Consider the following 60948-nt stretch of genomic DNA (forward strand, 5'->3'; position numbering starts at 1 on the left):
ATACATTTTTTCATTAATATCTTTATTAATTTTGAACCAAATGGATATAATTTTTTTAAGGTCGATATCAAAATGAATGAATAAATAATGCTGTTTTATAAGTCCCTGTTTCGGGCGCAGCCTGAAAAGGCGAGTTTAGTTTCTTATTTCCGGTTTCCGTCTGTCCGCTTTCCTTTACATCTCCAACATTCTCTTTTCATGATTTTCATCCAAAATTACCTCTCCCAACAACACTGAGAGAACAACTGAGCATGCTCAGAATGAATAATTAGCTTAGATTGTAATGTTGGGTTTTCAGTGATGTCATGACCTTTATCTGAATCAGTGACAGAAATTGACCACAGTCTGGTTGACTCCCGTGTGCGAAGCACAAAAAGGGAGTCTTTGCAGTTAGTGTGTGTGTGTGTTCGCCCGCCTGTTCCACTGATATCTCAAGAACCATACATCAGTTTTTGATGAAACTTTGTGCATAGATGCTTTGGGCCAATGCGCAGATTTGATCCATGCATATTAATTACCTAATTTGCATGATAATTAGCACATTTTAGCTGTTCCATGACTGTTCCACTTATATCTAAAGAACCACTCATTGGATTTTGATGAAACTTGGTACATAGATGTCATAGGACACTGCACAAACCTAATAGTTTTTAGGGTAATATCAGTAGATATTAATTACCTAATTAGCATAATTAATTAATTTTCAGCTTTTGATATTTCAAGTAGTAATTGTCACATTTCAATGAAACTTGGTACATAGATGTCATAGGACACTGCACAGACCTGATAGTTTTTAGGGTAATATCAGTATATATTAATTAGCTAATTTGCATAATTAATTAATTTTCAGCTTTTGATATTTCAAGTAGTAATCATCACATTTCAATGAAATTTGGTACATAGATGTCATTGGACACTGCACAGACCTGATAGTTTTTAGGGTTATATCAGTATATATTAATTAGCTAATTTGCATAATTAATTTTCAGCTTTTGATATTTCGAGTAGTAATCATCACATTTCAATGAAATTTGGTGCATAGATGTCATAGGACACTGCACAGACCTGATAGTTTTTAGGGTTATATCAGTATATAATAATTAGCTAATTTGCATAATTAATTAATTTTCAGCTTTTGATATATCAAGTAGTACTGTAAAATCTGTATTAGAAGCCGCAGCTTCTATTAGAATAATACAATACAACAGAGGGGATGCAGCTTCTATTAGAGCAACTACACTTATGAGAAATGATGAATTTTTGATTCTCAATTATTCAAAAAGAATGGGTGCGACTTCTATTAGAGATGCGGCTTCTAATACAGATTTTACGGTAATCATCATATTTCAATGAGACTTGCTACATAGATCTTCTAGGATTATGCAGAGACCTGATTAGTTTTAATTGGATATTAATTACCTAATTTGCATAATGTTCCACTGATATATAAAGAACCACAAATTGGATTTTAATGAAACTTTTAAAGAGAACTATGCAGAAACCAAATTAGTTTTTGGTAAATATTTATGCTTCTTAATCATCTAATTAACATAATTAATACTGATATCTCAAGTATTGATCATCACATTTGAATAAAACTTGGTGCATAAATGCTTTAGGACAATAGACAGGCCTGATTAATTTTGGGTTAAAATTTGTTCATATTAATTCTCTAATTAGCATAATAATTAATATTTTTTTGGTTCTTATCACATTTCAATGAAACTTGGTACATTGTGCAGACATTATTAGTTTTACACTTAAATCTGTTCATATTAGTTACCTTATTTGCATAATTAGTTTTCAGCTATTCCATCAATATCTCAAGTATAAGTAATTTTGAATTAATTTTTAATGTGTCTCCAAAACTCTCAGCACACGGGAGTTCTTTCTAAGCTTTCTTTGATTAAATTTTTTTCTGAGCGGGGGCTATGACATGACATGACATGTCATGTCTTGTTCTAATAGAGAGAAGTAGCCTGCGTGTAGCTTTATCTCGCCTGGGTTACAGTGTTTACCTCATTATGCAGCGTGCACACCCCATTCTTTTTCTGTACCCGTTCAGTGATGTCACTGCATATCATGAATAAATAATAGCAACAGATTAGCTGCAAATAAGACCAGTCTGTGGTGGTTTTGCGTTCAACCCACCTTTCGCAAAACCATTTTTTCCAAATTTTTTAACTAAAAAAAAAATCACGACAACTGGGCCAGTCTATTACTGTTTATAAATCTTGGCCAGGCTCATTGACATATGTGGTCTAAATATAGCTTCAGTTGATATTGAGAGGGGCACCCATGTAACTCACACTGGACAGGGTTTTTGTTTCACTGCTAGTATGGGGTAGACAAGACAATGGTACTGGAAATGAAATACACATACACCAAAATATCAACTTAAAGGCATGTGTTCGGCGAGAGGCCAGGTCACAACTTAGTGACTACTTCAGGCCTTGGGCAAACTCACCTATCCCTGTCACACACCGATTGTGTCGGTGTAGTCCGGTTTGGAGGCAGCGGGTGACCGATCCCTGGACTTTCCAGGTGGTGACACACTGTTACTGGATACCGCTGAAATCTCCATCTCCCCCGTCAGTGTCTCCCCTATTGGGGGCACTACCAGGGGACTTTCACAAGGTGGGAGAAAATCAGGCAGGAAGTAGACAGTTTGCTGGAAAAGGGCGCCATACACAAGGTAGATCAGCCGGCATTAAGTCCAGGCTTCTACTCAAATGTGTTCGTAGTACCAAATCTGTTCTGGACATACTAGAGATGAACGCTGCACAGTGTTTACTCGCTTTGATGTATGTGTGTTGCCAACACCAGATTACTGTTAATTCAGATCGTGTCAGCATAATTTCCTGTTCACGGGAAATGATCACGAACACACCCGATTATAGCTCGGTTCATAGCCTCCAACGATCTGTTTACAATCGTCATGAGAAAACAAAATGGCGACGAACAGGCAACAGAGAACGTTTGGTTTCGATTAGGATTTTCTTGATCCCGACATTTTTGAACTAGACAATAATGAATACATCAGAAAAAACTAACCATTCAACGATTATATATATTTTAAATGTAAGCATGCAAAATATTACGCTTTTGACTCAACAACACACTTCCGGGTTTTACTTCAGCTATCCCACGGTGCATCACAATGTCTCAGAGATTTTCGCGAGAGCCCACCATGAACTTGAAAGCTAATGTTAAAGAAGTCCATGTTTAACATAGAATTACAAACTTTTCTGAACATTTCAATCTTTGTGGCATCTGTAAATTTCACTCGAATTGAACATCGAATAAAAAAAATCGTCATCCACTCACACCGGGTTTACTGGCAATATTAAATTAAAATTGTTAACAAATGCAGAAGATCGATGCAAACATGCTCGTAAACTTGCCTAGAATATATGGATCTGCGTTAAACCTTCGATTTACAACTTACATTGTAACTACGTTTCACCAGAATGGATGGAACAGGTGCTGCTGCTTCACCAAATGTTGGTACACATCAATCCGTATCTAAACGACTGGTTTTTTTATATTACATAACTCTAACAAGGGGTTATTAGCTGAGCAAGTAAGGCTAGCACAAGATTTACTTCACCAGTTGGGCTCTTTAGTAAATCAGACAAAGTCCCATCCCTACCCAACGCAACAGTTGGTGTTCTTGAGCATTGAATTCGACACAGAGGTAGGCTTGGTATATCTATTTCAAGCGCGTTGCCTGGCGCTAAGCAGCCTAGCCAAATGCCTCGTCAGCGTTCCATCAGTGTCCCTCCGAGAACTAATGCGGATCATCGGAATGATGACCTTGGTTCAAAGGGTAGTTCTCCAGGCCGCATTACACAGCCGCCCAGTACAACGCTTGTTACTACAACACCGAGCTCACCTACAGGAATTAGACAGGTGGGTATTGATCTCGAACCAAGTGAAGGAAGCCCTCGGAAGGGGGTCTTCTTGCTGCCCAGTGCAAATTCTCTTTTGTTGCCCGGAATACAATGTGGAGCTAACTGCGAACCATTTTCCAGGGATGAGGAACAGTCTTGCAGACGCCCTTTCAATGGCGGATCCGTCTCCAGAACACTGAGTGGCAGATACCTCAGTGTGTAGCCTCCAGGCTGTTTTGGCTGTGGGATGGTCCAAAGATAGACTGCTTTGCCACACCCTGGAATGCCAAGCTCCCAACGTACATAACACTTCTGCCGACTCCGGGAGCCTGTGCCAGGGACGCCTTGTCGATCCTGTGGACCCATATAGATACATATGTACACCTTTCCTCCCTTCCCGCTAGTTCACCGGGCACCGGAGAAAACTTCAACAGGTGCACACCTGCATATTATCATTGGTCGCACCCAATTGGCCAACCAAGGCCTAATTTCCACTTCTGTTGGAAATGCTAGTCGAAACACCAGTAGTGCTTCTGGACTTACCGGATCTGCTGTCCCAACCGGACGGCCCACTACCAACGAGCCCAGCGGTGAATCACTTACACGCATTGAGGCTCTAAGTAGACTCCCACAGACAAAAGTCTTATCCGAGCAGGCTGTCAACGTCCTGGCCAGGGCGAACAGGGATACCACCAACGCTGCCTACAGTTCAAGGTGGCGAGCATACACTGATTGGTGAAGCGGAAGGGAGATTGATCCATGCCATCCCTCTATTGGCCAGGTAACAGACTCCTTCGTCCACCTGTTTGACAAAGTGGGTTTGTCCTACGCAGCTATCATTGGCTACAGGTCGGCCTTGTCCCCCACCACTGAGAACGCTTTGGGAACAAGACTAGCCGATTGTCCTATTATTAGGAGACTATTCACTGCTTTCCATAATCAGAGGCCGAGATCCCGAACAAGGGAACCGCCCAACTGGGATTTGTCGGTTGTGTTGTCCGCTCTAAGCAGACCGCCCTTTGAGCCTCTTCGATCAGCACCACTCAAATTCTCTTCCTACAGGCCCCTCACCACAAGTAGGCGTCGGTCAGAACTGGGGACATTGTCCTTCTCGGACGAGTGTGCCGCCCTTATGGACAATCAAGTTGTGCTAAAGACATGAATCAGGTTTAGTCAAGAACCAAATCCCAGGACACGATCCTCAGCCGATGGTCATCCCCCAGCTGTCAAATATTGTCGGCCCGGAGGATCAGAAGGAATTGCTTCTCTGCCCGGTTTGAGCACTGAGTTGCTACGAAAACCGTACTAGGGATTCGAGACGGGGTGCCAAGCACATGTTTTTGTGTTATGGTCTAGGCAGGCCTCCACGACTTACTGTAAATACTTTAACCTTCTCGACACAGAGCTTGCAGAGACACCAAGTACGAGCGCATGAGGACCGTGCGATTGCTAACTCACTAGCGCTAACGTCAGACGCCCCCTGGAACATATACTGAAGGCAGGCTTCATCTACTACCTAAGAGACAGCCAATTCATTGAGGAGGGCCTCTTTAGGTTGGGTCCCGTCGTAGTGGGTCAGACTCTGGTTGCTGACCAAGCCCGAACGACCACAAGGGTCTCTGTGCTTTTCGGCCTATGTCCTCATGCAGAACTGTTTTGGTCTTTACCACAAAAGCATACTACCCCCTGAATTGGGTTTGGGTCTAGCTTTCTCGGGCACACCAAACCCGGTCACCGTAGCAGCATTTTTGGCTTTTTGCTCCGGGAACAGCACAGGCAAGGTAAGACACCACCTTCTTTTGGGGTCTTAGTCAGGTGGTGAGTGGTAGTTGTAGAGTGTATCATCCCGGACTGGGAAAAAAGACTTTCATCATTTTCTGTTTGCTCGGAAAACCGGCGTCTGCCTGCAGTTCTAAATAGTCATTTTGACTGACTGGAGTCTATGGTGGGTGATTGAACGTAGTGAATTTAGGCAGAGGGTTCTCAGAACCCACCTATTCACATAGTTCATACCCACCATAAACTCTGAGCCCCCCAACCACCCCACTCTTTCCGTAGCGTTGGTCTAGTCCTCGGTGCAAAAAGAAATGAACCAGAGTGAATATTGCATGGTTCGTGATGTAAGGGGAAAAAATCTTGGGGTCATAGGGCTTCCCCTGACCTAGATTTTATCTCTCCGTCATTGGCAGAATCGCTAATTAATGCCTACAGTTCAAAATAGTCATTTTGACTGACCTGAGTCTATGAACTATGTTAATAGGCAGGTTTGGAGAACCCTCTGCCCAAGTTCCCGTCATTACCTAAAATTGTATGGTCGGTTCTTGTCACTTAGTTGTCTGCCCCTGTCATTGGATGGCCAGCTCCTTTCATTTTGTGATCAGTACCTACCACTGAATCAGTGGTACCTGTAGTTGAATGAACAGAATGGTCAGACCCATCATTGAATGGTCAGTAACTATCTGGATGGTCGGTAACTATCTTTGGATGGTCAGTAACTGTCTTTGGATGGTCACCCTATCATTGGATGGTCAGACCCTACCATTAGATGGTCAGACCCTGTCATTGGATGGTCAGACCCTATCATTGTACAGTCAGACCCTGTCATTGGATTGTCAGACCCTATCATTGTATAGTCAGACCATATCATTGGATAGTCAGACCCTATCATTGGATGGTCAGATCCTATCATTGGATGGTCAGATCCTATCATCGGATGGTCAGACCCTATCATTGGATGACCAGTAACTATCATTGGATGGTCAGACCCTATCATTGGATAGTCAGACCCTATCATTGGATAGTCAGACCCTATCATTGAATGGTCAGATCCTATCTTTGAGTGATCAGTATCTATCACTCAATGGTCAGTCAATAACAGTCTCTTTCATTTATTGATCAGTTCCTATCAAAATACCTGTACAGAGTAAATTTTTGTATGTTTATTTAAAAGAACCTACAAACATTTGATTGAGGAAAACAAATTCAAATTTGTACATCAACATCATCCTGAAAAAAGTTTGAGCTCAAAGTTAAGGGGTCAAACATTTAAACTCATTGGGATGGCTAGAAGAGTTTGATTTGTGTCTTCTCTTGCATTCAATTTTTTTTTTCTCTCTGGTTTTTCATCAAATATTAAAGCCAACCCTATGATTAAAACCCCAAGTGAAAGAAAAAAAATAATGTGCCCTGTTTTTCTATCAGCCCCTAATGTTTAGTAAACTCAGTGTTTGAAGCGAAAAGACTAATAACAAATTACCTGCAGGTCCATGGGCACTTGGGGGTGACATTTTTTTTTTTTTTTTAATTATCCAAACAGTCTATAGACTGTTAAAATTTTTTACAATTGTGAATAGTGGAACATACTCAAAAAAACGATTTTAAAATATATATAACAGGTGCAAACATTCTCTTTTTTGAATGCTTAGCAAGATTTAGCAAGGCTGTACATAAATAATAAAAAGAAACATGGTGAAAAAAAGCAATGACCGGATCTCAATATTATGCACTATATTTAACTTTTAACAAAACGATAATACATTTAAATTTGGAACTGTTACAGCCATTTTAATTATGAGCATTAGCAAACTTCTTACTGAGTGAATTGTTATGCAAATTAGCAATTATCTCAGCTTCTTTTTAGTGCACATCCCAGAAATTTTTAAAAAAATAGCTCCTAAACGCTTTGACCTTTTGTTTTGAAATTTTCACAAATAATTGACAATGTGTTTATCTTCAAAATGCCGTCGGGAAATTGTTTTTGGTTGAACAGTGTTACAACAATCGTACAGACAACTAGCCTGGGTGTTAATTTATGCATAAACTTGAAGTAGTGAAATTTGAGCTGCCGCCCTGCAAAATTGAGAACTGGTAGACAGTTTTCAAGATGGCACTTTCTTCATTGTAAACAGATGTACCCATATACCAATTTCGACAGGAAACAGAAGCATTGTTTAGAAGCTAATTTTTTTTAAATCACTTTTGACCAAAAAAGCACATTTTTGTGCATATTTCAAACTACAGTGTCCATAGAAAAAAAATACTAACAAAATTTTAAAATTCATACAATAAGCTTTCTGAAAATATATAGTTTTGTGGACAAGGGAGGTCATCTTGGTTTCTTAATTAACTAATTAAAATACCTGTCAGCTAAACTGCATCTCTACCTTAATGAGATCTATCACACTATTTTCAAGGCATTTTAAAAAACGTGACAAAAATAGACAATTTCAGCTGTTCCACGACCAACATTCTATGAACAGTATATGTGTTCAATTCTGGAATTGTGATTTTGATCTGATTGGCTGTTGACCTGCAGACCATAAAGGAGTATGTTTATATTCTGTATCTTATGTTAACTCAAATCACTGAGCAAGAGATTATTTCATTAATTATTCATGAAGTGGTTAGATTGAGACAAACAATCAAGTAAATAAAAACTGTATTATTGACAGATATATTTATAACTGGTGTGGCATTGGAATTATTGAGCAAGGCTGTGTGAAGTAAAAAAACTATCAATCACTGAAAAGTCACAGCCAAGTGAAATTTATTGTCTGTTCATGTTGCATAAATTTGATTCATCTGCTATCATCACATGAGTTCAATTTTTGTAAGATCACGTTATTCTGTCAAAATGCTATACTTTCCATGAAAATAACTTACTGTGGGGTAATAATAATAAATGATGATAAATATTGAACCAAAGAATTAACCCCTTGACCTTCAACCCTTGAAAACTGTAGTAAAATTTGTGACCTCTCGTATAATAAACCCACATAATTTTTCCAATGGAAAATACTGTTTGTGTGTTCCAAAATGAAATTATAAAAAAATAAATTAATATTGCAAAATCAGGGTGTATCACTAGAAAAAAATTATTGGTTTAGGTGATATTGAATTCTTGTAGATAAATACTTGACATCTTTTCTCACCACCAGATCTGGGCATATACGAACAACCTGGAGCTGAAACATGATGAAATATGTCTAGATTTAGCCAATCACAGAGGTCCTGTTATGATGTTGCCATGTCACGGACAAGGTGGAAATCAACAATGGCATTATGATGATTTTGTAAGTATACCCCCCCCCCTTCTCATAACTCTTGCTCAGATTTTATAAGTATACCTCCTTCTCATAACTCTTGCTCAGATTTTGTAAGTATACCTCCTTCTCATAATGCTTGCTCAGATTTTGTGAGTATACTCTCGTAACTCTTGCTCAGATTTTGTAAGTACACTTCCTTTTCATAACTCTTGCTCAGATTTTGTAAGTATACCCCCTTCTCATAACTCTTGCTCAGATTTTGTAAGTATACCCCCTTCTCATAACTCTTGCTCAGATTTTGTAAGTATACCTCATTCTCATAACTCTTGCTCAGATTTTGTGAGTATACCTCCTTCTCATAACTCTTGCTCAGATTTTGTAAGTATACCTCCTTCTAATAACTCTTGCTCAGATTTTGTAAGTATACCTCATTCTTATAACTCTTGCTCAGATTTTGTAAGTATACCTCATTCTCATAACTCTTGCTCAGATTTTGTAAGTATACCCCCTTCTAATAACTCTTGCTCAGATTTTGTAAGTATACCTCCTTCTTATAACTCTTGCTCAGATTTTGTAAGTATACCTCCTTCTCATAACTCTTGCTCATTAATTCAATTTCAGCTTTTGATATTTCAAGTAGTAATCATCACATTTCAATGAAACTTGGTACATAGATGTCATAGGACACTGCACAGACCTGATAGTTTTTAGGGTAATCTGAGTACATATTAATTACCTAATTTACATAATTAATTAATTTTCGGCTTTTGATATTTCGAGTAGTAATCATCACATTTCAATGACACTTGGTACATAGATGTCATAGGACACTGCACAGACCTGATAGTTGTTAGGGTAATATCAGTACATAGTAATCACCAAATTTGCATAATTAATTAATTTTCAGCTTTTGATATTTCAAGTAGTAATCATCACATTTCAATGACACTTGGTACATAGTTACTTAAGGACTGTGCAGACCCCTGATTAGTTTTTGGGTAAATATTTGTGCATATTAATTACCTTATTGCATAATTATTTAATTTTCAGCTTTTTGCCTGATATCTCAAGTACTAATCATCATATTTCAGAGAGACTAGCTAATAGATCTTCTAGGACTATGCAGATACCTGATTAGTTTTAATTGGATATTAATTACCTAATTTGCATAATGTTCCACTGATATATAAAGAACCATGAATTGGATTTTAATGAAACTTTTAAAGAGAACTATGCAGAGACCCAATTACTTTTTGGTAAATATTTATGCTTATTAATCACCTAATTAACATAATTAATTAACACTAATATCTCAATTACTGATCATCACATTTGAATAAAATTTGGTACATAAATGCTCTAGGACAATAGACAGGTCTGATTAATTTTGGGTTAAAATTTGTTCATATTAATTCTCTAATTAGCATAATAATTCATAATTTTTTTGTTCTGTTCTGTTCTGTTCATATTAGTTACCTGATTTACATAATTAGTTTTCAGCTTTTCCATCAATATCTCATGTACAAATACTTTTGAATTAATTTTTAATGTGTCTTCAATACTCTCAACACACTGGAGTTCTTTCCAAGCTTTCTTTGATTTTTACAAATTCATATATCTGATAAATGTTTATCCCCACAGACCAAGGAGCTGAAGCATTCTAATAGTATGTGCTTGGAAAAACCAGATGCAAAACAGAGGGATATGCCAGTGGTGAAACCATGCAATGGTAGCAAGGGACAACAATGGACTATGGTTAATATGGCCCTAATGGACCCCATCAAATAATAAGAAATGCAGTTACCATGACAGCAGAAAATGACACTATTTTACAATAAGAGATTTTAAATTATTTTTAATTAACTAATTTTCATGAGTGGGTCACAAAATGTGATCATCAATCTATCAAGTCAGGACAATGAGAGATGTAATTGCTCAGATACAAAGATTATTATGTTGTTATATTACGTCATAATCTTTATACTGAGATTGATATATCATGTGTAGACGCTTGCAATTGAATCAATCTTCATTTTTGTGAATTGTTAAAATAAAACTTTAGAAAGCAAAATAATGAAAACATGTAATGTGTTTTAAAATGATATGTCCCCCCCTTACTTTTATACATTATCTATGTCAAAGAGATGCAATACTAATAACACTGATGCTGAATAATTTGACTTTAAATGTTTCTTAAGTGATCTAGTGATATAATTTGAGGCCGTCTGCATTATCTGCAGTGAGGTGTGTATTTACAATTCTTTTTGAGTAGTTGTAAGCTGACTGTATGACTATGTACAGCATAATCTACATGTCACTCGCTTTATATTTAGATGTTTCCACTACATACAAATAATAAGAATTCATTAATATCAGATTGGAATTTCAATTTTTAATTACAAATGCTCTCTGTTGCAGCAATATCATATGGCTGTATATCAAGTTTATTTTTTCATATACAGTATTGTCATTGTTCAGTGGATTTTAATAAATTCACCCAGTGTTAATCATTGCTTGTATTTAGCCTTATTATATGCCTGAAACATATCTAAAGTGTAAAAAGCAACATGTATTTTTTTTAGTATTGTATTTTCTTATTATCTTTCATCTTTTTGGAAAGTTCTGACTGAAACAATCATTTAAATCAATTGCATTTCAATAAAACTAGTTACCTGACTGCTAAAATAATTGTTTTTAAAAGTCTATATAAAAATAATTACAAAGTGAATATATCGATAGTGCCTTTATTTTAATCAAAAACAAAGGATTTTCTTCCTCTGACATGTGAAAGCACTGGTTGGTGATTCCTTCCCAGTCATTGTACTGGGATAGGTAGATTTTCCTAGACATTAGATACTTTTCATGAAGCATTGAACAGATCTGTACAAGATTGTTTATTAGTAATACTGTATTTCACTATTGAAAGTTCATTAACAATTGTGGTCATTTTTCGGGACAAATTTGTCATGGTAAAATGTGTTCATATTTCACAATAAGCGTAAATAAAGAAAATATGATATACTAATGAAATTATACACTTAATAATGATGGAAATCAGTCACTTTTGTAAATTGCTGTTTTTATTTTTGCTTTTTGTAAAGTTTAAATAAAATAGCATTTATCCTGTATTTTTCTCATTGCAAAACAAATTAATATTTATAAAAACATCATTTCCTGACAGTTTGTACAAAGCAATATATCATTGAGATGATGTAATGTGCTTGTTCACTATGGTTGGACGAGACACATTTTGTTTAGTTTTGCGCTGTATTTTTGATTCTGGTGATAATAATGAGAAACTTATTTAGGCCATGAACAACTTGTCAGCAAAATTATAGGTCACAGTTATTAATTATTATTAACTTCCACAAATTGATGCTAATAATGTTGGAATTGACAAGGTTTGATATTTACCCTCCAGATTAGAAAAAAAAGGTAATTCTTTTTTCAAAGTTGTGGATTTCGATGATTAACCCTAATCTTGTCAGCCTATGTAGTTTTACATTGACTTGACCACATATAGATTGAACAATATCTCCACACTCAATCAACATGCTTGCTTCATTGTAGGCAAACACTTGGTTCAAATACTCTGGTACATGTATGTATATTAATAATTTCGGTGTCTGGGTGCTATGAATTATTTTTTTCATGTCTAACATGATACAGCTATTGTAGTAAACAGGCATGTGATCAATGTCTGCCAATCATTCTACAGTTTCATTTATAATTAGTTGGCATCACATGACCAATTTGAACCAATTAGATAATAGCTATTTTTACATGTACATTACTACTGTATTTTCCTTCGTCAATATATCAGATCATGAATATTATGCAAATTTCAGACAGAAAAATTCTTTACTTATTTTTATTTCAAGAATGACAATAATGTTACAATCTGAGACTCTGAACAAATCTTGATTGATTTAACTTTCTGTAATTTTATTGTATGATATAAATTGAAATAAAAATTATCTATAAAACTCTTGAAACATATTTTGTATTTTTAAGAACCATATCTGTCTCCACTAGTGAATTCCCCTGTGTTGTATTTTTAAGCAAATGTTGAAAGAACCATATCTGTCTCCACTAGTGAATTCCCCTGTGTTGTATTTTTAAGCAAATGTTGAAAGAACCATATCTGTCTCCACTAGTGAATTCCCCTGTGTTGTATTTTTAAGCAAATGTTGAAAGAACCATATCTGTCTCCACTAGTGAATTCCCCTGTGTTGTATTTTGAAGCAAATGTTGAAAGAACCATATCTGTCTCCACTAGTGAATTCCCCTGTGTTGTATTTTTAAGCAAATGTTGAAAGAACCATATCTGTCTCCACTAGTGAATTCCCCTGTGTTGTATTTTTAAGCAAATGTTGAAAGAACCATATCTGTCTCCACTAGTGAATTCCCCTGTGTTGTATTTTGAAGCAAATGTTGAAAGAACCATATCTGTCTCCACTAGTGAATTCCCCTGTGTTGTATTTTTAAGCAAATGTTGAAAGAACCATATCTGTCTCCACTAGTGAATTCCCCTGTGTTGTATTTTTAAGCAAATGTTGAAAGAACCATATCTGTCTCCACTAGTGAATTCCCCTGTGTTGTATTTTTAAGCAAATGTTGAAAGAACCATATCTGTCTCCACTAGTGAATTCCCCTGTGTTGTATTTTTAAGCAAATGTTGAAAGAACCATATCTGTCTCCACTAGTGAATTCCCCTGTGTTGTATTTTTAAGCAAATGTTGAAAGAACCATATCTGTCTCCACTAGTGAATTCCCCTGTGTTGTATTTTTAAGCAAATGTTGAAAGAACCATATCTGTCTCCACTAGTGAATTCCCCTGTGTTGTATTTTTAAGCAAATGTTGAAAGAACCATATCTGTCTCCACTAGTGAATTCCCCTGTGTTGTATTTTTAAGCAAATGTTGAAAGAACCATATCTGTCTCCACTAGTGAATTCCCCTGTGTTGTATTTTTAAGCAAATGTTGAAAGAACCATATCTGTCTCCACTAGTGAATTCCCCTGTGTTGTATTTTTAAGCAAATGTTGAAAGAACCATATCTGTCTCCACTAGTGAATTCCCCTGTGTTGTATTTTTAAGCAAATGTTGAAAGAACCATATCTGTCTCCACTAGTGAATTCCCCTGTGTTGTATTTTTAAGCAAATGTTGAAAGAACCATATCTGTCTCCACTAGTGAATTCCCCTGTGTTGTATTTTTAAGCAAATGTTGAAAGAACCATATCTGTCTCCACTAGTGAATTCCCCTGTGTTGTATTTTTAAGCAAATGTTGAAAGAACCATATCTGTCTCCACTAGTGAATTCCCCTGTGTTGTATTTTGAAGCAAATGTTGAAAGAACCATATCTGTCTCCACTAGTGAATTCCCCTGTGTTGTATTTTTAAGCAAATGTTGAAAGAACCATATCTGTCTCCACTAGTGAATTCCCCTGTGTTGTATTTTTAAGCAAATGTTGAAAGAACCATATCTGTCTCCACTAGTGAATTCCCCTGTGTTGTATTTTTAAGCAAATGTTGAAAGAACCATATCTGTCTCCACTAGTGAATTCCCCTGTGTTGTATTTTTAAGCAAATGTTGAAAGAACCATATCTGTCTCCACTAGTGAATTCCCCTGTGTTGTATTTGTAAGCAAATGTTGAAAGAACCATATCTGTCTCCACTAGTGAATTCCCCTGTGTTGTATTTTTAAGCAAATGTTGAAAGAACCATATCTGTCTCCACTAGTGAATTCCCCTGTGTTGTATTTTTAAGCAAATGTTGAAAGAACCATATCTGTCTCCACTAGTGAATTCCCCTGTGTTGTATTTGTAAGCAAATGTTGAAAGAACCATATCTGTCTCCACTAGTGAATTCCCCTGTGTTGTATTTTTAAGCAAATGTTGAAAGAACCATATCTGTCTCCACTAGTGAATTCCCCTGTGTTGTATTTTTAAGCAAATGTTGAAAGAACCATATCTGTCTCCACTAGTGAATTCCCCTGTGTTGTATTTTTAAGCAAATGTTGAAAGAACCATATCTGTCTCCACTAGTGAATTCCCCTGTGTTGTATTTTTAAGCAAATGTTGAAAGAACCATATCTGTCTCCACTAGTGAATTCCCCTGTGTTGTATTTTTAAGCAAATGTTGAAAGAACCATATCTGTCTCCACTAGTGAATTCCCCTGTGTTGTATTTTTAAGCAAATGTTGAAAGAACCATATCTGTCTCCACTAGTGAATTCCCCTGTGTTGTATTTTTAAGCAAATGTTGAAAGAACCATATCTGTCTCCACTAGTGAATTCCCCTGTGTTGTATTTTTAAGCAAATGTTGAAAGAACCATATCTGTCTCCACTAGTGAATTCCCCTGTGTTGTATTTTTAAGCAAATGTTGAAAGAACCATATCTGTCTCCACTAGTGAATTCCCCTGTGTTGTATTTTTAAGCAAATGTTGAAAGAACCATATCTGTCTCCACTAGTGAATTCCCCTGTGTTGTATTTTTAAGCAAATGTTGAAAGAACCATATCTGTCTCCACTAGTGAATTCCCCTGTGTTGTATTTTTAAGCAAATGTTGAAAGAACCATATCTGTCTCCACTAGTGAATTCCCCTGTGTTGTATTTTTAAGCAAATGTTGAAAGAACCATATCTGTCTCCACTAGTGAATTCCCCTGTGTTGTATTTTTAAGCAAATGTTGAAAGAACCATATCTGTCTCCACTAGTGAATTCCCCTGTGTTGTATTTTTAAGCAAATGTTGAAAGAACCATATCTGTCTCCACTAGTGAATTCCCCTGTGTTGTATTTTTAAGCAAATGTTGAAAGAACCATATCTGTCTCCACTAGTGAATTCCCCTGTGTTGTATTTGTAAGCAAATGTTGAAAGAACCATATCTGTCTCCACTAGTGAATTCCCCTGTGTTGTATTTTTAAGCAAATGTTGAAAGAACCATATCTGTCTCCACTAGTGAATTCCCCTGTGTTGTATTTTTAAGCAAATGTTGAAAGAACCATATCTGTCTCCACTAGTGAATTCCCCTGTGTTGTATTTTTAAGCAAATGTTGAAAGAACCATATCTGTCTCCACTAGTGAATTCCCCTGTGTTGTATTTTTAAGCAAATGTTGAAAGAACCATATCTGTCTCCACTAGTGAAGTCCCCTGTGTTGTATTTTTAAGCAAATGTTGAAAGAACCATATCTGTCTCCACTAGTGAATTCCCCTGTGTTGTATTTTTAAGCAAATGTTGAAAGAACCATATCTGTCTCCACTAGTGAATTCCCCTGTGTTGTATTTTTAAGCAAATGTTGAAAGAACCATATCTGTCTCCACTAGTGAATTCCCCTGTGTTGTATTTTTAAGCAAATGTTGAAAGAACCATATCTGTCTCCACTAGTGAATTCCCCTGTGTTGTATTTTTAAGCAAATGTTGAAAGAACCATATCTGTCTCCACTAGTGAATTCCCCTGTGTTGTATTTTTAAGCAAATGTTGAAAGAACCATATCTGTCTCCACTAGTGAATTCCCCTGTGTTGTATTTTTAAGCAAATGTTGAAAGAACCATATCTGTCTCCACTAGTGAATTCCCCTGTGTTGTATTTTTAAGCAAATGTTGAAAGAACCATATCTGTCTCCACTAGTGAATTCCCCTGTGTTGTATTTTTAAGCAAATGTTGAAAGAACCATATCTGTCTCCACTAGTGAATTCCCCTGTGTTGTATTTTTAAGCAAATGTTGAAAGAACCATATCTGTCTCCACTAGTGAATTCCCCTGTGTTGTATTTTTAAGCAAATGTTGAAAGAACCATATCTGTCTCCACTAGTGAATTCCCCTGTGTTGTATTTTTAAGCAAATGTTGAAAGAACCATATCTGTCTCCACTAGTGAATTCCCCTGTGTTGTATTTGTAAGCAAATGTTGAAAGAACCATATCTGTCTCCACTAGTGAATTCCCCTGTGTTGTATTTTTAAGCAAATGTTGAAAGAACCATATCTGTCTCCACTAGTGAATTCCCCTGTGTTGTATTTTTAAGCAAATGTTGAAAGAACCATATCTGTCTCCACTAGTGAATTCCCCTGTGTTGTATTTTTAAGCAAATGTTGAAAGAACCATATCTGTCTCCACTAGTGAATTCCCCTGTGTTGTATTTTTAAGCAAATGTTGAAAGAACCATATCTGTCTCCGCTAGTGAATTCCCCTGTGTTGTATTTTTAAGCAAATGTTGAAAGAACCATATCTGTCTCCACTAGTGAATTCCCCTGTGTTGTATTTTTAAGCAAATGTTGAAAGAACCATATCTGTCTCCACTAGTGAATTCCCCTGTGTTGTATTTTTAAGCAAATGTTGAAAGAACCATATCTGTCTCCACTAGTGAATTCCCCTGTGTTGTATTTTTAAGCAAATGTTGAAAGAACCATATCTGTCTCCACTAGTGAATTCCCCTGTGTTGTATTTTTAAGCAAATGTTGAAAGAACCATATCTGTCTCCACTAGTGAATTCCCCTGTGTTGTATTTGTAAGCAAATGTTGAAAGAACCATATCTGTCTCCACTAGTGAATTCCCCTGTGTTGTATTTTTAAGCAAATGTTGAAAGAACCATATCTGTCTCCACTAGTGAATTCCCCTGTGTTGTATTTTTAAGCAAATGTTGAAAGAACCATATCTGTCTCCACTAGTGAATTCCCCTGTGTTGTATTTTTAAGCAAATGTTGAAAGAACCATATCTGTCTCCACTAGTGAATTCCCCTGTGTTGTATTTTTAAGCAAATGTTGAAAGAACCATATCTGTCTCCACTAGTGAATTCCCCTGTGTTGTATTTTTAAGCAAATGTTGAAAGAACCATATCTGTCTTCACTAGTGAATTCCCCTGTGTTGTATTTTTAAGCAAATGTTGAAAGAACCATATCTGTCTCCACTAGTGAATTCCCCTGTGTTGTATTTTTAAGCAAATGTTGAAAGAACCATATCTGTCTCCACTAGTGAATTCCCCTGTGTTGTATTTTTAAGCAAATGTTGAAAGAACCATATCTGTCTCCACTAGTGAATTCCCCTGTGTTGTATTTTTAAGCAAATGTTGAAAGAACCATATCTGTCTCCACTAGTGAATTCCCCTGTGTTGTATTTGTAAGCAAATGTTGAAAGAACCATATCTGTCTCCACTAGTGAATTCCCCTGTGTTGTATTTTTAAGCAAATGTTGAAAGAACCATATCTGTCTCCACTAGTGAATTCCCCTGTGTTGTATTTTTAAGCAAATGTTGAAAGAACCATATCTGTCTCCACTAGTGAATTCCCCTGTGTTGTATTTGTAAGCAAATGTTGAAAGAACCATATCTGTCTCCACTAGTGAATTCCCCTGTGTTGTATTTGTAAGCAAATGTTGAAAGAACCATATCTGTCTCCACTAGTGAATTCCCCTGTGTTGTATTTGTAAGCAAATGTTGAAAGAACCATATCTGTCTCCACTAGTGAATTCCCCTGTGTTGTATTTTTAAGCAAATGTTGAAAGAACCATATCTGTCTCCACTAGTGAATTCCCCTGTGTTGTATTTTTAAGCAAATGTTGAAAGAACCATATCTGTCTCCACTAGTGAATTCCCCTGTGTTGTATTTTTAAGCAAATGTTGTAAGAACCATATCTGTCTCCACTAGTGAATTCCCCTGTGTTGTATTTTTAAGCAAATGTTGAAAGAACCATATCTGTCTCCACTAGTGAATTCCCCTGTGTTGTATTTGTAAGCAAATGTTGAAAGAACCATATCTGTCTCCACTAGTGAATTCCCCTGTGTTGTATTTTTAAGCAAATGTTGAAAGAACCATATCTGTCTCCACTAGTGAATTCCCCTGTGTTGTATTTTTAAGCAAATGTTGAAAGAACCATATCTGTCTCCACTAGTGAATTCCCCTGTGTTGTATTTTTAAGCAAATGTTGAAAGAACCATATCTGTCTCCACTAGTGAATTCCCCTGTGTTGTATTTTTAAGCAAATGTTGAAAGAACCATATCTGTCTCCACTAGTGAATTCCCCTGTGTTGTATTTTTAAGCAAATGTTGAAAGAACCATATCTGTCTCCACTAGTGAATTCCCCTGTGTTGTATTTTTAAGCAAATGTTGAAAGAACCATATCTGTCTCCACTAGTGAATTCCCCTGTGTTGTATTTTTAAGCAAATGTTGAAAGAACCATATCTGTCTCCACTAGTGAATTCCCCTGTGTTGTATTTTTAAGCAAATGTTGAAAGAACCATATCTGTCTCCACTAGTGAATTCCCCTGTGTTGTATTTTTAAGCAAATGTTGAAAGAACCATATCTGTCTCCACTAGTGAATTCCCCTGTGTTGTATTTTTAAGCAAATGTTGAAAGAACCATATCTGTCTCCACTAGTGAATTCCCCTGTGTTGTATTTTTAAGCAAATGTTGAAAGAACCATATCTGTCTCCACTAGTGAATTCCCCTGTGTTGTATTTTTAAGCAAATGTTGAAAGAACCATATCTGTCTCCACTAGTGAATTCCCCTGTGTTGTATTTGTAAGCAAATGTTGAAAGAACCATATCTGTCTCCACTAGTGAATTCCCCTGTGTTGTATTTGTAAGCAAATGTTGAAAGAACCATATCTGTCTCCACTAGTGAATTCCCCTGTGTTGTATTTGTAAGCAAATGTTGAAAGAACCATATCTGTCTCCACTAGTGAATTCCCCTGTGTTGTATTTTTAAGCAAATGTTGAAAGAACCATATCTGTCTCCACTAGTGAATTCCCCTGTGTTGTATTTTTAAGCAAATGTTGAAAGAACCATATCTGTCTCCACTAGTGAATTCCCCTGTGTTGTATTTTTAAGCAAATGTTGTAAGAACCATATCTGTCTCCACTAGTGAATTCCCCTGTGTTGTATTTTTAAGCAAATGTTGAAAGAACCATATCTGTCTCCACTAGTGAATTCCCCTGTGTTGTATTTTTAAGCAAATGTTGAAAGAACCATATCTGTCTCCACTAGTGAATTCCCCTGTGTTGTATTTTTAAGCAAATGTTGAAAGAACCATATCTGTCTCCACTAGTGAATTCCCCTGTGTTGTATTTTTAAGCAAATGTTGAAAGAACCATATCTGTCTCCACTAGTGAATTCCCCTGTGTTGTATTTTTAAGCAAATGTTGAAAGAACCATATCTGTCTCCACTAGTGAATTCCCCTGTGTTGTATTTTTAAGCAAATGTTGAAAGAACCATATCTGTCTCCACTAGTGAATTCCCCTGTGTTGTATTTTTAAGCAAATGTTGAAAGAACCATATCTGTCTCCACTAGTGAATTCCCCTGTGTTGTATTTTTAAGCAAATGTTGAAAGAACCATATCTGTCTCCACTAGTGAATTCCCCTGTGTTGTATTTTTAAGCAAATGTTGAAAGAACCATATCTGTCTCCACTAGTGAATTCCCCTGTGTTGTATTTGTAAGCAAATGTTGAAAGAACCATATCTGTCTCCACTAGTGAATTCCCCTGTGTTGTATTTTTAAGCAAATGTTGAAAGAACCATATCTGTCTCCACTAGTGAATTCCCCTGTGTTGTATTTTTAAGCAAATGTTGAAAGAACCATATCTGTCTCCACTAGTGAATTCCCCTGTGTTGTATTTGTAAGCAAATGTTGAAAGAACCATATCTGTCTCCACTAGTGAATTCCCCTGTGTTGTATTTTTAAGCAAATGTTGAAAGAACCATATCTGTCTCCACTAGTGAATTCCCCTGTGTTGTATTTTTAAGCAAATGTTGAAAGAACCATATCTGTCTCCACTAGTGAATTCCCCTGTGTTGTATTTTTAAGCAAATGTTGAAAGAACCATATCTGTCTCCACTAGTGAATTCCCCTGTGTTGTATTTTTAAGCAAATGTTGAAAGAACCATATCTGTCTCCACTAGTGAATTCCCCTGTGTTGTATTTTTAAGCAAATGTTGAAAGAACCATATCTGTCTCCACTAGTGAATTCCCCTGTGTTGTAATAAAATTAAAACAGTTTACAGTTGTCTTAAGTCAAATTCAAAAAGGTGACCTGAAAAAGGTATATATAGTCATCAATTGTGAAACATTTTTTTCCTTCAAAATGTATAACATTTTGCAAATTGCTTCATTCATTTCAGATTTAATTGACAACATTTTCTATTGCTACATTCATTTCAGATCTAATTGACAACTATTTTCTATTGCTACAAGTCTGCAATATTTGAAATGTGGAAAAAATTATGTGGCTCATGACAAAATTTGACTTTGCTGTTGAAAAGTTTAATAAATCAGTGATCAACATCGGAATTAATTTCTAGAGATTACATATTAATACCAGTAACTGAATTCATATTGACAATGTTTGGTCTGATATCACTAGTTTAAAACATTTAGTATTTTTATTCTCTTTCAGTCAATTCTGTGATGTGCTCAAAGGACAGAGATCACAGATCCTTGACATAGACCTGTCTATGTCCTGAACTTTGCCTGCTTAGAACGTACTTGTAAATACCTGTTACAGCACCCAACTTTTTGAAAATTAAAATGAAGTGTCCCAATGTGAAAACAAATTCTTTAAAATATGGGTAAACAATGCAAAATATTGATGTGATTTGTTGAGGGGGATGCTAAAAACAGGTTTACTTAGTTCAACCCCAGAATCAAATGTTTCACCACTTATAGGTGAGAGAATAATTAGGTAGTTGTTCTACTACGAAGAAATGGTGGATTTATTGTTTATTTTCATAATCTGGTGGTGGTGGATACGATGTGGCTACTGGCTGTGGTGGATATTGTCCTGTTAGTGGTTGATATTGCCCTGGTGGTGGTAGATATTGTCCTGATGGTGGTGGATATTGCCCTGGTGGTGGTGGTGGTGGATATTGTCCCATTGGAGGTGGATATTGCCCTGCTGATTGTGGTGCATATTGAGGTGGAGGATAATAGCCGGGTGGGTAAGGGTAATAAACCGGATATGGCTGTGGTGGTGGTGGTGATTTTTCTTTTTTCTTTGTTTCCTAAGATCATGGATATAATTGTTAGTTCTTGTCTGCATGCGAAGGGGAAAAATGTTGGAATTGTGATGTAGCTCTTGGCTCATGAGAACAACTATTCAAATTACCATGATAGAGGGTGCCAATTTCATCAAAATCTTGGATTTGGTGGGAAATGAGAAAATTAACAATACAATTGAGGACACTTTTTCTGAATGTTATACACGTTACTATGGTTTCAAAATCACATGTAACCAATTTGGATCAACGACACTCTTTCAGAAATTAACATGTATATTTTTGTTTTGAAAATCACGTGCATGTCCTACTTTGGAAAAAGACACGTATATAATTTACTCACATGCACGTGGTAAACCACTTTAGTCTGCGGCTCTTGTTCAACAACCTTGTTTCTTGAGGAGTTGGATACAGCCGATGCTGTTGCCCCGGCAACCGCTCCTAGGGCGGCTGCACCGACTAAGCGACGAACAGGACGTGGACCGCGTGGACCTCCAACGACAACAACGCGTCTCTACGAGATAAATGGAGAGATAAAGAAAGCAACACAACTTATAGTAATTTTGGTAAAATTTGTATGTTTTGTATATGTGTTTTAGCAGTTAATGTAACCATTTTAATCCATTCTGATGAATTTTCAGTGTTTCAATAAACTAAACTACAATATACTAGTAATTGTTATAATTTACTTCGTATGGGACCCGTGAATTTACTCAATACCGGAAAAGGTGTTCATTCGCATTACGCAACAACTTGAACCAATCAGTGCGATTCATCGTGATTTAACACTGACCATCCACCAATCGGTGCGATTCATCGTGATTTAACGCTGACCATCCACCAATCGGTGTGATTCATCGTGATTTAACACTGACCATCCACCAATCGATGTGATTCATCGTGATTTAACACTAATCATCCACCGATCGATGTGATTCCTCGTGATTTAACACTGACCATCCACCAATCGGTGTGATTCATCGTGATTTAACACTAACCATCCACCAATCGATTAGATTCATCGTGATTTAACACTAACCATCCTCCAATTGGTGTGATTTGTCTATTTACTCTGACCGTCCACCAGTCGGTGTGATTACAGAGTGGTTACATAAACCACGGTTACTAGAAACCTTCATAAACTGTTTAAAGCGCGGTGGTCGTCGCGCAGCGCGTGTTCGAATTTCATTGCAGTTTAACGTTTGCATATTTAGTGACTAGTTTTTAAAATATTTACTCTATAGTGACTCTATAGCACTCAGTATCATAATATATCTCTTGTCACAATGCTCAAAGTCATCGCGTAGCGTGCCTTAGAATTTAGTTTAATACATCAAATGTATTTACTTGCATGGAAGCCACATCGAACTATGAGAATATTTGGCTACAATGAATACTAGTATTAACTATGTCTAAGTGTGAAGATTGTGCTGCAACCAGAGAAGTTAAACTAACACGAGGTGACTTGCTTTTATGTAAGAAGTGTGAGTTGATCAGATACCCTCAAAATCGATACAATTTATGAACAAGCAATTTGAAGACATGAAAACCAAGCTAACATTTTTACAAGATTCAAATACCAGAAAGAGAATGATGAGCTAAAGAAGAGAATAGTTGGAGAGTCTGGAGCAAGAGGTAACTGACCTAAATCAATACCACCACAGGGTTAACCTTGAAGTAAGTGGTATTCCGGAAACACCCAATATAGAAGAGAATACAGGTAGCGCAGTTCTGAACATATTACATAAAATTGATCCAGAAATAACAGCAAATGAAATAGATATAACTCATCGCATAGGTACAAGAAAATCAGGAACCATGGCGACCCGGAGTGAGGAGAGACAACAATCGCGCCCGAGGCCTATCAATTTAAGATTTACCACCAGAAGACGTCGTAACAGTATATACAACAAAAGACGCAAACTTAAAGAATGAACACAATAACAATATATACATCAATGAAAACTTAACTCCAGCTGGGCGATCTCTATTAGGCAAGACCAAAGAAACAAAGCAAAGAAACGGACAGGATATAAATTTATGTAGACTTACAATGGGCGCATCTATGTGAAGAAGTCACGAGACCACAATACAATAATTATAAATACAGAAGCCGACATCAGTAAGATAATATAATGTCATTGTTTTCTGTTTCTCCTCCTAAATTTTAGTTATTATAAGTAATTTGTACATTCTCTTCAAATATGACTGCCAACCAAGAGATGAGAACAACACATAAATTTCATTGTAAATCATATTCCGTTAATGACTTTAATACGGAATTTCCAAAACCTCCACCAGGTTCTATTGCCATTATACATTTAAATATAAGATCTTTAAAAAAAATATTGATCAATTAAAAATTTTCTGTGAAAATACCTTATCACCAACATTTCAAATAATTTCTTTGTCTGAAATATGGCATGTGGATGATTCCTAATTATACTTTAGTTAAAAACTGTCGCACTACTCCTGGTGGAGGTGTGGCTGCATATATTCACAACTCAATCCCATTCAAAATATTAACAAAATTTGACATACATTAATCAGAATCATTGTGGCTTGAAATACAATTATCAACTACTATTTTCACTTTATGCATTATTTACAGGCGCCCTGGTTCAAGCATGGTACATTTTGGTGATGACCTTGTAAATTAACTTATCAACTCACAATCAACTAAATCCAACTTTATCTTCATTGGCGATTTCAATATTGATTATACACATGACAACCTTGTGAGTCAACGTTATTATTGACACAATGTCAGCCCTTAATTTCGAACAAGTAATTAACACCCCACCCGTATCATTTCTTCCTCTTTAACTACAATTAATCATGTATATTCAAATTTCTTTGATTATTTTGTTCACTGTGGGACTATATATGCAGATATTACAGATCATCTTCCATTTTTTGCCTCCATTGATAAAATGATACACAGAACTAAAGATTTTTCTAGGTATGATATTAATGACTTCCATCATCAACTCAACAACACAAATTGGGAAAATGTTTATAATACGGCTGATGTAGATACAGCTTATGATAATTTCACTGAAGTTTTCAACAAAGTTTGTGATAAAGTTGCCCCCGTAGTGAAACAGAAACTCAAATCAACGAAACCCAAAAATCCTTGGTTAACTCGAGGAATTATGAAGTCAATCAACCATAAGCATAAACTATATTATAAATTAGTGAAAAGTAATTATGATTCAACACGTCAACTTCAACACGTAACAGATACAAGAATATTTTAACTTCTCTTCGTCGAAAAGCCAAAAAGTTGCATTTCTCTAAGCAAATCAACGCCAACAAAAACAATTATAATAAACTGCGGAAAATAATTAATGAAGTAACTGGAAGAGTTGCTGCTAATCTGAATATCTGCATGATTCCCACAAAATAAGTGATTGTCTTAACAAGTTCTTCGCCAATATGGGAGAAGAACTTACTGAGAAAATAACTAAATCTAAAGACCCCGCCAGCTATTAACTTCTAGTAATATTACATCATTTTTTCTTCACCCAGTTACAGATTATGATATGGAAACTGAATTACAATTATTAGATCCTCACAAATTACATTTCGCCTCATTTGTTGATGCTACCTAGTTTATAAAGAAGCCCCTATGTCATGTCACAGGGACCCCAGGAACTATAATCAACTGTACGCAGTCTCTATGAGCGAGGGGGAGTATCAGCTGGTATCTAGTGTAAGAAATAGACAAGGGATGAAGGCTCCAGCCAGCTCATATTTTTTAAACTCGAAAAACAGTCAAAAAGAATGAAAAGTAAAATCTAAAAAAAAAAATACCAGGTTGAAGAATATTAGTTGCTCTTTCAAATTTCGCCAAAGCCTTACCTACATTTTACCGATATCTGCAGAATAAATCAAGAAAACTACACAAATTGACTCCATTTATGAATAATTAACGGTTTGCCCGAACGCACGACACAGTTGGAGGCGTGGCCTGTTCAGAATTAGTCAAAAAACAATCATAAGACTGGTTGGTTACGAGCCAGTTGAGCGAGGCTAGCCGAGTCGTAACCTCGGCGTGGTTCGTAACCAGTCTCATGTTTGGTTGTTGACAAATTTTGAAAAAGCAACAAATATTCTTCAACCTGGTATTTTTTATGGATTTTATTTTTCATTCTGTTCGTCTGTTTTTTTCCAGTTTAAAAAATATTAGCTGGCTTGGGCCTTCATCCCTTATAACCCCCCCCCCCCCCGCTCATAGGGACTGCGTACAGTTTATCATGATGTCATAGTTCCTGGGCTCCCTGTGCATTTACAACTGGAGTCTTTCCCAACCAATTAAAAAGTGCCAAAATTACCCCCATATTTAAAAAAAGATTCCCCTTATTTACCCGTGAATTATAGACCAATTTTGATATTACCCATATTACGTAAAATTATTGAAAAAGCTGTAAACAAACAATTACTTTCATTTCTCAAAAAATGGAATATTCTCAACAAATATCAATACCGCACCAAGCTTGCTTTAATTGACCTAATTCACGAAATATTAACAGAAATAGATAATGGCAATATTGTATTTGGAATTTTCTTGGATCTACCGAAAGTATTCGACACAATTGATCACAAAATTCTTCTTTTAAAACTAAATTCATATGACATACGTGGGTTACCTTTAAACTGGTTGAATAACTACCTATCAAATCGAAAGCATTTTGTCCAGGCCGATGGTTATAAATCCATAATGCAGTAAAATAAATATGGTGTTCTCCAGGGTTCTATACTAGGGCCTCTATTGTTTCTTATTTACATTAATGATCTTCCTTCTTCGTCACCTTTCTTCCAATGTAAGCTTTTTGCCGATGATTCTAATCTATTCCACTCTTACACAAATTCTTTAACTTTGGCGAGTGACTGGTGTCAAGCTAATAAACTAACAGTAAATAATAATCCAATCCACATTCAACCAAAACGATTAGCACGTATTATTATTTTCAAAGACAGATATATTCACAGCCAACCACTATTGAACTCGCTACACATCCTAAATATTTATGACCAACTTAAATACCAACTATTCACATTTATCCATGATCTGCACTCTAATAGAATCCCTCGTAATGTGTGTGACTATTTCTCCTTCCCAGAACACAACTATAACACTAGATTTTCAACTAATTTCTCTCTTCCTAGAAAACAAACTAGCTTGGGACAATCATCTATTGACTACCAGGGAACTATACTTTGGAATAAGTTACCGTCATATTTAAAAAAAAATCACAATCGTGCCTGTTTCAAAAAAGCTTAAAAAATATTGAATAACTGAACGCATGATTTCTGATGTTTTGCTCTCACTCATTCTTCTCCGTTAGATTGTATTAGGATTTGAATTATACTCTTTGTAGATTTCTTATAAAGTTTCATTAATCTCTGTTGCTTTTTATCATGTATGTCACAAATGGTCTTCACAATGCCCTCATCATATATCTTAATAAATATTATCTTCGAGAGATATAAGTACTTAATTTTTATAGTCACATAATACATATACATCAATGTATGATTATGTTAATGATGCAGTAGACGTTTCCAGGAAGTAAAATCAATATTAATTACTAGTATTTTCATAGAAGAATTGTTTTAGACCATATGAGAGCTCATAATTCACATTAATTAAAAATCGATGTTATGTTAGATATAACCTTTACGAGGTCACGTGACTGCTAAGTAAATAAATCCTTCTTTAAAGATATTGGGAGAAAAAAATTCTTTTAATTTTACATTTTCACCAAAAAATGTGTTTGTTTAAAATTTCCGACAGTGACATCTTTAGAAAATAGATTTTTATGTCAATATATATTACATCTACAATCTCTGCAGAAAATTTGATGAGTACCTATTGAGTACATGTAGTACATGTACTAATTTGGTTGATCATTTTGATGTCCGAATTAAAACAAAGAAATAATTTGCATATCAATAGGTGAATAATGGAGTTACTGCAATATTTTTAAATGGCGATGACATCTTCTGTGACCAATGTTTTGACGTCCAGTAAACTGCAGATGGTAGGTAAGCATCAAATATGTTCTAAAACTATTTCATACTTGATTGCGTGATTCATTAATTATATAAAATATATGGGAATGTGTAAATGTAGCCATCACGACAACGCGGGTTTTGACCACTGTTTTAGACGTTTTCCATTTAGGATAGAGCTCTGACATTTTCACAGAATAATCAGATATATTCATAGTTTCTATAAAATATAGTTATATAGTTCCTTTTGAAAAATCTCTACTACATCCTTAAAAACAATATAGTACCGTGACGTAATTTCATGTTCGGTGCCTGGTCTCTTTTGCACAGCAAGCGGGTAAAATTAATGGTTCGTATGCATTATCCCAAAGGTCATACACATTCTTGGACTTTCCGGTAGTACGAATTTGCTATCAATTAGAATTTCTCAATTAATCCACCCCCTCCCTCCCTCACCCCTCCTCCTACCCCATGGATGTGTATGTATGTAATTGTTATTAAATTTGAAAAACAATTTACCTAGCCGAAAAATTTGTGTTTACTAACTATTGGGAATTAGTCCTTGTACACTAGTAATACGACAATAATACTTCCACAAAGTGCCCGGATGTGTGACCTTTAGAGGTCATGCACAAATCTTACTCTCATACTTACCGGCATTGCAATCACAGTATTTGATGATAAATGTGAGTATTTATCTCAGCCACAAATCCCCTTTACCTTGAACACAGAAGTGTGGTGATTGTGCGCACGTTGTCGAATGTAGAATCGTCGTCACCAACTGACATTACAGGTATGACACATCTTATACTCTGTGCTGGTTGAAAAGACTATTTTAAAACTCTGCCTATCAGTCATATAATGAACACTTATGCAAATTGTACTGTGTAACCCTCGACTCGTGTCGTGCAGGTGCTAAGCTTTATTAGTTTACGCGGGACACTGTCTTGAAATAGGGGTATTTTTAACAATTAGAGCAAATGACATGGTAGTTATTGACTTCACTGCACTGCCGCTGGTATTTGACCTATGACACAAACGACAGACTATTTTTGTTAAACTGTTGCTGTTTTTAAATATAACATCAACAGTGACTTGTCAATCAAAGAGCAACGCAAACAAACTTTCAGGACTTTTAATCACATACGCGTGCCACAGTTCTCTATATTTTAAAATTGATTTTTGAGTATGTTCCAACAATGACAATACTATCTAACCAAGACTGTCTGGGTAAGAAAAAGCAAAAAAAATCACTCTGAGCCCACGAACTTGCATCTCTACCTTAAATATATTTGTTTTTTTGTTAATTTTAACTTTATTTAATCGAAATTTAAAAAGAATATGTTTTAATATAATATTAATAAAAATAACAAATATTTACTTTGTTTTTTGTTGAATGTGTTTATTGTGTAAATTTGCCATTTATTCTATTCATACATATTTAATATGGTCTAACATTTTTTTCTAACAGCTATGTCGCCCTGCTAGATTGGACCTCCTACATATAGGTTGCTGCCGCATGTCTGGTATCCGTGATTCGAAATGTCCGGCAAGCCACCATTTTGTTTGTGTTTACTGTGAGCTTGTTTCTTTGACATATTATTTCATTTTCTTTTCTTCTAGGATCGAGTGTAAAATGTAACACTGTATACATACGATAAACCAATTATACTCTACGTCGTGTCGGTGTCTCACCTGTTATATTGTCTTTGTATTGCAGTGCTGCTCTTAACAATATTTACTTGAAGTTATGTTGCAGGGTACCCATTGCTATCCAAGCAATGACGAGGGGCTGGAACCTGGTTTATGATTAAATAGGGGTCACAGTATGAGGATTTGCGTCAACATCAAACGACCTTATTTTTGTTCCGGGGTACTGAAACAATACGCAGTTTTGTTATGATTTTTCATCTATCGAATACTGATGTGTGTCCTGCAAACGCAACATTTCTAGTTTGTGAATAGTCAGAAGTCATAATCCGAATTGGATATCTTTAATACATTATATATATGTTGATGTAGGTGTGTGCTCTGTTCGGGTCGTGTTTCGTTCCAAGGTTATCAACTCATTAATCGACTATGAGGAGCTGTTTATTTATGTACACGAATTAGGTATACAATGATGTAATAGATCATCGTATTGTAATAGAATATTGTATACGTTTTGCACATTATCATATATTTATTCTATTCGTTATGTAATTTATAGATGAGTATTCCACCCACGTCATTGGACAATCGTAGCACTCACCAGGTTATATTTATGTATATATAATTGCACGATATAATATTCAATATCGGCTCTATCACTAACGATATAATATTCAATATCGGCTCTATCACTAACGATATAATATTCAATATCGGCTCTATCACTAACGATATAATATTCAATATCGGCTCTATCACTAACGATATAATATTCAATATCGGCTCTATCACTAACGATATAATATTCAATATCGGCTCTATCACTAACGATATAATATTCAATATCGGCTCTATCACTAACGATATAATATTCAATATCGGCTCTATCACTAACGATGTCAAAAGCAGCAAGTTTTATTGTATAGGGAATTGTGTATTAAACGCAATCGTATTCTTTGGCATTTATTCAATATATCTGGACGTTTTGGGCACTTTTTAGCCTACATGAATAGTTGGTTTTATTTACCAAGGACTACGACTAGGTACTATCATATTCTATAAATCATACTACACGTATATATACATACATACACACATTTAATTTAACGTCAGATTATATTAGTTTAACAATGTATGAAATGCCACAAAAATGTACCACACTTTTATACCTATAACAAATATAACACTTTCTATACTGTTCACCATGATATTTTATACAAATTAGGGACATGTTTAATCAGAATCTAAAATAAAAAATATGACCTGGCTCCCCGTATGTGTGTATTCCGTTGTTATTTTTGTTGTTGATATGAAATATCATATAATGGAAAAGATCCCCCGCCGAATCGCCCTATATTATCATGGTTACGAGTAACCGTGATATAACCTACATAACGTTGTAAAATTCTAGTTCTATAGAATAAAATATAAAAAAAACTGCTGAAAATATTGCCTCAATATTGTGTTTGTTCGATTAACTATTAACAATTGTCATTAAATATGATGTTCATTTATGTATTCGCGTCTGTCACTACGGTAACGGCCTCAGTCGTCGCTGGTGGCGTAGTCGCGGTGACGGGCTGTTCCGCGGTGGGTGCCGGGTACCCGGGTTGCGGCGGTGGAGGATACGTATATGTCGGTTGAACCCCGGTACCATCCGTCGTCGGCGGTGGAGTATACGTATATGCCGGTAGAACCCCGGTACCCTCCGTTGTGGGCGGTGGAGGATACGTATATGCCGATGGCACCCCGGTAGCACCCGTCGTCGTTGGCGGTGGTGGTTGGTATGGATAATAAGCGGCGGGTTGTGGCTGACCTGCAGGTGGTTGGGTGTATGGGTATGTGTACGGGTACGGTTGTGCCCCTGGTTGCGTAGTAGGTGGTGGGTAAGTCCCTGCTGGGTAGCGGTAGTAGCCGGACGGTGGAGGGTAATGGTATGGATAACCTGCAACAAAATAAAAGTATCATCTTTTTTACAAATTAAATAATACAATAAATAATCGCTTCCGTATTAGAAATAAACAGTAGTATTTCATGCTACTAGTATTAACGTTTTATTGGAGTGTTTACAATATACTATACTATACTATATATGTTATTTAGTTAGGTCTTCTTTTTAATACCGTCGCGTACTGCGCATATACTGGACATATCATTCTACGTTAATTACCTGCTGGCGGTGTCGCTGGTGGCGCCTTTTCTTTTTTCTCGTCGTCGCTGTCGCTGTCCGAGTTTTTCTATTCATGAGAAAATACAATTTAAATAATTTAGTACAATATTCCACAAAATCTATAATTTATAATAATCTGACAATTCAGCAACTTACATTGACAACGTATACAACTTCCTTGGTGTGAGTGTTTGTCGTGGGTTGTGATTTTGATGCTGAGGACGCGGCGGACCCAATCACAGCTCCGGCAGCCACGGCGGTTGCGGTTCGTGCAACTGGAGCAGGGCGTCGTCTGTTTACTACCACGGTCGTGTGACCTCTACCCTGGAGTCGGAAACAAATAGTATTAGTAATTATTATTATGAATGTATTTGTTTGTTTGTTATGCATTCGCATTTTTCAAGATATCTTAAAATCACAATCCGCTCCGGTATTATGTCAATATATCTATCGAATTTCCGTTATTGTTTTTGACAAGATAAGTACAATTCGCTTTTTGGAAAATAATCGTAATATTTTTTAGTGATTTTAGAAACCAAAAGAAGAACTGGATCCATGTTTTAAGTAACTTGCTGCGTGTATAAAATAAAGCCGTGTGTATTTGAGGGTTTACAGAAACGTCACCCAATATATGGCGACACATTGCCGTACTTCGTCTTAAGGGATCGACTAATACAATTAACCCTGTAAACTTCGGGAAACTATTATATTGATATCTGCATGAAACTAACTTACCCTTGGCATGATGGAAACAGGCTTATGGCAAAGCTTTTCTTTCTTGATTCAAGATGGTTCACTGCAACGTTTTCCAGTATACTACTGCTATGTTAAATTGACACCGATTGCTGCGTAATAGGTTCGTCGCTAGATTAACACGCAATGGAGATTGCTAGGACTGATCGCATTTGCTTGACGTCATCTGTCTAATTATCTTTTATTTATTCACAAAACGCCCGCATTTTCCCGTGATCTATTTTGGCTTGTCCCATCATCTAATCTAGTGGTAGTATAGTATGCAAATCGCCGACCTTTACCCCATGTTAACTTCTCAATTTTGATGATGACCATTACCATATTTAGCTGCTGATTGCATTGCTGGAATCACCTGTGTACGATGACGTCATGGTTTCAACAGGCCCTATGATTGATTCGTGGTCGATGTGTTCGTTTCAAATGTATAACGAACTAGATTGTTTACAAAAACCCTTAGTGTAATATTAGAAGCTGACCATTCGAAACTTACGGAGAGTATACAATAATAAATTCCCTAACGGGAAAGTGGCATGTATTGTACGTCGTTATGTTATATATGTTTTTTATGTTTTTTTTTTACTATATTATTAAAAAAATATGAGCTCAATGGAGCCTTTATTCTTTGTATATTTCGTACATTAGATACCCCCGCATATAGACTAGGCGTACAATTGATAATGTAGTGCCTGGGCTTCCTGTGCCTATACCAGTCAAGTGACCCGGTGACGTGCACGCGAAAACAATCAATTTCAGCTATCCAATTGCGTACACACCCATGTACTACGAGGTGCTCCTGCTCTACAATGTTTACGTACCAGCAACTTTTACTGGAATTTGATTGGCCACGTCGTCAGCATCCTCGTAAATCAAGTTATCGGCGCAACTTACTAGGCAACGTCACTGCGCGACAGAACCGTGACATATCCCACCACACTATTATGCTGCATCCTTGCTCGTCTTTTTTGAGCGTACCCCAAGGAGAGTATATTTTGCATTGACCTTCTCTGACATGCATCGTGCAAGTACAGAAAAAACACAAGCACTACACTAAAATCGTTTTCAGCCATGTTGTCTTCATACTTAGTAATTGAGAGCGATGTTCCGTTCGGCTCTGAATGCTGGACGAACGGCCCGACCGTGTAAACGCATTTGAGATAATCTGTTAATTGGAGAGAGGAGCAGTGGCTCGGCTCCAATAGAATGCTGTCGTGTAAACGTAGTAAAAGTAAAATAAAAATAAGACATACTAATTTTCTAAGTAACTAAAAAATGGTGTCCTGTGATTGCACGATGGTGTATCGCCGGCTACTCTGGTCAGTTTTAGTATCCGAGATTGATAGCTTGAAGTCCAAGTTTAATGCAGCGTAAGAACGCGCGTTATTTGTAACCTAACATTTGTTGGAAGAGGTCGGGAGCCCTCAGATCTGCAAAATTAAAACCTTATGAATTAATGCTTTTACAGTATATGTATATAACGTCGTGAAACAAACATATGTTGGGCCATAGATTTTAGTGAGTGATACTGCGAACACCAAGCCACATCAGGAGAAGGTCGGCATAGTCACAGTCACAGAAATGACTCGTTTGTATGTCTCTGGTTGCTACGTTACGGAGCGCGCTTCCAAGACAGAACACTATATGTTGTCCCAGAGATAATCCAGCGTCATTTAACATCATTTTACTCAGTTTTCAAAGGTAACTTTGGTGGCTGCAATACGCAATCAACATGCTCGGCATGAAACGATGATATGAAGACCCGTCTAAAGCATACGGTGACCAGACATGCATCAACGTCGATCTTTCGCGCATACGGTAACTAAGCAACCATATATTTCAGCATTCATTATCATGTCTAGAATGTAGAAAAAAACAACTTTAAATTAAAACTTCCATACCTCATCTCAAATCACATGACAATACGAAAAGTCAGATGCAACAACGATTTAATTACTGTGCGTAATTACATAACACTCTAGTAGACAATTATTCATAGTTCTTTGTAACCTGATAGCTATTTTTATACATACACCATTATAGATAATAAATAAAATGTTTCCCTCCCATAACTAATATTGAATAAAGGGATATTCTCTTCCAGTAACTGTACACTCTTGAGACTTAGTGGCTTTCTGAGATGGATTTCACTCTCATTATAGCGTCAGTCTTGTTTATCTGTTGACGTTTTGATTTCTGAAATATTCTTAAAAGGTATTATTTGGTGAAAATGTGTATTGCATTTTAATATGTGGTGATATTATTCAGTAATCAGAAAATTGCATTTGTGGTTGTAATTCCCGAAAATTGTTCTATTCTAAAATGAATCTGTTGTTTCCTGGCTTTGTCATCCTTTGGAGGGCACGTGATTACATGTTATATATACATTATTGACTTAGCAATTTAATTTGTTTCAGCATAAAAATTAGTCACTAACATGTCAACACATGAATAATACTATAACAATAAACCGTTTTTTTTTTTTTTTATCTCAACATACATCGTCATCACCAGGAGAGTGATCTAGAAAATATACCTGATTTAAACCTAGCTAAAAATTTGAATTATTTGCCAAACAATATTATACTGATTATGTTATACTTGTCGAGTTGTATTATTGAATTTTACAAGGTCCGCTTATTACGGAAATTTCCAGATAGTGACTGCTGATTGAAATCAATGAACTTAATATAAATTTATTTAATACTACGGCGGATCATATATTTATTTAATATACTACGGCGGATCATATATTTATTTAATATACTACGGCGGATCATATATTTATACTTTATGATCTATAATACGATAATCATTAATGGATGCATATAACTTAATGATTTCTTTCAAAATAGCGGTAACTGTAGTCCCGTCCGAGTCTTTCTAATAACCTATAAGAAAAAAGAAATAAAAAAAAATGTCACAATTCTTTATAGTCGATACCGTGAAATACATGCTTCAAAGTAAGGTCTGTGAAGCTAATTTAAAGCAAAAGGCGCTGAACATTGGGCCTTCATTTGCATATTTGATTTCCACTCATGCGTAGTGCTCATATTATTGTAGCTAATTGTGGTAAGTTATTTCTGCGATTGCCTCTTTCCCTTTTTTTTGAGAAATAGTCATTTATGATATCATAGCAACCTTTGATAGTTTCTACTACAAAAATGCAATATTGGTATCTGTAGTTTGTGACAAGAGCGAGACTGTGAATTTAAAAAAAAAAATATTGACGAAACGTTGGGAAGGAACTACAAAACAACTTAATAGACGTGATGTTGCGATACCAATATATATATTTGAAAAAAAAGAAAACATTTTATCAAAAATCAGTGCATGGAAAGGGTTTGACAGAGCACTCATATGTACCATTCAAGTGACCCGGAACGTGTACGCGAAAAAGAAAATATTTCAGCTCTCAACTACGAAGTGCTCCTGCTCTAACTCACAATGTTTACGTACCAGCAACTTGTACTGGAATTTGATTGGTCACATAGTCAGCATCCTCGTACATCAAGTCATCGGCGCAACTTAGGCAACGTGACTGCGCGACAAAACCGTGGCAGCTCCCACCACGCTGTAAGTGCAACGCCATAGAGTTAGTTCAACACAATTCAGCATACTAGTATTAATTTACTTGATTAAAATTATTACAAAGTAAAACAAAAATAAGGCAGATTAATATTCCAAGCAACTAAACAATGGTGTTCCGTGGTAGCATGATGGCGAGGGGGGCGAGATCTGCTCACCAGCACGACCTTACTAGGGGATCCGGGGGCATGTTCCTCGGGAAAATTTCTGAAATCTAAATCCTCTGAAACGCTATATCCTAAATGTGTCGCATCAACACAAATACACAAAGAGTTTCAGCTTGATTTTTTAGGGGGCGATGCCCCCTCCCCGTGTCGCTGCCACTGCGATCCAATTCCAAGCTTATTGCAGCTTAACACATGGCCAACAGCCCTCGACCAATCATAGTCGCGATAAAGTGTGGTTCTTTCTCCACGAATTCACTTAGATCACGGCTGAAAAAACGCAAGAAAACACAAGTTTGATTGCCGTCAAAATTTCATTTTGATTGGCTAATACGGCCTTATTTTCAAAGTTACTTTATGTATACGCAACTTTTTTGTTACAACTCCCGGTATCATGATTGCTCCGCGATTGTGATGGACATCATTGTGCATTGAACAAAGTTATAAAGTGAGGGTTCAATAAGAAAATGCAGTGCACCTCAAGTCCGTATTTATTTATTTATTTATTTATTTATTTATTTATTTATTTATTTATTTATTTATTTATTTATTTATTTATTTATTTATTTATTTATTTATTTATTTATTTATTTATTTATTTATTTATTTATTTATTTATTTATTTATTTATTTATTTATTTATTTATTTATTTATTTATTTATTTATTTATTTATTTATTTATTTATTTATTTATTTGTTTTTCTTTGTTATCATCCCTCCCCAATAAGATACCATTCTAGAATGTACTCTAATTTATATTACCATGTGAGCAGTTAGCTTGAGAATCGAACCAACAACTTCCCCGAGGCGCGTATCATTGTATCACACACAGGTACCGCAGATTATAAAAATGTTATTAAAAAGAGAAAGGAGAGCTGTTCTTTTCTCAAATACAGTAGTCTGGAATGACAGAGTGAGTCTCTTTAAATTATAGAAATAACTATATAAACTGGATAACGACGCATGATGCAAAGAAACAAACGATTATGTGGCACTTTATCTGTGGTTATTATATTTTAATAAGTCACTAAATCCTCCATGTAATGACAAATCAGTTTTAACTGATGAAATCAACTCTAAGTTAGACAAGATGGAAAGTAATGTGACTGACAATCATAATATCGTCAATGGTCTAACCCTAATTTTATAAAAATACTCAAACATAGACATATGTTTTGCTCCCAAAGCATTACGTATTTACCTGTTTAGAGTTTTAGCTTGACTGTGAACACTGTGAAGTTGGTTCTCAACAATCGTGATTTGTTTGAACGCTAAACCTTTAGCATAATTCGTTCCACATTGTAATCAAACGCCTGGTCATAAAGAGGTGGCAACAACTTTACGATATTAGCCCAACTGGTAAAAAACGACCCAAAGTAGAAACCAGATGTAGAATAAAGTCCATTTCTGTTTTTTGTTTTTATAGAAAACATGAAGTGATTCAAATGTACGAGGCATTTACACCAATTTTAATTTACAGTTCTTTTACACCAATTTTAATTTACAGTTCATTTACATTTTAAACGTTTGTTAAGTGTTTAACATTTTCAATTAACTATTAGAATTTTTAAGTGAATAACCAATTTTTTTTTCATGCAAAAATAGTCGTGGTAATTCAATAATTACCGTATGTACGGCTAGGGAGATCGCCGCCCCTATATTGTGTTACCCCTGATCCTGCTACAAACTATGCCTCGTGAATATTGAATTGCCGAAATAGCTGTTTTGGGGGGGAAGAGTCCTTGGATATTTTGTTTATTTTAGATCAAAATCAAAGAGTGGCACATATACAAATTAAACAAAATAAGCGAGTTAGACGAGAAATACAACACTTACCCCTCCTCGCAGTCGCCCCCTCCCACGGTTTACTGTTGCTCCTCTTCCACGACCTCTCGCTTGACTACCCCGTCCGCGTCCCCTTCCACGTCCACAGCTGCTCAGATATTCGGTATCGAACCCCAAATCGTTGAAATCTTCCATATTTAAAGCGGTACTATGCTGGCTAGTGATACCACGTTTGCTCAATTGTAGTTCGAGTCGCTAGGGGCAGCTTTATGTCTCCTATTCGACAATGTTCTCATATTTATACTACGTCGGATGTTGTAACAATGGATCGCACCCCGTGGAACTAATTTAACCACTTCTATAGAAATAAAATAGCTCCATCATCTTAATTCTAAAATTACTAAAATTACACTTTCCCAGTGACATTTTCGTTGAATCTTCGGAATACATGCGTTTTCTTCCCATAATGCCCAATACAAAGATTTCGTAAAAGCTACGTGGACATGGGAAGCTATTGTTACAATAATGACATCACGTACGCACATTTGGTTCACACGCCGTTGAGTATTGTTTAGAATCAACAATTTATATGTTTAGGATAGACATTGTGTACTAATTGTTTTTAGTAGTGGCAACATCGCAAGGTTATAACCATGAGACATATTCCTGGTCAAATCTGGTATCTCTACGTATAGGTATCATCTGTACGCTCGCCAGAGTCCCCACACCTCGCGGCACTATACTGGTAATCAGTTACTGCGTGGTGTAGCGGAAGTACGAAAAATTTACTAGTTCTAAGACGCCGTATTTGACGTGATTTCTAAGATATTTAGTAATTATATATCATGTTCCCTGTCATGTTAGGAAAGTTATTAACGGTGCTCGATAAAGCCCGACACATCGCCAGTGTGCCCAGAAGGATATCGTTTTAGAAAGATTGACTAGACTGAACTGTAATTTTTCCCACGTTATAAGTAAACTTAGTAATTAATAATCTTGTTTGCGTCCTGAACTTATTCGTCATTTTTGTTGAAATCGATCAAATTAATATATTGCCGGGAGGTCGTTGGTGAGTTGATTGGAGGAAGTATGAGACATTGTGGGCGTGCATAATCAGGCAATGAGTGGTAAATATGAAAATTATGATTACGAATCTGTATACGTGAAAGCTGTGCCGTGAAATTCATTTGCAACAGTTGAGATACCAAAATAAATAAATAAATGCACGCATGTAAGACACCAAGTCGCTGATATTTACAACCTTACAGTGATAATTTGCTGGAAAACAGGTTTAAAACGTATATCAATGTTTTGAATACGGGTTCACTCCAACCTAACCATTTTTTTGCCTACTAATTTTGTGTTTGTTAGGATTGAGCAATTTGTGTGTTTATTTTTTCTGTTTTTTTTTTAACAACTTTTGTATATTGTTTTTCACTTTTAGGTTGTTTTTTTGACAAAGAACGCCACCATTGCTAACACGGAGTCTGTATAAGTATTAATTTTGTGAAATTTTCAAAACGTCTAAGTGCCGGTGGAGATACTGATATGATAAATTAATTTCTTTGTAGCGGAGAAAGAGATTAATATTTGTCTGAACACTGAGATAGCTTATAAATATAGACTATAGTCGCAGTAACCAAGGTTACGCCGTAACAGAGATAACAACATTGTGTATTGTTCACAGAAGTAGTGTAATTTCAATCCTTCCATTCCATATAACAGGATATGACGTCACGTAAAATGATCGGTTGACGTGATCGAAGAAACGGTTGGGGGTACAATCTAAGCGATGCGTTGTACGACATGCATTGTACGCAGCATGGCGCAAACAGTTTTGATTATCGCAATTTATTTACACTTGATATTATAACAATTATTAGAGATTTTCTTAAAATTGGGAAAGTGATTGCATATCTCCTATCCTCGCTTTAATGGGATAATGACACCAATCTAATCACTAAGCTAGTCATGATCAAGTTTAACTGATCTGTGCTGACGTCATTTATCGTTCACATTTCTAAATTTAATAAGTGCCCCTTTCCCTCTACACAATTTCATTCTTCGTTCATTGTGACTTCTATTTTGCACCTACATGTGATATAGTTATTTTAGACAACGGACATAAGTCGACATTGACTACTTTTAATCAAAAGCAATACAGAACAGACTCATGACCAATTCATCACGACCAGCATAAATAGTAGAGCTTTACTGAAAGGCTAAACTTGTACAATAAATTGTTGAACAAAAAATATTTTTGCTGAAAGATAAATCTCTTGGTCATTCGCGTGAAAGTATCATTCACTGGCAGTGCGTGACAGTAAGTTTGCAATGAAAGTACATAATAGATGATAACGTCAGGTACTAGTAATTGAGATATCTAGCACCCCCTCTACAGTCGAAGCAATTCTGTGACGTAAATGGTTGAAAGAAACAGATATCAGCGTCGCTATTGTTGGATCTGTTGGCATTCTTCATTTTTGAAAGGTTTGAACGCAATGTGCGCTAAATACCGATTTTGACTCTTATAAACGTAACAAATTGTCCAATATAAATAACAATATAAGGTATTCATATATTACGTGACTTGTCGAAATCGAATATATTTTTAATTTCGCACTGTTGTTACCATGCTGTTACTTGTGAAGACAGGAGTAAGATAGAGATGCTACTGTCACCGTTTCTTTTCCTCCTGGTTATTGAAAGGGGAGAACAATATGATTCATTGGACACTCTGGACACAGCTAGATGACCAAGACTTTGCCGATGACCTGGCGCTTCTCTCACACAACCACAAACATATGCAAGATAAAACAGCTCATCTGGATACAACGTCAATCAGCACAGGACTCAAGATCAGTAGAAAGAAGACCGAACTCATGAAAATCAACACTACAGACAGTACACCAGTCACGTTTGGATGGGATGAAGTGAAGGAGATAGAGTCCTTTGTATACTGTACGTGGGAAGTGTGGTAGACCAACAAGTGGGCACGGATAAGGATGTTACAGCCAGGATAGGGAAACCAAAGGGCAAGCGAAAGAGGGGAAGGCCTAAGAACATCTGGAGAAGGGACACTGAGGCAGAGATGAGGAGCATCAGTAACAGCTGGCATGACCTGAGAAAGAAGGCCCAGAGACGAGTACAGTGGAGGACGATCATCGGTGACCTGTTGTTACCATGGTTACCACTAATTAACACAAACCAAGGTTGGCAGCGTGCTCCTTTGCTTTCATTCGCAACTGTGCGATACTGGAGCTTCTGATTTCATCTAGACCGTGGAAGAAATGACCCGTTAGAATTGAACTGGATGGTGTCGACATGGTGTCCTTTTCCGTCTTGACGGATGGTGGCGCTGTCTTTGTCGTTATCAATTCCGTCGCCGAGTTCTTCGTTGCATCCCATCCAGTTGAAATGGCGTTAGTTTGGTCATGTGCCGAATTATTTTTGCTGATTGAAGGGGTCATCCGCCGACTACTTTCACCGTTATACACTGTAATGAACACAGGAAATAGAAACAGATCATGATGATTTCAATTTTAATCTAATCTAATCTAATCTAATCTAATCTAATCTAATCTAATCTAATCTAACTGTGGATCTTACCTTCGTTTTCTTCGACTTGTGGTGAACTCTTAACTGTTACTTCCCGAACTTGTTTCCTCCACTTTGCTCTCCTATTTTGGAACCACACCTAGGATCGAATAATGAAACCAAGATACTGAGCAACAGTTGAATATGTATCATACAGTTTCTCGAGAATACGATTCTTAATACATTTTCACGATAAGCTATTCGTGTATTGCATAGCAGTCATGCATGGAGCGTTCTAATTTTTTGTAGACGAACAATTTGTTGTGATATATTCATCGTCTATAGCATTACGGCTGTATAAACGGTAATCGACCCGACATGGATGCATATTCATATTTCACCGGCATTCCCTAAACCAATTTTTATGAAATTTGAAATGTTATGCTACAGGGAAATAACAGATAATAAATATAAACGACTGAGATGCATGGGCAACTTTCATTCAAATTAGAGTATCCAATAAATAGCTGTACGTATGTGCTTTGAAATCAGTCTACTAATTCATAGTGATACAAAACTGTTGAAAATTGGGGAAATTTGATACCTAACATAATTATTTTCCTTCAAAAAATAAGCAGCACCCCACAGCTCCTAGCAGTACTTGTGTTTACTCTGCCACGCCTCCCACAGCTCCTAACAGTACATGTACATGTGTTTACTCTGCCACGCCTTAGAAACTTGGCTTTTAATATAGGGAGTTTGTAACCTTTTGTAAGAGAAGGGAGATGGAGAAGCAGGTAAGAACTGTACAGCGAGGGGTTACCTGAATAAAGCTGGACTATCTGTAATGAACTAATGTGTATTCATTTGGGATATCTACGTGTAAGTGATATAAGCCAAGCGAGACGAAGATCCCGATCCCCAAACAGGAAGCCGAGTGTTCATAACAGTACAATCAGTTATCAAACCTAAAATCTTCGTTTAGGAAATGCTTAATAATTCATCTGCAGTTTTTTACGAGTTTAACTGTCGATTTATTTAATAAAATAATATCTAATGTTGTTAATCTAAAAAGAGGGTCGGCAAGGGGTATTTTCGTAATAATGTAATTTAAATACTAGTAAATAAAATACGTAATTTCGTGGACATAGGCAAAGTGTAAAATGTAATCAGCTATTTTATTCTTCCGTAATTCGTACAAAGATCTTATTTTTTGTAAGTGTAAAGAGCATTTTTCACATTAAATTTCGTAATTCAAACGAAATTACAAACTTGCAATTGCTCTTTTGAAACCCGGTGTCATGCGAAAAATCTTCAGTATGCTAAAACATCAGAGTAAAAGTCGTTGCACATGCGCAGTGAAGTTCTTGAATTTTCTTCGGGGTTCAGTAGAATCACAGTCCCTGGTAGATCTCGTAAATAATGTGCATTGTTCTTTGAAAACAAATGTTCAGCTGTTGGCACCGACAGCATAGGACAGAGGCAGAAGGATAAGTTTCGGACACACATGTTTTATATCTTGTTGATTGAACCCTTACCGTTCTATGTATTTATATTTATATTTATATTATATTTTTATACAAGACACTTCGAGATGAGCGTCTTTTGCGGTCAATAATATTTCCAAATTTTTTTGTTTACTATTGGTGATTCGCTCCGCTAGACTTGCCCTTAAAATCACGTTTGTTGGCGATCCGCTCCCCTAGGATTACCCTTAAAATCACTTTTGTGTGTCTGTGTGGGTGATTTCCAGTGTTTTCACGTATTAACTCTTCTGTGATTATTTTGGCATGGCCAATTTTGCTCAAACTTGGCAGGTAGGTCACACCTTTACCCTAGTTATTGGGAAAAATCTGAAAAAAATATTCTGGCCCAACATTTCCATGGCAACAGCCAAAAAACTGATTTTTTTTAATTACCTTCGCGCCAAATATATTTCACCCTACATTTCTACGATTAAGTAGCTTATTCTACTCAGTCTGAGTGTGGGCATATATTCACTGGGTTTGTTATGTCTATTTTCATTACCGAGAAACTTGACCTCAAAGTTAAGGTAAATTTTTACCAGCAACGGTTTTACTGCTCTGTGGGTTTTTTTCTTTGCATTGGCTAATTTTGTTCATACTTGACAGGCAGGTCGTACCGTCACTAATTGAAAAAGAAAATCTAGGCTCACCGCTGCCATGGCAACAGCCAAAAACTGATTTTTGAATAGTTTCGTCCAAAATTTGTTTTTGTTTGTTTTTATTTTGGCTACGTTGCGCACTGGTAGGAAATCACCGGCGCCAACATTGTTACACTGTATCAACGTAATCCCAACGCAACTTTGAACTATGAATGAACTGTAAATGCTACCTTCAATCCAGAAAATACTATCCCAAAGTGGTTGGAAATAATAAATTTAACGGCAAAATACGTCCTAGTAACAAAATAAAGTGACTTCTAAAGACTGAGTGTTTTTTTTTTTGCTAACTTCGTATACGGGGCCCGGTTTTAGTTATAAACCGACGTTAGCTTCACGTTCAAGTCCTACCATGACAACAGCCGAAAACATGTTGCTTTTTTTAGCGGAGCGGATCGCCAACCAGTTTATCGGCTTGTTTTATAAACTCGCTTGGCAATTCCCACCACCAATTAGACCATGTCACAGCATTTCGCCTACTTTTCCAACAAATCCAAAATCACTCATAATTTTGTTTACTTTACATTTGTACTATGATTACATTTTAAGTTTTGATAATTTTAATGCATACATGCACACTCACAAAATACACCCAAAATAAGATAATTTAATACATAGCCTTGACAAATAAGCATTATTTTTCCTTGACTTAATATTGCTTTTTTTCTATCTGTGTAACGCCAAGTGGAATTCCTGATGAGATTTGAAGTTCAGTTCACAACTAACGGTTTTGCAATATTAGAGGCTGTGAACTTGTCCATGGAGGCTGCAGATTAATAAATATTGTATTCACTGACATTTATGTTGTATTTACATTTGTAATAAGTTCCACAGTATTTCTTACTGGTGTGACTACAGTGTGTAGTGTTTTTGTTTTGTCGAATGTTGTCAGTTGTTTGTTTTGTGTTCTTGGAATTCTGTACAAAAATCAACAACGGTTAAATAGGTATGTCATTTCCCAATCTGATTAAAATCTGATGTAGTGTACGGGCTGTAATTATTTTGGCTATAAACTTGTTTTAATTTTATTTTGTATTACTTTTGTTATTAACGCCCTTTTATTTTATTATTTTACTTTGATTTTGATTTTTTTTAATTCCGCCCTACCTACATCTGATCCGACGCCTATGTAAGTCCCGTTCAAATCTCGCGTAAGTAACAGCCAATCACAGTCCCCCTTTTATACAGGCTGTCGGTTGCTTACTTTTCAGTGTATACGGGCAATCTTTCTGTACATTTATATTTTGCCCACTTGAATAAACCATTAATAGAAAATTGCTAGTACATTTTTATTTGCAAAAAAAATTCCACAGCATTTTACAATTTTTGTCATTTCATTGAATATTTGTTTCACTTCCAACAAATGTGTACACTTCCAGATACATCTTCGCCAGCCAAGGTTCGTTCATTCAGTCATCGCTTCAATTTTACATCACTGAACATAATTATCTAGAATGGAAGCAAAAAAGAGTAAACCGTAATGATTAGAACACTGTAAACAGCTATAGTAAACAATGCAAACTGATTTTAAATTGTATAGCGGTCACCGGCCCACGGCATCGACGCAGAAAATTGGAGCAAAAAAATATTTCCTGATCAATTGCGATGTGTTCCAAATAAAAAATATTTTATTCCAGTCCAAATCAGCTCATTTACTTTAATAAAGTGTTATTGTATAATGTACAAAATGTTGATACAATTTGATGAATATTTACAGCTACGGCTTCAATATCGTAGAAGATTTTGGCCCGATCGTCAACAAAACATCACCCGTCTCCAGGGCAGGCGACTGGAAAAAGACACTGGTGTTCGGTCGAACCGGTAGAAACAAAATCGTCACTCCCAGAATAACTATGCAAAATAACGATCTAAAGTCGAACCATTCGAGCCACAATATTAACATAAAAATGACTTTCGTTGTATTTGACAATGATAAACTTACCGAAAAGCCGTGTTTTTCTCGGTCGGTATAATCCGCCATTTTATTTGAGTGTGTTTGCCATCTGACTCTGCCCGGTGACGCCATCATGTGCGCTATAGAAGGAGGTCTGTGATTCGTTGACTAAAATCGTCGATAGTGGGTCTCGTTGAAATCTCGTTACATAGGCATCGGTTCAGATGTAGGTAGGGCGGAATTTAAAAAAATCACAAAATCAAAGTAAAATAATAAAATAAAAGGGCATTAATAACAAAAGTAATAAAAAATAAAATTAAAATAAGTTTATAGCCAAAATAATTAAAGCCCGTACACTACATCAGATTTTAATCAGATTGGTCATTTCCATATTTTGCAGTATATCGTAGACAGTACTTGTATAGTCTGTTCTCCAGCATAAATATTGGATTGTTCGGAAGCATGAGATTGTAATGTACATTTCGTTCATTAACGTTGTACGATGGATGACGATTTCTCAGGGGCCTTCAGAGTCCTATGTCCTAGTCCTTCCTATATCTGTCAGCCGTCGCCGTCCACAGCAGCGATATGATTTGACACATCGAAATTTAGAATCACAGGTGTATACATATTGCATAGAAATGAACATTAAATACATCTATCCCGGCCAGCAATCAAATCATCAATCTTCATGAGTGACGTAACTGACATGTTGTCAAAATCGCAAGTGTGCATATTTTCGTACAGTGATGTAAATATTGCTACAATCAAAGACGTGCTGAACAGAAAGTCCATTCTGGGCTGGTACCATTGTAAAATTTTGGGGAGTAGAGGACTATTTATATGGGAGACGTTACAATACGGAACTATTTAAATTGTTCGATTTGCATATAAAAATCATTTATTGGAACAGTAAGCAAATAACACCGAATAAACGGCAAGGTAAAGACTATGTCTAATATAGTAAATACGTACTGCGTGCGTGACTCGAACCGGCGCTCGCGTACGGCACCTAATCGCCTAGCTTCACGCCACTACACGTCTTCCCCTCGGCCACCCCCAAAAAAGGATGCTTAATAACCGAGCTTATTACGTGCAGAGAACGTGAAACCCGTCCACGCGATACGCGCCACACAGCATGGCCAGAATGCGGCAAAGGCCATGTTCCATATTCACCAAAAAACAAAGTTGTTATGTTTCTAGACACACAACAGACTCGAAACAATAGAAACCGTCCGATCCGAGCGACCTGCGTTCTTGAAAATCGAGTCTTATCGCCCCTGCGTTTCCGAGCAAAAAAACGTTGAGGCCAAAAACGACCTATTTTCGCCCAATCTTCTATGAATTTTTCATAATATAGCTAATTCAGTCCAGCGGTTAGATAGGGTATTTATTAGAGACGCCCGGAGAACCAAAATTTAGGACGTGAATCGCTGCGGCGACGAAAAATCAGCGAAAATAGCCAAGGGGGTGAGGGACTGCATTTCAAAAACATATTTTATATATAGGGTATATAACTAATAACTCGCACATTGCAAGTGCGGCGTATTTGCATGTATTTACCAATAACTCGTACGTCAGAAGTACAGTGAATTTGAATTAAATTTGCCGAGATGATCAGTTCAGAAATGTTTATTACCAAACGCTTCAGCGTGTATTAAGAGTTTGTTTTCAGGGGTGGGTGATACCAAGGTGGGAAATGGATGTACATATGGGGTTAATCCCTTGAATTGCAATAGAAAGAGGGGGGGGCAAGGGTTATTTTCGTTCAACATAATTGCAATATTTTTTTGTTCGTACTACGTAAATTGAAAAAATAAATTCCGTAATTCTGTAATCACAGGCTAGACGTACAACGTAATCGATCAAATATTTTTTTCGTACACTGTAAAAATGTGTCATTTTTCTCGGTACGTACAAGGATTTACATCCAAATTAAAAAATCGTAAAGAATAATCCAGGGAAATTACATTATAGAAACTGTAAAACGACTAGATGACAAAATTCACTACAAAATTGAATGTCAAGACGTAAAAGGCCATCTAACCGAATGAAGAGCATTACGAGGATAATATGCGCGTGCATCTCTACACAAGGCGCAGCAATGGCGGAGAATTTGAGCCGGAGAGCTCTTCGGACCATTCAATGTTCCATTTTTTAACACTGTAAACTGTAAAAACGTCTTTTTTTCCCTTGTAAATTGTAAAACGCCCTTTTTATTTCCCGTAAAACCGTACCAGCTACCCCTCTTGCCTCCCCTCTATAAAGGGTTCAGGCTGAAATACATAGTGTTTTCATGTTTCGTCTGATATTTCTGTGGTATTCTGCTGCTGTAAGTAATACACGAATTGTTCCGAAATTCAGTATATTGTGTGTATTCCATATGTGAATATGTGAGGGATACAGAGATGTGTATAGTGAAAAGTAATATCTATCCTTCTTTTGCATCTCTGAGCATTTCTGTTTTAGCATATTGGTTTGAAAATGTAGAACTTGCATGATTTGCAATGTTTTTTTTTTACTGGGACTCCCCTATTGATCGAATCCCGGGTTTGAACGAGAACGGCACACCACGTGATTCGTTTGAATACAATGCTGATGGCAAACATGCCGTGCTACTGCGGTACTCCACTGACGGGATGACTTACTAGTACTGCATGCTACAACTTCGCTTCTGATGTTGCTTGCTAGCCGTGCATGTTTGCCAATGCACAGATCTGTGGAGGAACTTTTAACTTCAACATCAACCGTGTATCGTAGTCGCCCAGTTTAAGTTCTGGTTCTGTCATGGTCCCAACTAAATGGCGACAGTCGTCGTGCCGCGTCCTGTTCGATATGCGACTCATAGCGACGTATACAACGCGTGTAAAATACATTGTTTATTTACATGAAATTCGAACACGCGCTCCGCTACGACCACCGCGCTTACACATCCACGAGTTATTTATTCGGACAATGACTCAAATTAGACGTCTGATTATTTTATTTTCACACGTACAGCGACACGCGTTCTACACTGACAAGCGTTGCTAAGTCGCAGCACTGTCTTGGAGCATATTAATGGGCAATTGGGTTCCCCGACCTAAATTTCTATCCCGGTTTGTTGCACGTTCTTTTTTTAATATGAAATAATCAAATATGGGACATATGTATAGTAACAGAACCCCACACCCTCCCCGTGGCTTCGCTCGTGAAAGTACGGCAGCAGGATGCACCGCATCACTCGTGAAAATAACTTCCATACGCAATGAAAACCACGAGGAGGGTATCTGTCATAATACTTCATTATCACTGAAAACATTTTTCCCCTGAAATAAATTCCAGTGAAAATGCCATTTCCCTCATACTCTATTGAGACACAGCGCAGTGAAAATTGGATTCACATGTAATGCTCGAAAACATGTCAGCAAAAATTAATTAAGTGAAATTCTACGTGACTTCATAATAATTGGAAATGAACACATTACACCCGACCCTACCACTCCATATACAATGTAAACTACACCCCAAAATATCCTTTCACCCACAGTTACTACCGTGTTTCACCAGTGTATTCTATTTGACGTCAGGAGAAATTGAAATATACAAATTAATTATAATTTCAGCCTCTAGTTGACCACTGATTAAATAAACTACCTCGTCTTTATGTCAACTTGCAGTTATTCGTTGCCTACATCAGTGACTTCAAAATATATGTTTCAATCCCAGGAATTTCACTCGCTGTTAATTGCATGGGAGTGCCAGTCTTTAATGAATTTCTATTGTCATGTCAATTTCTTGCGATTACTCGGAACATTAAGCTGTAACCACATACCGCCTAGGTGCTGTAATTAAATCCTGGTGTAAGCACCATATGAACTATGAACTATGCATGTGAAGCCAGCTGTGGGGTATATTCAATCCTATAGATTTCTCATTTGGTAACTATTTGCTGCAAATGCAACAAAAATCGATATAAAAAATATTACCCACACAGTATTCTACAAGTTACTTGTTTACTCTCCTGTTTCGACAATTATATGTCTTTCCAGGACTAGTTAAATTCGCAGTCTATATGTTTGATATTGATTTAAGAGAAATATTTTTAAAGGTTTACATAGACGGACGCATTTTTGTAAATTAACAAGTTTGTAGTTTGTATATTGGCTATGTATAATTGCTGAACACATCGACATTACATTTTGTAATCGTGTCAGTTGTTCGTACTTATAATTGTATTTTATATTATTAAATAGAAAATAAAACCACCAGCCTGCAACGTACGCAACGAGTTATTTTTATATGAATGTAAATACGCCGTACTTATTGGTATATAAATACAAATGCGTTAAAATTACATGTAAATGCATAATACAATGCACTATTATATTAGTAAATATAATTATGTATAATTATATGTATATGTATTAACTGCAAGGACTCAATCAATAAGATATAAAACATATGTGTGGTCGAAACTATTACCGGGGTGGCAAATGGTGGCCAACCCCCGCCCATCGTACATTTCATACATATTACAATTATCTTATTGAAATTATCTGCTGCAGGAACTATCGGTAAATACAAATAATACATTTATAAGCAAAATAATATAACCTAGCACTATCACGAGCACCTATGTCTGTGTGTATTTTGGCGAGTGTACGTGAAAGTTCAAGATGCAAACACCAGATGTTTTAGTTTCACAAGGATGAAAGATTTACCTTATTTTGCCTGACGTTGTACACAATACGTGTCGCATTTTTTTTGTAATTCAACTATTCTATTGTTTCACTAGAATAAAATGTGAAAAAAGTTGTCTCTTCTAGTTTCCTTCTAGTGGTAATTCCACAAAAATATTAAGAATGACCACGTTCTTTTTACCAGACATGAACAAATAATTGCTAAGAATTAAGAATAGTTGATATCGTCATAAAAAGAAAACATCTGACAAGATACCTACATAACATGTATCAAATCAATTGAGCTGGAAGTCATCGGGAAGCAGTTTTGACAAAAATTACCCCAAATATTCACAAAAATACAATATTTTACACAAAATATGAGAGACCCACCCAAAGGAGTAGTATACTAAACATTAAAACACTCAGGCTACTGGTTTTCTAGAAGATGCAAATTCAATTGTTAAAGGACGAACAACAGTTAATCAGTAATATGATCAGCTCCGTTGCTGTGTCATCTTTGATGGCAGCGGAGCTAAAAATTATTAGTATTCAAGTCAAAAATACAAAATACAAAACTTGTTATAATTAATAGTTATTTTGTCAATAAAATAATTAAAGTATACAATTGTATTTTTTCAGTAAGCTTAAGATCTAATCCTAACAACATACAATGATGATCATTGTGTCGCCTTGTATAGTATATTTATGATGTTTTATCTGGCATCAGATTTTAATTTGTCACTGTAATAGTTATTCTAACAACTTGTCAAAAGTTCCCTCCCTTATTTACTGTGTCTGTACAGATTCTACATGTCATGATCATATGCATATTTAATTTGTATGCTTATTTGCTCATTTACGTTCGAAGTTAACACGATTTTCCCAAATATTCTGACTTTTACAATGACATGTACGGAATATTATCTACACTTTATTTAATGTGTTGTACAATTGTTCTCGACAAACATTGTTCTTTAGTGGAACTATCATGATTATATTTCCATGTGTCTAGATATCGGTCACTGATTCGACTTGATAACTGGTTTCCAGTGAAGGGCTCGGTGATATCATTCAACGCTCGCTCATAGCCTATTATTATTTGGGTTTATACAAGTACTAGACGGAGATCGAATCAGTGATTGGAACTAATTACAGACATAAAACTTGAACCACGGATTGTTTTTTTACTATGCATGATGACTTTGGCGTCCACAAGTATAATCTAACGATGATTCTAGGAGTAATCTCCAAATATAAAAAACAATTAATCAAGAATATAATGGCGTGTTAAATACTTCGTGTGTGATTGGCTACATAAGTGGAATGTGTGGAGGCCACACCTCAATATTCTAAACTTCCATGTAGTATAGTGTGTTTAGGAAAGTAAATAAAGTCAGTTTTGGCGAGTCCCCACGAGGCGTCTGAGACTAAAGGTTGACACAATTTTGTCTGTGTGTGTCTTTGCTTGGCTGAAAGGTTTGTGAACGAGACGATCCCGGGTACCTGATGTAACGTTTATGACCACGAGAATTAAACAGCTTATAGAACACTGGGAAGTATATCACGCCGGAAATATTTTCGTACGTTTACGTGCGACATTAATTCCTGGCCCGATTCCCGCATCTGTGTGCACGTGACACAAATCCAGAAGATTTGTCACAGCAGAACGTGTTGACTGGAGGACTATTCAATGTGTGTCATTGTTTGATTCTTGGTTCTTTAACACAAATTATCAAATATATTAAAATACTGTAAAATGTAATTAGGATTTTGTTTTATCTGTAAAGTGTAAAAACTCTTTTTTTACTGTAAATGGAACTTTCATTTTATTTCTTGTAAAAACTTAAAATGCCTTATATATTTTCTGCAACCTGTACCAGCTATCCCCCTTGCCCACCCTCTGAAAATGGAGAGGGTCGCCGTGCAGCACGCGTTCGAATTTTGTGAAGACAAAAAAACAATGTATATTACACGTGTGCGTGCCATTTCAAAGTAAACTGTTTTTTATGCTGCAAGCCATACCTGAACACGCGCCTCAGTTAGGTCTATCCGTAACGCCAACTCTTCTCTGCAGAACACATCGGGGTAATGCGACCTTTGGAAAGCTTCTTCCATTTGCTGTAGTTGATAGCTACTGAAAGTAGTTCGGTAACGCCTCTGTTTCCGTTTCATGTTGGGTGAGTAATGCATGAAATCTGAAACAGACAAACGTACGTTGGAGATCGGTAGTGTGAGTACCCATGCTCGGCGATGATGCTTGGCTTACACAAAAAGTACCTCAGCAGCTGGACAAAAAAAAATATTGCTCGACCAAAAATCATTTTCCAGCTATTATATACGCTGTATAAGTACACTGTACGCTGTACATGTTGTTTGGGACGTCAGAGATTCAAAATGCACATGTCAATCTAGCCATTGTAAGTCAGTACATTCCATACATGCTCTTTCAAGTTGCATCCATTGTATATGCGTAATATGGGCATGCTTTCGAATGTATTTCCCGTGTGTGATTATTGTTCAATACAGTGAAGTCAACATACCCATGTTTATACAGACAAGTTCATGAAGGCATAATTGTCTTTCAAAAATACTTTGCCAGATTTTATATGTTTTCGAAAGGCCGATATGTAATTATGCACATGGATTAAAACTGCAGCTCCACTCAAATACCGAATGCTTGACTTCGTGTAATTGTTGATTCATACAGTCAGCCTGAATTTAAATATTTATAAAAAAAAGATACACCAACACGAGTACAGGGGTGTAATCGTGATAGTACATATTTTATATTTTAAGTTTTGCTAGAAAATCAATATTTAGTTAGGTTGCCAAATGTGCCAACAGCCTCAAAGAAAAACACGTTTATTTCATTATGTTTGCAGGTTGACAAATTCCTGTTGTTCTAAGCACAGCCAAAATCTTTGTACAAAGTGGTGTTTGAGGTCTCTTTTTTTCCGCATTTCATTTCAATTCTTCGTAATAATTGTATAGACAGTTAATGAGGTTACTATATGTGGATCCCTGACTGGCGTACGCGAACTGCACATGAGAACCAAGCGGGAATCTAAACCTTTACAAATGTTAATTGAGTCACATTTGAAAGACAGAATGAGTATTCATGTCAAATAATCTCCAAAAGGAATGACAAGAACTGTCGTAGTACATATGTTGCTTAATAATTCATTAATGTAAATAATTATCACTGTTTTGATTTGCTTTCATTTTTTTCCTTTTGAAATATGAAAATTAACAAAACAGATCCAGGGAGCTCCTAGCTGCAATAGGGAAAAAACGCCCCCGCTAAAAAGTAATATTGGTGATTTATTCTCGATCATCCTCGAGATTTGTTGTGACTCAATTTAAATTCCTTTTCAGATCAGAGTTTAAGTTTACGATGCGGATCTGGCGAATTTTTCATTCTTTAAATATAATACGCGCAAAGCGAATAATTTGTTTCAAGTTGCATTGGATTTGTCATATGGTAACAATTGTACACTGAGAAGCCGCTTTAATAATGTAAGCTCACGGCAAGCAGTTTTCAATATATATAAATAATTAACTATGAATTGATTTATACCCCAGGTATCACTGAAATTGTATATAAAAATAAAAATATCCCACTGATTATACATAATGATATCATACCGATTGTAGTTTGCATATAATTGTTGACGAAATTTCAAATACATTTTGAGAGTGATTTATATAATTGTATGTATATAGCGGTAATAGTACAATAGTTTAACTGTGTGGTGATTGATGATCTCCTTAATACTGAATCTATCTCAGTCAGTACTTGTATTTCGCTAATTAATTTCTTGATATTTATTCCTATATATCGAAACAAAATTATGAATATGTATATAAATAGAATAAACTTGTTAACATTTGTATACTAGTATAATAAGCTTGCTTCAATTATTAAAACTAAAAAAGTAATTGAATATTTAATGTTTTACTATATTAATATGACAATTTTCAAGTATTGAAGTATTATAATTATTTGTATATAATCAGTCACAATTAATTTGTATTTACAAATATATAATTTCTGTATTATAAATTGTTTATCATATGTCAAATCACATTACATCATTATCTATGAGATTATTTATAAGAATTTGTTTACACAATTTATGATATATTGATAATAGTTTTGAAAGCTGATTATTTATAAAATAATAATATCTGATGCTCATTAAAGTTAAATAATATAAGGTTATTACGAAGATACCTCAAAGTATGCACGAAGACAGTACAGCGGCAGTATCGACCGACGCGCAGCGGAAGTTGATGCGACAGCGTACTGTCCGAGTGCATACTTTGAGGTATCTTCGTAATAACCTTATTATTATTATACATCTTTTTCCTTTCAAGGATACATCATGGAAATGCCGAAATCCAAAAAGTTTAGAACAGAATCAGCGAACTTCTTTGTATGGAGTCCGGTCAAATCCTGGTGGCAGCCATGTTTGTTTTTATTATTAGAAGACGCTTACGCGCGTAATCATTCCATATTTGGAATTCGCATTTCCAAATATGGTAGTATGAAAATACCCCGTAAAATACCGCAAATTACGGCACGCTGTAACTTATGGCGTTACGGTGACAGATGTATAATAATATATTAAAAATATGACATAAATGGCAATTGATACATTTGGAGATACTGAAATTGTACAGTTTTGACATTACTAAAAATATAAATATCCCACTGATTATACATAATGACATCACGCCGATTGTAGTTTGCATATAATTGTTGACAACATTTCAAATACATTTTGAGTGTGATTTATATTTATAAATGGCAAAATTTCCTGCTAAATTGGAGATTTGACTTGTTTAGTTTCTCTCACAACAGGTCGAGTTTACTTGTAAGAGTGTTTTGCGATATAATCAATATATATATATATATAGCTAACTAGCGGCCATGCTCGTCCTAAAATATGTCTGACTGTCGGCCATGCTGGTCCTCAAATATAGTTACACATATCCTCACAAATATTGTCGGCGCCTAGAAAAAAACGTTTTAAACCGCAACCCCATAGTACTTTTACAGATTCTTTATTACACAACAGAATGAATCAGCCAAATGAATAGTTAGTTAGTTAAACGGTAATTTAAACATAAAGATTACACAGTCATTCTTAAATATTCATTTGTTATCATTTTCTTAAAAAATAAATGAATGAAAAGGTCCTACAGTAATAGGAAAATAGAGTGTGTTTATTTGCTACGCGACACAAATCCAGTCAGTGGCAAACTCTTACCTGTGAACGAGGATGGAATTGAAAGGTTCGGCAAATCGGGTTGGAGCATACTGAAACATGATGTCGTAGTCGGTTGCCGCATTGGTTGAAAAACGTCTTGCTGGGAATTGTGCGATTCAACTACGAAGAAATGAGACAAATTATGCTGTGAAACTAACTACACAATGAAATTTATAGGAGTATTTGTGGGTGTCAGTGTTAATTCTAGAATATGCAAATTCTCCCCACGCTGTAGTGGTGACTTGGTGCAAAAAAAAACAAAAAAACAAGCAGGAAACGTTTTTGTACTGAGCGTTGCTTTACGAGACAGTATTATATGAAGTGGTTTATTTGTAAATTATAAACACACCAGGAACTTGTGCCTGTTGCCCTGGACCATTGGTTGATCTCGGATCAGAACCCACCCACTTGAACATTAGACATAGATCGACCGTACCTTGGAAATAAACACCCTATTTTAGAAAGCAGATACTGTAAACTATGGTTAAACCCACTGGCTGAGAGTTATTTGCTTTGTATAATAGAAAAAAAAACATCCATGTCACGCCTCAACAAGAAGTGGAAAGAGGCGTCGAATCGTCGGAAATGGCCCTGGTACAGTTTGGTGTTACAGTTGTTTATGTGCATCATAATATTGAATAAACCATTTGGACCAGCTACTTCCCCGAAACTACAGCGGTGCACTGCGCTAACACCTCTCCGATATTCAAACATGATGAAATGACCCTCAGAGTTAACGCTTTCAATAATTGATTTACTACAAAACTAAATTCATTATGATGAAATGAAATACATTGTTATCTCTCATATTCCAATACGCGGAGGAGGAGAGCCTGTCATGTGAAATACAATAAATCACAGTATACCTCTTAGTTTATGCAAACCACGCACGTAGGACAAACCATGCAAATACATCGTGCTGGCTGTCGAATTTGGAGGGAATTTCGATATCAAAATGCGAAATGTTGAAAGACCATGTACGAACAGGTCTGGCCAGCTTGATTACTGCGACAATCAGAACAATATTGTCAATACAGATGCTGTAATCCACGACGATTTCTGCATGCGCAGCTGACACTCTATTCGCTAGTAACACAACGAAAATAAGGCGCTGAATTTAAAACGCGCAACCAGGTCGGCAGTGAGCGGGGTCGGCAGATGACTATATGACAGCCAAAATCAGCTTGCCAATAAACAAGTTGAAATTGGAACAAATATCTTATTGTACAGTACTGTTGTCCTGGTCTGTTGTTCTAGGTTTTAGGACGCCTCGTTGCACACGATTTGGACAAGTAAAATGACAAAACAATTATTAGCTGCGCCTGGTTGAATAATTGTGACATCGGTATACACATCTTCATATTTATTGCAATACATTCATACATTACAGTTAATAATTGTTTAATAGTTCAACTATCTTTCAAATGTTAATTAGTACAATCATTTTAATGTTACAATGTTACTGACTGTATTACACACGGACATCTTGAACATAATTCACTCCGGTTAAAACTGTTTCTGTGTTTGGTCCAGTGCCACGTGCCCCCCTCCAATGTAAGCCTATACACCGTGGCCTATTTGGTCAAGTGCCACGTGCCCCCCCCCCGATGTAAGCCTATACACCGTGACCTATTTGGTTCAGTACCACTTACGGCACGCCCCCCAATATAAGCCTATACACCGTGGCCTATACGAACATTGCCCCCCCAATGTTAGCCTATACACCGTGGCCTATACGTACACGTGCCCCCCAATATAAGCCTATACACCGTGGCCTATACGTAAACGTCCCCCTCACAATGTAAGCCTATACACCGTGGCCTATACAAACACGTGCCCCCTCCCAATGTAAGCCTATACACCGTGGCCTATACGTACACGTGCCCCCCAATGTTAGCCTATACACCGTGGCCTATACGTAAACGTCCCCCTCACAATGTAAGCCTATACACCGTGGCCTATACAAACACATGCCCCCTCCCCATGTAAGCCTATACACCGTGGCCTATACGAACACGTGCCCCCCCAATGTTAGCCTATACACCGTGGCCTATACGTACACGTGCCCCCCAATATAAGCCTATACACCGTGGCCTATACGTAAACGTCCCCCTCCCAATGTAAGCCTATACACCGTGGCCTATACGTACACGTGCCCCCTCCCAATGTAAGCCTATACACCGTGGCCTATACGAACACGTGCCCCCCCCCAATGTTAGCCTATACACCGTGGCCTATACGTACACGTGCCCCCCAATATAAGCCTATACACCGTGGCCTATACGTAAACGTCCCCCTCCCAATGTAAGCCTATACACCGTGGCCTATACGAACACGTGCCCCCTCCCAAATGTAAGCCTATACACCGTGGCCTATACGTACACGTGCCCCCTCCCAATGTAAGCCTATACACCGTGGCCTATACGTACACGTGCCCCCTCCCAATGTAAGCCTATACACCGTGGCCTATACGTACACGTGCCCCCTCCCAATGTAAGCCTATACACCGTGGCCTATACGTACACGTGCCCCCTCCCAATGTAAGCCTATACACCGTGGCCTATACGTACACGTGCCCCCTCCCAATGTAAGCCTATACACCGTGGCCTATACGTACACGTGCCCCCTCCCAATGTAAGCCTATACACCGTGGCCTATACGAACACGTGCCCCCTCCCAATGTAAGCCTATACACCGTGGCCTATACGAACACTGCCCCCCAATGTTAGCCTATACACCGTGGCCTATACGTACACGTGCCCCCCAATATAAGCCTATACACCGTGGCCTATACGTACACGTGCCCCCTCCCAATGTAAGCCTATACACCGTGGCCTATACATACACGTGCCCCCTCCCCATGTAAGTCTATACACCGTGGCCTATACGTACACGTGCCCCCCAAATATAAGCCTATACACTGTGGCCTATACGAACACGTGCCCCCCAATGTAAGCCTATACACCGTGGCCTATACGTACACGTGCCCCCCAATGTAAGCCTATACACCGTGGCATATACGTACACGTGCCCCCTCCCAATGTAACCCTATACACCGTGGCCTATACGTACACGTGCCCCCCCCCCCCAGTGTAAGCCCATACAACGTGGCCTATGCATACACATGCCTCCCAATGTAAGCCTATACACCGTGGCCTATACGTACACGTGCCCCCTCCCCTATATAAGCCTATACAACGTGGCCTATACGTACACGTGCCCCCCAATGTAAGTCTATACACCATGGCCTATACGTACACGTGCCCCCTCCCAGTGTAACCCTATACACCGTGGCCTATACGTACACGTGCCCCCCTCCCAATGTAAGCCTATGCACCGTGGCCCATACGTACACGTGCCCCCTCCCATTGTAAGCCTATACACCGTGGCCTATACGTACACGTGCCCCTCCCAATGTAACCCTATACACCGTGGCCTATACGTACACGTGCCCCCTCCCAATGTAAGCCTATGCACCGTGGTCTATACGTACACGTGCCCCCTCCCAATGTAAGCCTATACACCGTGGCCTATACGTACACGTGCCCCCCAATGTAAGCCTATACACCATGGCCTATACGTACACGTGCCCCCTCCCAATGTAAGCCTATGCACCGTGGCCTATACGTACACGTGCCCCCTCCCAATGTAACCCTATACACCGTGGCCTATACGTACACGTGCCCCCTCTCAATGTAAGCCTATACACCGTGGCCTATACGTACACGTGCCCCCCAATGTAAGCCTATACACCGTGGCCTATACGTACACGTGCCCCCACCAATGTAAGCCTATACACCGTGGCCTATACGTACACGTGCCCCCTCTCAATGTAAGCCTATACACCGTGGCCTATACGTACACGTGCCCCCAACAATGTAAGCCTATACACCGTGGCCTATACGTACACGTGGCCCCTCTCAATGTAACCCTATACACCGTGGCCTATACGTACACGTGCCCCCTCCCAATGTAACCCTATACACCGTGGCCTATACGTACACGTGCCCCCTCCCAATGTAACCCTATACACCGTGGCCTATACGTACACGTGCCCCCTCCCAATGTAACCCTATACACCGTGGCCTATACGTACACGTGCCCCCTCCCAATGTATAAATAAATGAATAAATAAATAAATAAATAAATAAATAAATGAATAAATAAATAAATAAATAAATAAATAAATAAATAAATAAATAAATAAATAAATAAATAAATAAATAAATAAATAAATAAATAGATGTATACGTTAATTTATTGTCATATGTGCGTTTGTATCAGATTAAACCACCTGCAATGGAAATTGCCGCAAAATTAAATTAACGCAAATCTGGAATATTATTCACAGTTGTAAGGGAGATGAGACTGAAGTGTCCGTATATTTTTGAACGTAAATTATTCGCTGCAATAAGAACGTTGACAGCAACCCGTGTGCGGTCTTAATTTAATCACCAAATGATAACTAACATGTAATGTCTTGAAAATGAATAGAGAATACAATAATTATTCAATTTTCCGTTTGTCCACCCAACGAGACTAGTTGTATGCTCTTTATAACCGTGATATATGCTCTGGTGAAATTTATCTACAGTGGATAACTTAATTAGATAATTAGTAATTAACTGAGTTATAACAAAGTACACCTACCCATGGTGTGCACCATCGTTGAGCTATCTTCTTTTTGGATTTCATTCTGAACTGAGGTGTCCATTTCCTTACTCAGAGTCAATACTGTATTAAACTTTAAGTCTAATAATTTGACGTTGTAAAAAACGACAGACACGCACACTCCTACCTTGCTTGAAAAGAGGCGAAGTCGTCGTTTCTGGCTTGGTCCTTCCTTTATTTATTATATATATACATGCTCAATTTAATTTTGAACTGATGCAAATACAAGCGAGGTGCCGGGAAGCCATACAGACGTCCAAATTGTGCAGCAGCATGAGAACATAATGATATTTCTCGTAAATTGATGTATAGAAGAAGAAAACCAATTTTTTAATCAAGTCCGATTTGTGAGTTTTCATTTTACTAGATGGAACAAAGATCGCCGGTATAAATAGAATAATAACTGACTGTTCTAGAATTTCCTAACTTTCAAAAGGCGGGAAAGTTTTCTTCAGTCGAATCAAAAGAGCGTTGTTTTGTCATAGCAACATCTCTAATCAGTAATAGCTGGATACATAAAGGGTTCATGTTTTCATACTTAACATTCAAGAGAGAAACTAATCAACCGACACGTGATGAATACAAAAAAAAACAAAACAGTTAAAACTACTCGTGACAGAGTCCACTGGTGAATCGCATTGCACCCGTGTACACAACTGACTCTCCTTAT

At 36.9% G+C, this 60948-nt stretch overlaps 4 protein-coding genes and 2 long non-coding RNA genes across 6 annotated transcripts in view; 1 reads left to right on the plus strand and 5 right to left on the minus strand.

Moving 5' to 3' along the window:
* The window catches only part of LOC144357544 (polypeptide N-acetylgalactosaminyltransferase 1-like), a 90150-nt gene extending 77217 nt beyond the window's left edge, over window positions 1-12933 (plus strand). The window contains exons 10-11 of the mRNA XM_085500961.1: window positions 8831-8965; window positions 10580-12933. Of these exons, the coding sequence (XP_085357087.1) occupies window positions 8831-8965; window positions 10580-10726 (282 nt within the window). The 3' untranslated portion in view covers window positions 10727-12933. The remainder of the gene's footprint in view (window positions 1-8830; window positions 8966-10579) is intronic.
* Window positions 12934-21181: 8248 nt separating this feature from the next.
* On the minus strand, window positions 21182-28840 carry LOC100366367 (uncharacterized). Its single transcript, XM_002737588.3, has 3 exons — window positions 28607-28840; window positions 22278-22448; window positions 21182-21940 (listed from the first exon to the last, which is right to left on the minus strand). Exons 1-3 carry the CDS (start codon window positions 28610-28612, stop codon window positions 21653-21655), a joined length of 465 nt encoding a protein of 154 aa, XP_002737634.1. The 5' UTR covers window positions 28613-28840; the 3' UTR covers window positions 21182-21652.
* A 1843-nt stretch (window positions 28841-30683) lies between these two features.
* On the minus strand, window positions 30684-32689 carry LOC100378922 (uncharacterized). The gene is made up of 4 exons (XM_002737586.1): window positions 32508-32689; window positions 31929-32096; window positions 31773-31839; window positions 30684-31547 (listed from the first exon to the last, which is right to left on the minus strand). Exons 1-4 carry the CDS (start codon window positions 32514-32516, stop codon window positions 31114-31116), a joined length of 678 nt encoding a protein of 225 aa, XP_002737632.1. The 5' UTR covers window positions 32517-32689; the 3' UTR covers window positions 30684-31113.
* A 2606-nt stretch (window positions 32690-35295) lies between these two features.
* Window positions 35296-38328, minus strand: LOC100366521 (uncharacterized). Its single transcript, XR_013421665.2, has 3 exons — window positions 38109-38328; window positions 35979-36093; window positions 35296-35410 (listed from the first exon to the last, which is right to left on the minus strand). It is a non-coding gene; the product is annotated as an uncharacterized LOC100366521 (long non-coding RNA).
* A 2926-nt stretch (window positions 38329-41254) lies between these two features.
* LOC144357543 (retinal homeobox protein Rx-B-like) lies at window positions 41255-60321 on the minus strand. The gene is made up of 5 exons (XM_078011674.1): window positions 60258-60321; window positions 55608-55727; window positions 52357-52529; window positions 41667-41754; window positions 41255-41553 (listed from the first exon to the last, which is right to left on the minus strand). Exons 1-5 carry the CDS (start codon window positions 60319-60321, stop codon window positions 41255-41257), a joined length of 744 nt encoding a protein of 247 aa, XP_077867800.1.
* LOC146740177 (uncharacterized) lies at window positions 44922-46021 on the minus strand. The gene is made up of 2 exons (XR_014929949.1): window positions 45719-46021; window positions 44922-45225 (listed from the first exon to the last, which is right to left on the minus strand). It is a non-coding gene; the product is annotated as an uncharacterized LOC146740177 (long non-coding RNA).
* Window positions 60322-60948: the final 627 nt, after the last annotated feature.

The sequence above is a fragment of the Saccoglossus kowalevskii genome, chromosome 7, assembly GCF_978046115.1.
Source record: "Saccoglossus kowalevskii chromosome 7, keSacKowa6.1, whole genome shotgun sequence".
NCBI classification, from domain to species: Eukaryota; Metazoa; Hemichordata; class Enteropneusta; family Harrimaniidae; genus Saccoglossus; species Saccoglossus kowalevskii.

What these genes read in the sequence shown, in the direction of transcription:
- LOC100366367 (XM_002737588.3), bottom strand. An exon ending in AAGTGGTTTACCACGTGCAT is followed by an intron (nt 21,941 to 22,277) that starts GTGAGTAAATTA and finishes CCATGATCTTAG; the next exon opens with GAAACAAAGAAAAAAGAAAA.
- LOC100378922 (XM_002737586.1), bottom strand. An exon ending in AAGTTGTATACGTTGTCAAT is followed by an intron (nt 31,840 to 31,928) that starts GTAAGTTGCTGA and finishes TCTCATGAATAG; the next exon opens with AAAAACTCGGACAGCGACAG. An exon ending in ACCAGCGACACCGCCAGCAG is followed by an intron (nt 31,548 to 31,772) that starts GTAATTAACGTA and finishes ATTTTGTTGCAG; the next exon opens with GTTATCCATACCATTACCCT.
- LOC144357543 (XM_078011674.1), bottom strand. Translation starts at nt 60,321, where the DNA reads ATGGACACCTCAGTTCAGAATGAAATCCAAAAAGAAGATAGCTCAACG. An exon ending in AATTCCATCCTCGTTCACAG is followed by an intron (nt 52,530 to 55,607) that starts GTAAGAGTTTGC and finishes TGTCTGTTTCAG; the next exon opens with ATTTCATGCATTACTCACCC. An exon ending in ACAAGTCGAAGAAAACGAAG is followed by an intron (nt 41,554 to 41,666) that starts GTAAGATCCACA and finishes TGTTCATTACAG; the next exon opens with TGTATAACGGTGAAAGTAGT.